We start from the raw sequence: 72,089 nt of genomic DNA, 5'->3' as shown, positions 1-72,089 counted from the left end.
CTCCCGTCACCTACTAGACCACCCCTGACGCCCCTTCTGCTTCCCAGTCCAGTGATATCGTGCACGTTACACGACTGAAGCAGTATCACCCTCCCAGTGATGACATTTAGATGCTCCGAGACGTCGCTTCTGCCACCGGGGGATTATGCTACACGTGTGTTGTATTTGGTCGTTTGAACGTGGCGCGCGGGTGCCATCACTCGAGCAAAGAGGAGGAAGAATGAACTAGGCTCGCGCTGTGAATTCAACCGGTCAGCGCTGCAACCACTGTTATAAATGTATTCTGTAAATAGTTGCTCGTCTAATTGACTCGTCCTTCGCGTAACAATATGTCTAAATATCTGCGTACCAGCAGGGCGGTCTCGTACTGTTTTTCGTATTCTGCACGTCAAACAGACGTGCAGGACTTTCTCCGCAGATTATCGCAAGCTTTACACAAGACTCTTTTTATCCCCGTGCACCATTCATTCCCCATGTGCAAGGTAGACAATCAGGGCTACCTCTGGTTAACCGTTCCTGATTTCTATCCTATCATTTCTCTTTCTTTAAGCAAAACTGCAAATTGCCTTTCGCCGAGCTTTACTTCTGAGTGCCGCCGTAGAATGAGTCGGTGAAATCCGCCTGACTTGTGTAAAGGATAAAGGACTTTGTGTAAAGGTAGGATAAACAGGCCCTAATGATTTCGTGAAATACGTGAGTACGCACTTTTCCGCATATTGGAAATCCTGCAGTTACTAACCATACATTCATAACGGGAATTTATTGGAAAGAAGAAAAAAAGTACCCCCCCCCTCCCCCGCAATCTGGTCGCAAGAAATTTGAAACCCTCTTTTTCAGCTTTGTCAGTGGCTGACTCGGCAGCAGAGCGCGGGCTTGTCGCCGCTGACTGACTCCTGGCTGTGCATTCTTCACAGTTGTGGTTTCGCTCTGTTTTAAGCGCTGTGGCGGGTTCCTTTCGTGATGACCATGAACGAGTTTTCCAAGCATTGCCTCCAGCATCGAAGAATCGGGGCAAAGCCCACGCGTGAGAGCGAGGGAGAGAAATACAAACTGGAAACAGGATATGCTACTGCTTGAACTTCTTCTGTATGTTTATATTCTCGCACCAATTCCCAAATCGCTTCAGAGCACCAACTCGTGCCGCACGTTCCGCTAGACCGCCTTCGGAAAAGCACTGGCCTAGACATCGCAGTAAATGCCTGTTCTGTGGCAGTGGGCCTTGCGTTGATGCCCTTTGTTGTCTCAAACGGCCAATAGCAGTATTTCTTTGCGTTTGCTTCTTTCTTGCGAGAGTGCACGCTCCACAGTGGTTCAGAGTATATGGCGTTCCGCTTCCGAGCATAAAGTGGTGGGTTCAGCTCCTTTCAACTGCTGCCGCACTTCAATGGGTTTGCAATACAGTAATACAAAAGCCGTCGAGTATTGTATTTCGGGGTTTCATTAAACAAATTCTGGGAAGAGAGAAGGGCGGCGGAATCAAAATTTAATCGGAGCTCCTCGGTACAGTTCCTCTCATAGCTAGATTGCCGGCTTTGGGAAACAAAGCTCCATAATTTCGTTCTATGATTGGAGAGTGTCGTGCTGGGAAAACGCAATTTAAGAGGCTAGTAAAAGTAAGCCCAGAAGTTCATTCTCCTTGTCGGACACACGTACGATTATGTCCCCCGTCTCTCTTTTCCCCGACAACCTTTCCCGGATTAGCAAGCTAATTTCGGAGGTTTCGGGCTTAGATGAACCTGACACCTGCTGTCACCTCGTCCTGGAGATGCGCAACTGCCAACCTTTGAATGTGTCCTAAGTTTTTGGCTTCTGCGCCTTCGGCGGACACTCATTTCCTTCTGTGGCTGGGCCGTGATGCTCAGCCTACTGGGCACAAGATACTCAAGAAGGCCAAACTCAAACATACTGTTCCAGGAGACTATGCCCGTTGGCTAACGTGCAACAAATGCGCAAATTCATTGGCACAGTCCTGCACTACACGGGACTACATGCTTTTATTTTATGTATCCTTTTGTTCTTCTTTGCTACATACGTCTTTCGGCAATTTGCCCAATAAAAAAGCAGAGACGAGCAGTCATGATTCGTGGGCATTGTACATTTATTTACACTGCGTTCTTATACACACAAAGCGGAGACACAGACGCCACAAAGAGCGAAGGGGCACAAATCACCAGCCGAAGAAGGAAAGTGCACACTTAAGGAAATGTCGTCGTCTTGACACAGGCGAGCACACGCGAGGTCTTCATTCTTTCGGTACTTTTCTTTGGTTTTCATAAATACGCTAAAGCAGGGAATTGAGGAAGTAGCCACGAACCACAGGAGCAGCGCTGAAAGGCAATGCAATAAGTTAGCAATCTTAAGTACCAACAAGCAGTTTACTACAGACTTACTGCGTCATACCAGACGACGTGCCGTCGTGGACAAATTAAGTGAGAGCGAAATGAATTAAAACACGAAAGTGAACTTTGAAGGTTGGGGTTATCGCTGGATAATGAAGGTCACGGCCGGTGGTCGTTCACAGTAGACGTATGAAGGAAATGTCAACGACATTCTGCTATGCTTTAGCCGAACCATTCTTGCTTAAATTGTTGTGCTCGCGTCTAATTTGACCACGCTACAACTTTGCAGGAGCCATGATAATCGTACAATCGAAGACGAGTTCGTGAACTGCTGTTGCAGCAAAAATCTGAATATCTTCGTGGCATTGACTCATGACATCAAACCCAAGAAATGTATTGGGTTGTTCATGCTACAAATCACTGGCTAAGATTCTACTTTCATAGTTGCCTGCTTCAGGCTAGGAAAAAAAATTGGCTTTTTTAGTAGCACTCATGCTTCACAGATTTTCATCCCTGGTTGTATATGATAAGAGTTTGTTGTCGCGTGAATAGTTCATACGGTATGAAGGGGCGGAGTGAATATTTAGAAGTCGTGACTTAGACTTAGTATAGTCACGGGACAAGTGACGTAGTATCCCTCAGTTTTGAAAGTTTAACGACGCTCTGAGACAGTGAAGAATCATGAGGCAGTCCATCCTTAAATCGGCCGTTGCTGCACAGATGAGGTTATAATGCAGTAGATTTTACTCCTATAAAAGTGGAGTGAAATGTAACTGAGGGAAGCTCTAGATACGTAGTACTTTCTTTCTTCTTAGTATTAGCTGCCACTACGGTTCGCTCTTTTTCTATCCTGCTGCTATCACGCCTCTGTTTACCGTTTATCTTCAACGGTATGGTACATATACTTCCGACTACTGCATCAGTGAGCTGTAGTCATAAATGTTAATTTTCGTCATGATCATAAAGCTGCAGGCGCATCACTTCGTATAGATTCCAAGCGAAACAATGTATAAAGAGCAACGAAAATTAAAACGAATAAGAGTTACTTACGACAAGGACAGTACGAGAGACAGCAACAGCGGAGACATTCGTGGAAGCACTAGATAAATGACGACTACATCCTAGCCGTAATATCCGTGGCCTCCGTAGCCTCCGTAGCCACCGTAGCCTCCGTATCCACCATATCCACCGTAGCCGCCATATCCCCCGTAGCCTCGGTGTCCACCGTATCCACCGTATCCAGCCGTGTCCGTAGGCAGGCACCGTCTTGCCGTGCGCCGAGTGGTAAGGAGCGGCTGCCGGAAGGCTGCTCTTGGTTCCCGGTTCGTTGGTCTTCACCATGGCCCGGAATCCCAACTTGTCGGCCACGTAGTGCACCTGCCGGTGGCGGCCGTCGATGTCACCCAGGTAGTACGAACCGTGCACGGGACCGTACGCCGAGCCGGTCTCGTGGCGGCCGTTGACGGCGCCGTAGCCGTTTACGATGTCGTAGCCGAAGCTGTAGTGACCGTGGTCCTGTGAACGAGACGACAGACGGAGAAATGCACCGTTGTGGCAACCGCCTCATCTTCCTAACTAGTGTCACGCATGCGAACGATGTCAATTGGGTCAGCGCCAATATGTGCGCGCTTCTAACAGAGAAATGAATACATTTAAAACTATACAATTAGGAATCGTTCTACTAAAAGAGCAGTTTAAATAAATGTCCTCAGTGGCTATGGCGTTGCTCTGCTGAGCCCGAGGCTGCGGGTCCGAATTCCGGCGACCACGACCACATTCCGATGGAGGCGAAATGGATAAACGGTCGTGCACGTTGATTTGGGTGCACTCCAAAGAACCCCAGGTGGTCGAAATTAATCCGCAACCCCGCACTACGCCTTCCTTCATAAGACCACTGTTTGTAGCTTCGGGGCGGGGAGCGCCACAGTTTAATGTAATACATATTTCGAAATGCGAGTTCCAAAAAGAAAGTGGGCTTTAGGCTACTAATGTATTTGCAAACCAAAAATAATGTTAACTGCGTAAATGTGCCATATACTTAGAAACACTCTGGGCTCTTCTCATACTGTGGTATCACTAGTTTTAAACCTAAACGTTCCCTTTGAACACCATTCCCGAAAAGCCTATAATTGCGGCCTGCAGATGGCAATAACCATGTTACACGAAAACCACGCACATTCTGTTTCCTGTACGTCTTGCTGGAACCGCCGTGGTGGCCGTATCCGCCGTGTCCTCCGGCAAAAGCCACGGTCGAGATGACCAACAACAGTGTCACCTGCAAAGCGATATACGGTATTGGCGAGCAAATTGCAACCACTGGTGCCGAAAAAGTCTAAAGTAGCGGCGGCGCTCGCGAACCTGTCGAACGCTGAAAACGACACGATGTCGACAGTCCTACTTGTACTGGTAACCAACACAAATGAAAGAATAGTCATTAAGGATCCAAAAGCCCTTTTTCTTCGAAGTGCCTACACTCTGATGAAGCACCGAACAGCTAGTCTCGACATCAGCGTCATTATTCATTACTGGTTATGTTTCTTGAGGAAAGACCACTAACGATGGCAGGCACAAAGTGACTTGAATGTAGAAATACAGTTGTGACAATTGAACCAACCAGCTTTTCTATAATTAGAATCTCTATCAAAAGCGCATTATGTTGCAGCCGGAGCTCGAGCTACGACATGTACATACGTCCCAGCTTGCCATTCTAGCTATTCATTAGCCCCAGAACAAGAACACTTGTCATGACGCCTGAAAGCCGCGAGGCTCTGTGCTTGCTACAGGAGTAGCAGCCGGGGCCGTTTTATCACTTGCATACTGGCTTGTTCATTTTTGGGAGGAATTCCATGACTGTCAGGTCTGTTGTATCATTACAACACATTAGTGCATTGCAGGCCACCACCGTGGTCGGGGAAACGTGCGTGCCGCTGGCGCCGTTCGAAGTTAGCGCATAGTCTCTCCGAGATGGTTGAGCAGGAACTGGGCAAGCCGTTCGCCGTACAACTATCTCGCACGCCACACGCTAAGCAGTAGCTCCTGAGTCCACACACGGCGGCGCGAGTGGTGCCGTTCTCCCCGGAACTTACCTGAGCGATCATGTCTGCAGCTACGAGTGTTGGGTCGGCACTGACACGTCTCGATGGAAGGGGGTGGTCTTTTATAGAGCCGTTTCGAAGCCCATAACGTGTCCTAGGTGTTGTTCTTTTTTGTTGTTTCCCCCGCCGCTGCCAGCCACAAAGCACTTTCACCTGCTATTACGCGCGCGCAAAGAAACGGTGCACCTTGTCTCGTTTTCAAAAAAAGAAAGGACCAGTTTCAAAGCCGGGAGACCGGGGCGCACCCTTTGCGAGGAATGTCGCCCCCCCCCCCCCCTCCACCCTCTTCGCCTCACTGCGCTTTTCACGAATACATACCTCGCATTTGTTCGAGACTACGTGTCGGCCACGCAAGTGCGTACGCGAAAGGTGCCACTTGACCGACGACCTTGGCTCCCAGCGTGCCGCCCAGCCGCTCTGCGACCGGATCTCAACGTCTAACTTCGGGATTGAAGCCCTCCCTTGCTTTCTCAGTTTATTCCATGCACCGGTCTTATTCGTATCGTGCTCCCTTAATAATAACGCGGCGACCCACAGCAACGGCACGCCGGATGCCTACGCATTCTGGTCGGGATTCTGCTGACGAGGACGAATCCACGGGTTCGACTCCCAGTAGCGACGGCCGTTTTCCGCTTTGGGTGAAATTCACGATCGACCACATACCTGGCCCTTGCGCCAATAAAATTCATAAATCAATTAATCACGAGCAACCGCGTTCTGAGATCCTCGCCCACGTCAAGGAACGCCGTAATGCCGAAATGGTCTCTGTAACCCTGTAAAACAGCATTCCTTACAAGTGGGCCTGTTCAATGAAATAAATATTGCTTGATAGCCGGATACTTGAAAAGCGCTCGCAGAACGTTCGTTTGCGCGGCGCGTGGGATCTGCATAACTTTTTTTTTCTGTTCAGCATGAACTTACCTTCCTCTATCATCATCGTCATCGTCAGCCTATTTTTATGTCCACTGCAGGACGAAGGCCTCCCCCTGCGACCTCCAATTACCCCTGTCTTGCGCTAGCTGATTCCAACTTGCGCCTGCAAATTTCCTACCTTCATCACCCCACCTTGTTTCTCCCGTCCTCGACTAAGCTTCCATTCTCTTGGTACCCATTCTGTAACTCTAATGATCCACCAGTTATCCATCCTACGCTATACATGGCCTGCCCAGCTCCATTTCCTTTCTCTTAATGTCCATTAGAATATCGGCTATCCCCGTTTGTTCTCTGATCCACACCGCTCTCTTCCTGTCTCTTAACGTTAGACCTAGCATTTCTCGTTCCATCGCTCTTTGTGCGGTCCTTAACTTGTTCTCGAGCTTCTTTGTTAACCTCCAAGTTTCTTCCCCATATGTCAGCACCGGTAGAATGCAATGATTGTACACTTTTCTTTTCATTGACAGTGGTAAGCTCCCAGTCAGGATTTGGTAATGCCTGCCGTATGCACTCCATCCCAATTTTATTGTTCTGTAAACTTCCTTCTCATGATCAGGGTCCCCTGTGAGTAATTGACCTAGATAAACGTACCCCTTTACAGACTCTAGAGGCTGACTGGCGATCCTGAATTCTTGTTCCCTTGCCAGTCTATTAAACATATTGTTTGTCTTCTGCATAGTAATCTTCAACCCCACTCTTGCACTTTCTCGGTTAAGGTCCTCAATCAATTGTTGTAATTCGTCCCCATTGCTGCTGAAAAGGACAATGTCATCTGCAAACCGAAGGTTGCTGAGATATTCGCCGTTGATCTTCACTCCTAAACCTTCCCAGTCTAAGAGCTTGAATATTTCTTCTAAGCATGCAGTGAATAGCGTTGGTGAGCTCCTGACCTGACTCCTTTCGTGATAGGGAACTTTATACTTTTCTTGTGGAGAACCAATGTAGCTGTGGAATCCGTGTCGGTATTTGCCAAGATATTCACGTATGCCTCCTGTATTCCTTGATTATGCAATGCCTCTATGACTGGTGGTATCTCTACTGAATCAAATGCCTTTTCATAATCTATGAATGCCATAAGATGGGTTTATTGTACTACGCAGATTTCTCGATTACCTGATTGATGACATGGATGTGATTCGCTGTAGAATATTCCTTCCTCAAGCCAGCCTGTTCCCTTGGCTGATTAAAGTGAAGTGTTGCCCTGATTTTATTGGAAATTATCTTGGTGAATATTTTATGCAATACTGAAAGCAAGCAGTGACCATAGGTTAGTGAGGGCTAGGATTTCTCTCAATTTCAAGAGAGAAAGAGTAATTCTAGTCAAGAAGGAACATGCCAACCTAGATGGAGTAAGGGTCTGCCTTTTTATGGATTAGTATAATGTAAGCGTTCTTCCAGCTTTCTGGTACACTTGAAGTCGTGAGTCATTGCGTATAAAGGGCCACAAGCTTTTCAAGCATGATATCTCCTCCGTCTTTGATTGAGTCGACTTTTATTTCCTCTTCTCCAGCAGTTTTTCCCCTGGTCATGTCTTGCAAGGCCCTTTTAACTCCATCGCTAGTTATAGAAGGAGCCTCTGTATCCTGTTCATCACTACTTCGAATGAAAGTAGCTTGACTGCTCTGGGGACTGTACAAATCAGTATAGAATTCTTCCGCTGCTTTTACTATTACTCCGCTGCTTTTACCCCCCCCCCCCCCCCCCTGTAGTGACTTAGCGGTTATGGGGTTGCGCTGCTAAGTACGGGATCGCGGGATCGAATCCCGGCCGCGGCGGCAGCATTTCGATGGAAGTGAAATGCAATAACGCCCGTATACCGTGCATTGGATGCACGTTAAAAAACGCCAGGTGGTCAAAATTAATCCTGTGTCCCCTACTACGGCGTGCTTCATAATCAGATCGTCGTTTTGACACGTAAAACCCCAGGATTTGTTTTTTGTTTTTTTTTTGTTTTTTTTTTACATAAGAACGTACAATTTCTCTGCACTTTAATTTGGCTTCTGCGACGTGTACGCACGCTCATCTTTACAATGAAATGGTTTAGCTCAGCCCGTATATTATTTTGTTCGTTTCCAAGCCATGGCGGCCACATTTCTTCGAGCCCGAAGTTTATAAACATCTGTCCACTGAGATTAACGATCACTCTGCCAACGTCAGTTCCTCAATCTTAATCCAGGGGTCTTCAATACTAAGTCCCTTCCAGCGCATGTGTAGCTTTGTGGCATAAAACTGCGCCACGTATTCACCTACTTTTTTTTTCTTCCAGGGGACTTCCCACTTGGTGCTCCATGGGGGTTGTGTGAAGCTGTACAATAATACCTCAGCATGAACCTGTAAATCAAGAGAGCACTGTGGTCATTCCTTGCTGTAGGAAAGTGTGTTTTGTCTCGAATGTTGAATTCCTGATCGGTAAGTGTTGTTTTATAAATATCTAAATATTCATGGTTCATAAAAAAGAAATGCTAAACTGTAAGTAGACGAGCAATATTAAAAGCAGGTTTAGTTGGTATGTGCCGATTGTTCGTACTTGCACGTGCATTTGAATGCGGTCATCTTTCTGCTCTGCTTGAAATGTTTATGACCCCCTACGACCCGCTACGTAATCTTCATTAGAATCACACGCGGAGATAGTGACCCACTTCACGTGTTTGTCTATTTGGGCTCCCTTTATTTCTCTCTCTTTCTCTACTGTCTTATCACTTTACCTATCCCTCCCCGCTCTCCCCAGCGTAGGGTAGCAAAGCGGTTTTTGCCCTCTAGTTAGCCTCCCTGAATTCCCCCTTTCTTCTGTCTCTCTCTTTCATTGAAATCACAGAAGCTATTCAGAAACTGGCTTCTTCAGCGGCGGTTTTTAATCCACCTCCGTATTTCACCGTTTTCTTTTCTTTTTCTTGAAAAGGTGAAATGAAATACACCTCAGTTCCTGACGTCACACAGCTTTTGTTCACCTGTAAAAGTAACCAATTAGTTGAACAAGCTAAATGTCATTTATGCACATTGTTTGTATCTGAAACGGTGTCCTCACGTGACTTCTCACCGCAAGAATCCACTGCTTACACTGTATAGAATGAGCCAGATTGTGTATACTAACAAAATATGAAGACAACCCTCCCCTTATTGCTTCGTAATATTGTGGCTCAAGCAGCACGCTCGCTGGCGTAATTTCGGGATAGTATTTCGATGTGATAGTATCGCTAAACCGCCATTAGTGTAGCGCACCTGTTTCGACGTACAGCATCACTTTTCTTTGCGTCGTATATCAAGGCGCGTGGAACGTCATTTATCCTGCCTCGTTTCCAGTCTCCACTTATCTCGAAGAGGCCAAACTGTCGCTGTGCAAATGAGTAATACTGCTCGGCGACCCCCCGTAGTGCAACACGCACGTTACTTTAATGTGCAGAGGAAGAGCACGAAACGATTGCGTGTAGGGAAGTGTCACGTATGAGCGGGTGCTTGCAGGAGTGCGTGCCACCACGGCGACTATCCATAGCAAATATTATAAAAGCAAACATGATGTTCCACGGAAATCGCGACCAGCTCTCCCGGCCCATTAGTTCAGATGGTAAGCTTTAGATATTAGATAGGATAGATAGATGGGATGACCCTTCGCGTATGTCAGCTGTTCGTGCACAATTTTGAAGTTCTGACACACCTGTCATTCTTCTAAAGGCCATAGAAAAATTATTTCATTCTTGTTCTGGAACCTGGTCAGCATTAAACATTTAAGGCTATGGATAATATGCGCATGTATCGTAATTTCCAGGGCGGATAGGGCCATGCAGATGCATTCTTTGCGCTCTGCCACCAGTGTAAGAGTACAACTTGAGCGCGCCACTTGATCATAATGATGATGATTATTATGATGATGATGATGATTACCTCGACCTAAGTACTGCTCCTTCAGTGAGATTGTCCGACAGGGATATAATAAAGGGGTTACAAAAAAATAGAGTAACAGTACTGGTATATAAATGAACAGAAAGGACATTCATTCATTCATTCATTCATTCATTCATTCATTCATTCATTCATTCATTCATTCATTCATTCATTCATTCATTCATTCATTCATTAATGAGCCGCTGCATTATGTCCATTGCAGGACGAAGGCCATGTAATGCGTAGGATGGATAACCGATGGACCATTAGAGTTACAGAATGGATACAAAGAGAAGGGAAGCGCAGTCGAGGACGGCAGAAACCTAGGTGGGTAATGAAGTTAGGAAATTTGCAGGCGCAAGTTGGAATCAGCTAGCGCAAGACAGGGGTAATTGGAGAGCACAGGGAGAAAGGATACATGTATATTTTATTCCTCACAGTCAGTCTGAAAGAACAATTACAAACGTATTTAGAGAGAGGAGCAAAAGAACAAATTACGAGGAAAAAAAGAGTCGCTGAAATCGGTGCAATAATTTCATTGTCACTTCTGGTGTATAGCAAACAAAAAGAAAATTTAGTTCGATGCACTCTGGCGCATCGTATTCTGCCGTCGATTCGCCGTGCAAAGAGATGGACTTCACGAAGGGACCGTTTCACCAGCTCGGACTTCACTGAACTCCACTAATTAACCGTTCTCCCAGGGCTTCGACTCTGGGCTTTAGCCACAGATGTGTATGTCTCGGCATGACCTGTTTCCTTTACAACATGAAGGGATTGTTTTTATTTTTGTCGTTTGTTGTTGTTGTTGTTGTTGTTGTTGTTGTTGTTGTTGTTGTTGTTGTTGTTGTTGTTGTTGTTGTTGTTGTTGTTGTTGTTGTTGTTGTTGTTGTTGTTGTTGTTGTTGTTGTTGTTGTTGTTGTTGTTGTTGTCCTCGCCTTCGACATATGCCAGGTGCCAACGACGGGGAAATTGGCCATAGTTCGCAATGGAAACATAATCTTCGGTGTTTGCTTCCCGTTATAGGGGTCATGACCCGGTCGTCCAGCAGTTATCTGTTCATATTTGTAACTGAGAGTAGAGCGTCCAATATACAAAAAAAACTCGGCTCTCAGCGCATATTTTAAGCCGGAATTTCAATTTGAAATCGGCGCCTCTCACCTCCTCCCACCGACACCAACCGCCATTTTGGCAAGGCTGTGTGACGTCAGGAACTCCAGGAACCACCCCTGTGTCGTCTCCTTTTAAACAGTTCGAGACCACGTCGGTTGTCTTTCTCCACACGCTCTAGCACCCAGGGGCGTAGGAACGGCGTCGCCGCTGAATTGTGCAGGCAAATCCTTCACTTGCGCGACAAAAAGCAGTTGTAAATCGCAGAGATGTGCCCAAACGCACATGAAAAAACGAGCGATGCATGGCAGACGTGACGTATTCAGAGCTCCTGCATTTACTTCCGGTGTGTGCACTGCACAAAAGCATGACCTTCGAGACCGGCTTCTGTTACCCGAGGAAGCCATTTTCGAGGGTGCCTATTTATTTCGTCAGCACTCAGTGTCGCCAAACTGCTTTACGGTTCAACTGCGACATTAAAAAAACTCAAATACAAATTATTTACTGCACCGAATGCGCTCAAATTTTTTCAGCTTGCTGTGGGACGCGTATGGTACGTGCATAACTTAAGCTCGAAAATTTGGTGTTTTGGCCCCTTTAACTTAGTGGTCGGTACAATCTATACTTGTTGCGCTTACCTATAGCATTCTGTCTTTGTTCTTTTATAATTCTCATGCAAATTCTTATTTGTATTTCATTCGTATCTGGCTTTCTCTACTTTATTTTTTTTTCGTTTAGTTTTTTCAGCTTTGCATTCGCTGAGTTTAGTTGTTGTTTTTTTTTTCCCACTAGTAGACCGACTGATAAACAACATTCTTTTCCTCTATCCATGAGTAAATATTCGTGAAAAATAACATAATTGTTATTACGTTTTATCTTCATTCTACTCATTAAGCAATTTCCTACGATCCCCCCCCCCCTTTCTTTCTTTTTTTCTATTGTCTTATTGGTGTACCGCCCGCTCATTAGCAATTTCTCCGTTATATGTATGCGCCAGTGTCTGAGGTCATCATCATCAGCAGCAGCAACCTCGCGCGCGGCAGAAGAAGAGAATCCCAGAGCAGTGCGCCGCCATGGCTGTGAGTCTCCTGGGTGCGCTGACGATCATCCTCTACTACATCGCCGTCGTCGCCGTGGGGGTCTGGGCCGGTCGCAAGGTCCTGCACCCTGACAGCCCGCTCACACAGAGTCTGAAGGAAGGGTACGATGCCTTTAGCAATTACTGGCACGCGCTCAACACTCGTAGGGTCCCGGCCGTCAATACGGGGGCCGAATTCACAACGCTTTTCATTTGTTCTTACAGCCTGTCATTGAAGAGATTTGTAAGAGACCTTAAACGACGGCCAGCTAAATCTCTCCAATTAGAATCTCTCCACGAATGAAATAGCGAAATATGAGCGGAGTGGGACCTTAGATCGTCATCATCACGGACCTTAGGTGCCACTCCGCTCATATTTCACCTGCTGAGGCACTGCATAGAGCTGCGTTAGTTTCGCATTTACGACTAGAAGCGTTCAAAGACGTTATATGCCACTTTTCACGGTCTTCCGAAAACAACATGGCTCACGCTGTTTGTGTTTTGAGGAAATACAAGAAATCTTAGGGGTGATATGTAGGCAAATGTTTCTGAGTGTGTATTAATTAGGTGGTCGACGAAAACTGCCTAAGCCTCATTTTCAGCCTGTTTGGAGACGTTATGCGAAGCGCTTCAAAAGCTTTCCCGCTTCTCTGGAAGGACCAATAACGGCACGGATTTTATTTCATACGAAATGGGAGTCATCCTGTGGGTGACGTGTACCGAAAGCTTGAAGCGTGTAGATTAACTTTTTTCCTTCGAAACTAATTACTCAATACTCATTTTCTCCCAGCTTTATTGTGCTATACGAGGCGTGTAGTTGGTTTTCCAGGTCCTCTCAAAACAAGGCACGTGATCTCAGTCGCACGATCTTTAACCACTGATAAAGGAACACCATCGGTGCGGACATTTATCCTAGCGTATAAGTCCATACGTTTGGACTTGTGAATATTTGCTGCCTGTAGTGCCTGTAAAACTGTAGCGCCTAAATATTTTGCTGAAGAACACATTTGTCTTACGTTCTGTTACGCAACAACCCATAGATGAGCACAGCAGTGTGAAAAGGAGCTGCATATAGTGACACATCTCACCAAACGAAAGGGAAAGCTTGTTGCGAAAAGATATAGCGGTCACATGGGTAAAACCAGAGGAAGAAAGCCTCGAAATACATCAGATGCGGTTCAAAGTAGCTCACCAACACGTTCACCTGCCTGAAGCCACGGGAAGCCATGCACATAAACTTGCGAGCTTTGAAAAAACAAAGTTCATCTTAAATATGCTTCTTACAAGCATGAAAACCGATCAAAGATTACACCTGTGGTGGTTTTATTTACTTATTCCAATATTCCATCCCCCTCGTTACATCTTAACTGGTACAACCAGTGCAAGTCGTTAGATACAGCCAGCTGGGAGCCTGCTGCCGCTGCGTGGTGCCAGGAATCAGCCGACGTCGCACTGTTCGTCGTCGGCAACCTGTGCGCGTGTGGCCTGTGCGCGTGCCCTTCGATTAGTCGCTGGAACGTGAACCGCACTCCGCTGTTCGCCGTCCAAGAACGGCACAAAAAGCTGGAGGCAACCGTGACCTATAAGCGTTGACCATGGCTGCCGGGCTGACGTCACGTGCGCGGGGTGGACGACGTCGGGGGCAAGGGGGGGTATCCAGAAGAGGAAAAGCCCCTTTTCGCAAAATCCTTGTAAGCAATGTAACAAATTCGCATAGGATATAAATTGGTGTATCAAATTCGTCCGCTTTGGATGTTCTAATGGATGCTGCTTACAGAACTGCGAAGGCTGTTCTAGGTGCAGAGCTACGAATCTGTAAACTAAAACATGCCAATTTTCGAAAATTATATATAAGAACTTAAGCCCCTAAATGAAACTTCCGCTTCCAGTAGTAACTAGAATTTACCTTTCTCTCTCAAATGGAACAAATTTGATTAAAATCGACCCTGTGGTTACCTCAGAAAAGCGTTTCTGCGTTTTTCATGTAGGCGGCGCCCGAGCAAAAGCTTCCTCTTAAAGCAGGTGAAGCGCAAATAACACGGACAGTGAAAGAACAGTGAAATATACGCGTCGACGAGTACAATCCATGCGACAAAATAGAGCACGTCAATATTGTGGGCAGTTCTAAAAGCGCTTGTTTTCATGTTTTCCTTCACTGCACGCTACTGTAATATTGTGGCCATCCTAAGATGCCGGCGGTCCGGCTTCTCTTCTGAGACATCATTTCCACTACAGCAAACCTTTTACAGCGAAGCTGTTAGCCTCTAGTTGGTCGGGATTTTACCGCGACAGCGTTAAGGGCCCAGTGTCGCAGAAAATCTGGTGTCGTTGTTGGCGTCCCGTGAGCGAAAAAGTGCCGTATTTATTCGCCTGATGACAGTGTGGGCGTTCCAGCAAGTAAGGCTCGGCGAGCACAAGAATAGAAACGCACAGAACAACGCTGGCCAGCGTTGTTGTGTGTGTCTTTGTTTCTTGTGCTCGCGCCTGTACCTGCTGGAACCTCCTAATTGTGTTGTTCTTATCACTCTCGTAGCTTGTGTTAAATTCTTCACTACGTTGTTCAGAATTTTGAGAATGACAACGAAATGTCATGAAACATAACGCCGACAGCGAATGCCTTTTATGTTAAGTCTTCTCAGATTGAAATTGTAAAAGTGCGGAACAATAACAGAAGATCGGCCGTTTATGGTAGAAACGGAAGTCGCGTTTCTACCAGAAAAGTCGTCTTCGTGCATAGCGTTCGTCGCCTGCGTTTGCAGGTAAATGTTGCGGTTACATAAGCTGCAGTTGCCGGTGAGCGTGAGAAGCACTCAGGGATATTTGAATGCGATTGCGTTCCAGTCTTCAACGCGAAGCTTAAGCGTCTTACCAATTTGTTCGTGTCCGCGTGCGCGACCTTAGCTCACACAAAAATGTGGGCCGATCCCGGAGATTGTGCAAAGAGGCGGGAAGCACACAGAGTGTCGTTTCTCCAAGAGGCATCACATGACGTCATCAGTTTGCATCATCACTTGACAAAGACGTCACGTTTGACGTGATGGCGTCATCATATTACGTCATCAGGCGATACCGTCACGTGGCGATGCCGTTATCACGTAACGTAACTCGCGGCCTTTGGTGTGATCACGTCATCACGTTACGTCATCACGGGCCGATCCCGGAGACAGTGCAAAGAAGCAGGTAGTGCAGTGTGCTGCTTCTACAAGAGGCATCACATGACGCCATCAGGGGACATCATCGCTTGACGATGACGTAATCACGTGACGTGGCGTTTGTTGTGATAACTTCATCACGACAAAGGGCGATATCGGTACGTGACGATGCTGTTATCACGTCACTGCTTGGTCACATAGGTTTTCTTCTTCTTCTTTCTTTCTGGGGTTTTACGTGCCAAAACCAGTTCTGATTATGAGGCACGCCGTAGTGGAGGGCTCCGGATTAATTTTGACCACCTGGGGTTCTTTAACGTGCACTACAACGCAAGCACACGGGCGTTTTTGCATTTCGCCTCCATCGAAATGCGGTCGCCGGGGCCGGGATTCGATCCCGCGACCTCGTGCTCAGCAGCGCAACGCCTTAGCTGACTGAGCCACCCCGGCGGGCACATAGGTTTTGGTACCATCGGTTGTTAAGGCAGCATTTTTCGCTTCGTGGGCCATATAATGTTTTTGTACTTACAAAGAATACCCCCCTATGCAGTTGTAGTGGCGGTTTTCCGCAGCTTTGTTGTACATCCACTTTCACATGGTGGAATGGAAGCAGATTTTTAAACCTCCTTGTTCTGGATAGTGTCAAATTCCGCCATACTATCACACTTGGTAATAGCAGCATTTTGAGCCAATCAGAGAGGCAGTAGCAGCCCTCTGGGCCTGCTCGGGGCCAATCAGAGCTTGCAAGACGGCGAGTTCGACAATATGGCGGAATTTTTCAGTATCCAGAATAGCCCACAGCCACTAGTGGCGCTCCCATGGAGGAAGCACAAGAAAAATAGGAGGAAGCATCACGTGACGATCTCGAAGCCTCGTGATAGAAAGCGTAAATGAAATGTACACCCTCATCACGTGATAGGCAAGCGGTAGCTTCTGGTCGCCTCGCTTTAGTTGTGCTTGCTGAGATGGTTTCATCTTGCCTCTTTGAGATGCGAATGGGGCGGGATGAAAATTAGCAATAAAAAAGTTCACAGACGCCTATATGATACTCCCTAATGCAAACTTTGAGCGCAGCTGTTTTAGGTGCTTTTAATTGGCGTTATATTGAGGCAATAAAATTCAGAGCCCTTCCACTATGTGAAAATGGAAGACCAGCTAAGCTGTTGCTTTTGTTTAATAATATTTCTAATTTTTAAATAAATAATTAGGAATTAATTGGTGAATTTCTGCTAATTAGCTGAATATGTGTTTCGATCTCTCGTGGTAGTAATGTCGGCCTCTTCGAATAATCTAACTCAAGGACAAGCATTATGCTATCTGCCACAGGCGATTTTTTTTTAATTCCCGAATGTTTAAAAAGTGATCATCCCGCATGAGATACATACTACTGCCAGCATCTCCCCGACATCTCAAACTGCACAAAATATTAGTCGGCCGTCAAAAGGCACAAAACGAAACCCGCTACCCAGCAACTCACTTTGATTTAGGCCTCCCAGAACGCTGTGCCGTAAGGTACCATGGGATTGAGAAGAAGAATCGTTCAGATTCCGGCTGAAAAATACCTATAGTTTCAGGCGCGACCACGTTACGATGCGTTGCTCTTTCTTTTCTTTTTCTCTGTCTTTCTGTGCGCGTCTGTGCGTGAACTTCGATATCGCAATGAAGATCAGCTTCTGATTTCATCTTCTGTTCTTTTTTTTTTCTTTTTTGTTACCCGTTACCTTGCCAGGTCACCAACCAGCAGGCCATTCAGGCCAAGTACGCTGTCCCGAACGCCCAACGACAGCGAGTACCTGTTGCGCCTGTTTCTCGCCAACAGGAGCGTGCCGCTGGCGCTGAGCTTCCTCTCCATGACAGGTATGGCGGCGCTCTGCCTTCCGTGCACTTTACCCGCTCTACTGGCAAAAAAAAAAAAAAAGAACCGGTCAACGGTATCCACGTGACGTTATGCTTGGCTTCATTGCCGAACGCCGGAGTCGGCGTGACATAAAATAGTCATGATCATGTTGTCGTGACAGATGTTTTAATTGAGGAACAACTTAAATCTTCAATGAGAACACGTTGGGCCAATTACGATTCGTGAAATAGTGTTCCTACAGGCTGCGCATTCGAGGCACGAAGTCATTTGTTTTCACACCAGCTATTTTAATTTTTGTTCCGCGGATGCGGCTGCGTTGAAATCTCCAGGCTTCTTGGCAAATTCTTTTGCAATGAGCTGCGCGGTTCTGAAGAGCCAAGGCATCTGTGTGGCTGTTTCTGTATTAGGAGATTTGCCATTGTGCTAGAGGCTGGCTTTATTGGACAGTGTGGTTCGAAATACTCTGCGCAGTTACGGAGCTGAAAGTTTGCGAACCGAGTGCAACCGTAAAGCACCCACTGTCACTATACACCACGCGGCGGACGCATACTTGTGCCTTTCAGAAAATGATAGGGCAGGAAGTTTTCGATTGTTACAGATATTGATTGATTGATTGATTGATTGATTGATTGATTGATTGATTGATTGATTGATTGATTGATTGATTGACTTTTTCGCACTTTAACCCCACATACCTCAATGTATCACTTTTGATACGCTGCATTCGCCACCTGAAAATTATGATTTAAGCTCTGTAAGCTTGACGAAAACCCCGTAGAATCGCTTCTACGGGGAAGACACGGCCAGGAAATACCTCGGGTAAAAGAATACGAATACCTGGGTGTATGGATAAACGAAAGCGATAGATATCTGGAGACACCGGAAAAAACAATAATAGTAATAGGGAAGCGAGATGCCATAATGAAGCACGGAGCGCTATGGGGGATACAATAGGTACGAGGTGCTCCGGGGTATGTGGAAAGGTGTAATGGTTCCAGGGCTTACATTTGGAAATGCGGTTGTTTGCTTGAAGTCAGGGGTATAATCAGGACTCGATGGCAACCTAAGGTCAGTGGGACGCCTCGCATTGGGCGCTCACGGGAAGACTACTAATGAAGCTGTGCAGGGTAATATGGGCTGGACAAATTTTGAAGTAAGGGAGACTCGTAGTAAAACTGATTTTGAAGAACGACTGAGGAATATGGAAGAAAGTATAGATGGGGTGCGAGAGGGTGTTCAGGTATTTGTACAGGCAAAACATTGACTCACAGTGGAGGAAAAGAACTAGGAAGCTTACCAGTAAGTATGTGACCGGTATGGTCAACAACACGGCAACAAGGAACGTCAAACGCAAAGTGAGAGAGTCTGAGACAATGTCATGGGTGGCGGCAATGGCAAAGAAAGCTGCTATGACTAACTACCTCAAGAGAAAAAACGATATCAGGAAAGAAACAATTTATGATAACTTAAATGGAAGCTCCTTACTATTCGAAGCGAGATCAGGATGCTTTAAAACGCGTAGTTATAAAGCTAGGTACACCAAGGATGAAGACGCATGTGCTTGCTGCGTTAAAGCTAGGGAAACGATGGAACGTGTTTTATTGGAATGTGAAGATATCTATCCAGCTGCCAGTCTAGGCTCCTCTGACCTCCTTGAAGGTTCCGGGATAGGGGGGAAGGGGGGGGGGGGGGGGGGGGCAAGTAAACAGGTCCGCTATAGAGATTAGCAAGAGGCGGTTGGAGGTTTGGTGGCAGAAAAGTAGGGAGACCTCGAACAACGGAAACGTACAGAAACAGATTTTCCAGTAATGGTTCAAAAAGTTTGATGCTTGGAATTATTTGTGTGTTTTCTCAAAAATAAAGGTAGGATTATTAGACAAAATAACAACAGCTTGGTGGCGCAACCCACCACCCCGTTTCAGAGGGGATGCCAATAAATCATCACCATCATCATCATCATCATCATCATCATCATCAGAAAGTGTGCATTCGTGTAAACGGTGGCTTATGATTATATGTGACACGATAAATTAATACGATACGGTTGTACATTATCCATGTAAGCGACGTTACTGTTTCTAAATGCGGACAAAAAAGTTAGCGTAGCTTCTACTAGTGGCGCAAGGCTAAAGAAACAGCGGAGCTGATCGGCACCTAGCTGATCCTGGCCTTACGGGTTATGCTTTTCCAGAATTTATTGAATATTGTTCGATTATCGATTAGCCATAGATTGGCAATTGATTGGCTATCGCAAGGTATTGGCCACGTATTTGGGCTAGGCTGAGCACTACCAAGTCATCCCCAGCGTTTTCCGGAAGTTATTGATCATTGATCGATTATTATTCAGCTATTTATTGGCTATCGCAAGGTGAAGCGAGGCGCAGCTGTGCGCAGTGACGTCATCGCTAGGCGAGTTTTAGCGAACGCTACGCGGGGAAACTAAAAGCTTAAATAGCTCCGCTGTTAAAATATCCGGGTTCGATTCTTGCTCTCGCGGCCACGTTTCAATGGTGGCGGAACGCCAAAAAACGCTTGTGCGTCCTGCCTTGGGTGCACGTTAAAGGGACCCATTACATTCTTAAAAAGAAAAGTGCAAAGGTGGAACGCTCGAGATGGACACCACTCCTGCACTTCTCCCCGCCCTCTCCCCCTGTGGTGGCTTCGGGAGAGGATTCCGGCAGCGAGAGAGGAAGATGGCAGTCGCCTTCCGTGACGGCGTTCTCGCCGCTGCAGACAAGACACGTACATGACGAATCGACGGTTAAACCACGCTCGTCCTGTGTTCTTCCTATTTTGTGTTGACCCCGCTTTCCGCGCTGATTCAAAGAGTTCATCGATTCCAACTTGCCCGCGGCTTTTCACCGTACGACAAATCGGCTTACATCAATAGCCCCCTACAGATGAGCTCGTTCACGGCCATATTCTACACACAACTGCGCAATGAAACAACTACCTCAATATCTTCGCTGCAACAAACGCATTCACCTAGAGCGCATCTTTGCCTTAATAAAGCTAGTAACTGTCCAGAAACGCTCCACTATTCGCTGATATTGGCAATCACCGCCGATAGATTCTGAATATATGTATTCTTTTTTTTCGTCGTTAACGCAGCAACTTGGGTCGGAGGTGGCTACATCAACGGGACCGCCGAAGCCGTGTTCAATTACGGCATCGTATGGTGTCACGCTCCGATCGGCTACGCGCTCAGCCTCGTAATTGGTGAGTTGTAAGACCCGATTACGTTGTGGCTGACCCAGCAGGGAAGCCTGCCCTGATACCCTGAAAAAAAAAGGACGTCGCCAGCACGGCCGCCTCTATGCTATCATAAAGCAAAACAGACAGTTTTGCTCCACTCTAAAGACTTTGCACCCGTAATGGTGCTGGTTTCCTGCACGGCTAACACCTTTCATCTTAAGGCAATAAAATATTTATACCGTACTGGACAGCGAGCTCAACCTACGCCTGAAATGAGAGAAGCCGTAGTTGAAAAGTGTGTAATAATACAGACCACTTGGTGCGCACCGAAATATCTGACACGAGAGTTCAACAGCTCATGCAGTTCTTGTGTCGTATGTCGCAACTATCATTATTGAAAACTATAGAAGAAGAAGAGGTTTAGAACGCAAGACGAGGGCTCAGCGCCAGCCGCCTTCGTACCAGTTGGTTGAATAAACCGCAACGGCGGACGCCAGTCTCCGTCTCCAACATAATTTATGGTGCCGAAACCCGGGAGAAGACTGGCGTCCGCCGGTTGTCACAAACAGGTGCTTAAAAACAACGCGATATGGCTATTCTCAAAACGACCGATATGGCTATTCCTTAAAGGGTGAGTGTGTCACCCATGAGGTAAACCGAGCATTCTCTAAACAACCATAACGGTGTTAAAATAATTAGGGTGTTGGGCAGTTCATTGGGAGGGGGGGGGGGGGGGGGGGTGGCGTTGAGAGTTCTCAGGAGAGTAGAACTCAGGTCGTCATATTAGTCTCGAAACAGCATATTTCGATGCGTGTGATAGTGGTTTCCAAGTAATTAAAATGCCTTCGTCAAATAAACCGGTAACTATATAGTAAATGCCACAGCAACAGCTGAGGTCCCCCCGATGCTGACCTGTATTAGAACTGAGCAAAAGAGAGGAAAACCTATGAATATCGAACGCGCATCCTAAAATTTATGTGAAGCGAACCCTTCTTGAAGCGCTTAGTTAAATAGTGTACAACTGACTGCCATTCGTACTGTTGCCCTTGTTTTTATTCAGTCAGACTAGTACCTGACGAATTACGTGTAACTAATTACCTGTAATTCAATGAATTTCGCGGTATTCTTGTAATTGAAGGACTGCTTTTTTGTATTTGTACTCAGTAATGCTCAGCGTAATTGAAATTCAATTTTCAGTAATCAATTTCATATAAGCAGTTACGCTTATTGGCGAGGGAAGCTGTAACGGGCGACGCAGCTTTGAGCACTTCAATTCGACGGGAACTAGAGTAGAACGCCCGTGGTCGTACGCAGTTGTACCACTCAACAGCGTCGCAGGTGTGCATGCTCAAACAGGCAACGACAGGGCCCTCAGTATGTGTTTCCTCATCTTAACGCTCCATCACACGTTGGCCGACGATTTGAAACGGTGCTGTACGTTGTGGCTAGGCCTATAGCGAGGTCCTCTTCAGCGTTGATCCCCTTTGAAATCACCTATACAGACTTTTTTCGTTGTTGTTGTTTTTTTTTTTTTTTAGAGCGTTATACACCAGCAGTAATGGTGCGCTGCGCTTCATATAGAGAGCACAGCCGCGAGCATCTCATGCGCAAGGTGCTCGTTCATTGCAACACCACTGCCCTTTCCTCCAGCGCGCACATCGAGCGAGTATTCAGTGTCGCTGCATGATTTCTTCACAAGAAAACGAGGACAGATGTGTGACGAAAATGTTAAAAAGCAATAGTTATTTAAGATGAGCAACGGGGTGACCGGATGCAGAGTACGAACTGAAAGGGGCAGGCCAGTTCTTTTTATTTGCTGTATTTGTGCAAGTTGTGTTAATAAATGTTAGGAGGAAAAGCAACCTTTGAAGTAATTTTTTACTTTTAGTAATTAATTGTGCTCTTGAGGCAGTAATTTGTCGCTGCAATCAGTTACATTTTTAATGAAGTAATTGTAATTGTAATCGATTATATGTTTTCCGTAACGTCTGCAAGTCTCCATTCAATGTAAAGTATAATCTCATGTAATAGTTAAGTTCACGCATCGGCGGTGTACAGGCCACAAATTTATTGTCATCCAATGTTTATGTTTATGCAAACAGCGCTTCGCTTTAAAAACGAAAACGTCTCGTCCTGCAGGAGAGCAGCTATTGACTGCAGCACATGGACACGGTGCGGAAAGCTGTGCTAAGCCTAGTGTTTATGCATTTTAACTAACATACAGTGGTTTTTGTTGCTTCGAACACGTTTCTATAAAGACTACAAAATTTAGCAGAATTACGTCACTACAGGTGAATTATCTGCCCAGGCGGACATCATTTGCGAAAAAAAATCTGAAGCAATGTATTCACAAATTGAAGTAATTAAATTAATTAACTTATAGGTTACGACCTTTACGGCACAATGTTTGGTAAGTTGAACGGAATCGAACTATTTTAGTGCATATGAAGCCTGATCTTTATAAATGAGCACACTAAAAATTTAACACCCATATGGGTGTATAAAGGATGCTTATTTGTCCCTTATGGCTAACACCCTCCTGTTTAAGGGGAAGATCGCATCGCTGGTGGGGACAAGTCAGGCTTTTTTTCTTGTTCGCAGACTTTTTGTGGCAAGTAAAAATGATTGCAGTTGCGAAAGACCCCACGAGACCTGCATTAAAGAGAATTCCATAGCTATCAGTGTCGAATTCTTGTAACATATATTTCTCTGAGCCCCGGGTGGTCCGAATTAATAAACGGTTTTCAACTACACCTTTTCTCGTGGCACGTGTATTTGCGCTCGCTGTCGTGTGCAAAAAAAAATATTTCATAGCCCTAAAAGTAAGAACGCTAGCCATGCATCCTTAAAACGTTTGCACCCTTTGGGCCGTATCGTGTTTCCCACAACGGTAACCGTCATCTGCCCTTCGCGCCTTTCCTTTCTTTAACGCGGCGCGCCGGGTACTACCAGCTCACGAACGGCATGAACGTCCTCAGCGTGACGTAGCATTCTCGACAAGAAAGTAGCGAGCGCAGATGTTTCAAGAAAGGAAACGCAAGCAAGCTGGATGACGACTGTTGTCGTGGGACAAGATAAGCACCAGAGAGTGCGAACTTTTGTAAGAGTGTGGGACAACCCAACACCTTTAAGGGCGTAAACACTTTTAGAGTGCCATGGGCTCGAACTGCACACACCTTGGTCCGTCGCTGCGCCGCCGACTTGTGGACTTCAATTGCAGGCGGCCGGTTCTTCGCGGGCAAGATGCGCGTGACGAAGGCGCTCACGATGCTCGACCCGTTCCAGCAGCACTACGGCCGCTTCATCGCCATCCCCCTCTGCGTCCCCGCGCTCTGCGGAGAAGTCTTCTGGACGGCCGCCATTCTGGCCGCACTGGGTGAGCAGCAGCAGCAGCACCGCATTTCACCTCGTTTCGCTTAGGTTCCTGCTATATGTGGACAGCTTTTGCGAACGTTTTCTACACTGCCTTATTAGAATGGCGTTCCACATGGAATCATGCCATGTATAAAACAGAGTTAAACGCACTGAATTTCTAAAGCAGAGCTTTCTTAACCAGTCCTCCCGGACTTCCCTGACCGTGGCTGCTGAGTGTCGCTGCTGCCTTGCCGAATAGCTTGCACTAAAAGAAAAATTCAAGGGCACGTAAGTATCCCTACGTGGATGAATCTAAGGCATTGTGAAAGCCTCGTTCGGGCACTCGCGTGGACGTCCAAAGGAGCCGAGCGCAGCTACTGACTGTGAAGTCAAAGGTTCGTCCATCGGAGCGCACGACAGAACCCACCGAAATCACCGCACCGACTGGCAGCGCCGCGATGCGCGGCGCTATATTTACACCATTTAACGGAAGCGTTTAGGTGCCGCCATATTGGGCTGACAGCGCTTCTGTTTTCTGTCTTTAACAACGAAGTTTACGATACTACAGTCGATTCGCAAGCATGAAAATAGTTGTATAAATGCATTCAGCGTTTCATGACCATGTTACGTGACTTCTCGTACAACTAAGAAATTGTGTAACAGCCCAAGATTAAGAACTAAGAAATTGTGTAACAGCCCATGAATCGAATATAAAGTCGTCTATAGATCGGCCACCGGCGCGGTCTGTCTGTCTCTGTGACTACGTGACTTGTTCGTCCATCGGAGCCACTCCCCTCTCATTGGCGGAAGCGCACGTGGCGTCGCGTGCACTTCCACCAATGAAACCACCACCTGGCACGCGGTCTGTCTCTGTGGCCACGTGACTTTCTGTAGCAACTCCGGCCACATCGCCGCATTTTCCGCTTCATGAGCCATATAAGATTTCTCATTAAAAGCCTTGTATTACGTGCCTGATGGTGGGTTCGAACCTCGGTTTCCCAGCACAGCAGCCCGGTGTTCTAGCCATTAGGCCACAATCGCATGTACGTATACTTCTATCGTCGCCAACGCCAATTAGCTCTTCGAGATCATCGCCGCATGTGTCACATTGCATAGCACGGGTACGCGAGGGCGCATGCGTGCGCGCCACTTTCATTCACGCAAGGACGCAGGAATGAAATTGGCACATTTAGGGCATTTCGTTAAACCGGTTCCCTAAAACTTCACCTCACACAGATTCCAAGATGTCCGTTGGATCTACATCATACATAATTTCTTCTTAATACGCGTATGAATAAATACGTGGATCGAAATAGCCGCTGTTATCCGTAACAGCTCTAGCGTTCTGCACACTTGTTCCTGTTATACGGAACATCGTTGCACACACCTGTATACCTGGAACCGTGTTTAAGCATGCCGGAAATCGTACCACGCTTATGCGCAGGCAACACGGTGGCGGCGATAACGCACGTCGATTCTCCGTTTGTCATCATGTTGTCCGCCGCCATCATTCTCTTCTACACATCGCTGGGCGGTCTCTACTCGGTGATCTACACGGATGCGTTCCAGGTGGTGAGCACCGTCATCGGTCTGGTGAGTGAAGCGCCATCTATGCTTGCTGATAAGCAGTGGGCAATCGAAGGGGCGCATTCAAAAAGAAAAACAAAGTGACAACGATAGTTTGCTCTTCCAAATTGCAAAGTGCAACCTGCCAAAGTGCAAAGCGACATACTATAAGGATAAATTTTCTTTGCAAACTGTTAATCTTCTGCCTGCAATAGGTTACGTTATACCGATTACTGATGTCATCGGTCAGCGAATGATATCGTTCTTCTGCTTCGTCTGCGCCCTGAGCCGCAGCGGTGCCTGCGACGTAGCAGACTTCGAAGCCGTCTCCTCAAACCTGCCTTCTTAAGAATGGTAACGTTAGGGTTAAAATAGGATATAAGCTAGGCATTTTTTAACGCGAATATAGCTTTCCTTGGGAGCCGGAGGAATTTTTTCACGTCTGGTCGCCCTCCGAATGCGCGCTCGCTCGAGAATTCCCATTCGTGTGTGGCGGGTTATCATGGCCGCTCAGCATTCACGAGATGCCGCGAGAAGGTGCCGCTCGCTTGCGGGGATCTCTCCGATTGGTGCGCTCGTATCGGATGGTTCGTCCGTAACGGGGACGATAGCGTTCGCTCACCCGTCCGGCCTGCAACGTTGCCAGTGTTCGCCACGCATCAATATGCAGAGAGGCGTTGTGTTGTTCAGTGTAAGTTGGTGCGTTTTGATGTCATCTAAAGCATAACAAACAAAAGCTTTTACATTTATGACGATGCGGAGAGAGCATCGCTACAAATGAATTTGTTGTTCTTCTTTTCTTCTACATTTGAAAAGTAAAATCTTTGAAAGACCCGATAGGAATATTTGGCAATTTGTTCGTCCAAAAGCATTAGGAAACCGCTACCTGATGCTTTAATCATCCGAAACACTATTAAAGTCTTAAGCATGCCATCTTGATAGTCTTGCTGGTGCGTTCGATGCATTTCAGTGAACCCAGAAAGTTCCACGGAGCATACAACGGAATCATAAAGGTACTCGCTAACTTACGTAATCAGCTTCGATGGTTTCTGCATAATATGTGTGCATCCGTTTTCAGTGGCTATATAGCTGACACTACACATAGGATTTTACACCGGTATGACACTTGTATAAAGCCTGCAATGTTTCCGCGCTGTTCAGTGATCAGTCTTAATGAAATGTGTTCGCGCATGCAGTGGGTGAGCGTGGTCTTCTTCATGAGAAGCAACGTCGTGGGGACCATCGGGCCACCGGACAACGAGTGGTTCGGTTCAATTGACAAGAAAGACGTGAGCCAGATAGTCGACCAGCTCTTGATGACCATCTTCGGCGGCATCCCTTGGCAGGTCAGTGCCACCCTACTTTAGTAGTGCAACGATAGTATCGCAATAAACAGTCGAACCCTGTTATAACAAGCAGGATTATGTGCGAAAAAATTCGACGCAGTGAATTAGTGGCTATGACACAGCGCCGCTAAGCACGTGGGCGGGGGGGATAGATGCATGACTGCGGCCGTATTGCGATGGGAGGCGAAATGCAGAAACGCTCCTCGGCTACATTGATTCAGGCGCACGTTTAAGTAACCCCAGGTAATCGAAATTAATCCGGAGTTCCCCCACTGTATGGCGCGCCTCACAATCGGATCGTGCTTTTTGGCACGTGAAACTCCACAATTACATTAATTACGCGCGAAAAACAATGGTCGGTATTGTCATGTTGTGGCGACGGTGAAGAGCAGCAAGACAGTGCCAAAACTGTGAGTCACGAATCGCTTTGTTGGGGAAACTTGTGCCCAAAAAGAACAAAAAAGAAGTCAATTGATGCTTGAAAGCACAATAATAAGCGGCCAGCACTGTCCTCATTCATCAAAATCTGATCTCTGGGTCAAGTGCGGCGTGATATTTACACACGAACACCTCGTGTGTACTTAGGTTAAGGTGCACGTTAAATAGAAACACCGGGCGGCGTAAGTTAATCTGGAAACCTCCACTACGGCGTTTCACGTATCCCCCCAGTGTTGCTTTGCGATATTATAGCCCATGAATTAATCAGTCAGTCAATAAATCCTTTCTTTCTTTATTTTTGCGCAGGTGTACTTCCAACGCGTGCTCTGCACCGAGTCCGTGTTCACCGCCAAGATGCTCTCCTACCTGGCAGCGGCGGGCTGCTGTTTCCTGGCCCTTCCGCCGATCATCATCGGCGCTCTTGCCAAGAGTTGCAGTAAGCCTTGTGGCCTTGCTGTCTATCTTTTTTGCACTGCAGACGTTATTTCTTCTCCTGTGGAGTCTCTTGTGGAAATCTCGTAAGCGACACCCATAACCAGGCGACGTGGATAACATAAAATGTAGTGCCTAGAAACAAACGAAGCTTCATATAAGCCCTCATATCTCCGGGCTTCGTATCAATCCCGTATAAAGATTGTTTTAACAGTTTGTTGTCTTTCTGTTGACCTTCGTATCAATCCCTCATAAAAATTGTTTTAACAGTTTGCTGTCTTTCTGTTGACTTTCTATGGTCTCTCTCTGGCAGAGCTTCCATTGAATTGAGGCACTAAATACTCTGAGCAATTTTTGGAATGTTCCTGAAGGCATATTATGAGCCTTCAGACAATGTTATCGATAACTGGCCTGGCCATGCACGGTAGGGCACGCACAACGATGCCTGACACCGGAGGCATCAATACAAGGTGCCCCACGTGACTTGTGCCAAAATTTGAAAAATATGCAAGTGCCACGTAACTGGACAGAAACAATGTATAATGTTGCTTGCCGAAAATATGCCGCGCGACTAGTCGCGCAGCACATTTTCGTATTTCTCTTTCTTTCAAGCTTGGAAAAAACTTTATGTAGCACGTATTGAGCAACAGAATCCTGGATCGGAAATTTTTCAGGATGGTCTACAATTTTCTCATTAACACTTTTTCTTTAAATATTCTATTTGAGCGGTTGATTAATTAATATTAACTAACTGTAATCAGGCAAAATACAACAAGTTGTCTGACTTGCTCCAAGCGATGGCAAACATTACCTTGGTTCTGTCCAGCTACGTGGACCTCGCATATTCTTAAATTTTGATGTAAGTCACTTGGGACACACGGTATATTAGTGTCTCTGTGTGCTCCCCACTGATGCCACATCGTCACATACTTAAACATAGTCACAGGCAAAGATATGCGAAACGACGTTCCGCATAAAAGTTCCAGGTACGTGGAAGACTGTTCCGGATAGCAGTGCTTATTTCACTGGAACAGGGTTTCGCTCATTTATTGTTATACGTTCATTTAAAGAGTCAAAAAGTCCAATGTATATGGAACATCATTCCAATTAATTTTGCCTTATGTGGAGCGCCGTTCCATTTTAGTAAGTGGAAATATTGGTAATACTTTTCCACCTATAGCTGTAGGCTAGAGCTGCATCGTAGAAGCGCTGTAGCCTTCTACGATGCAGCTACGATTTGGGTGTAGGTCAACTTAAAATTTGGGGTTGGGCCAACTTGAAATTTAGGGGTCTACTTACGCATATTTTAACAACTGAAGTGGAGTTGCTGCATTCTTTCTTTCTATGATCGGGGCACATACAAGGCGGTACCATGCTCAAATGCTAACGCTTGTTGGACATGCGACAATTTCAGCTAACGATCAATCTGAAAGTTTTCAAAGCTCGAAGCTGTTAACACTGCTCGCGCTGATGCATGCTGCAGCTAGCGTCCTGTGAAACAAATTAATTTTAAAGCTGTTCCATCACGCAGGAATTACCACCTATACTGCAGCGTCGTCTTAACCATATTTCTGTCTTAAAAACTCTCCCTGTAAGCAGACTGAAGTGGCCTACCACTTTAGCAGCAAAGTTACAAGAAATAGGAAGCGCGGATTCTCCCTAACTTCACTGCACGTCAAACACTCGTAGTCAAAACGAAGGGCCAGAAATAGAAGGTTCTGACTAAAGCCCAGAGGCAGCGGCGGCATAAACCAAGCTATAGTGCTTTGCGGCCGACGTCGAAACAGCTGGAACAACCAGCTAAATAACCCTGATAACGCATACTCGAAAGGCTTCACTGCAACGATCGCGTTATGACAAGGACACGCCCGTGAATCCGATATTGAAAAGGGATATAAAGCTACGTAGCCATTCAACGAAGAAAGCGATTAACACGTCAATTTCGCGCCGAAGCCGCTAAATTCGGCGTTGCACGTGAGCATAGCAGTGCGTAGAAAGCCCTGCCGCTTCCAGTGTGGCGGGGCCGCACTGCTATGCTGCTCGTCGCGGGGCACGATGTAGCAGCATAGCCGGCGTCCGAGCTAGCCGAAGCTGTTGTATAGGAAAGTGCGTTTTCTACGTCACGGAACTAACGTTTCTGGGACATGTTGTGAACGGCAAAGGACTCTTTCCACTATCGCTTGCGTAACGCATAGTCCCTGAACTTCAATGGAGTTCTTTTAACTCGTGCGCTCTTCCGTGGGGGTTGGCCGGTCATTCTGTCCTGCAGTGAAGACGGCTGAGTACTTGAGTCACTGCTGGCTTGTGCTGCTATTTCTTGCCGTGACGTAGATGGACAGTCAGCATGTTGTTCACTCACAGGAAATGCACTACCTTGAAGAGACTCGTCAGGTAGTGGTAGAGTCCACACTCGACCTCGAAAGAAGACGTATCCAAGCGATGAAAGAAGCTCCGGCGCCTTCAAACATCAATGAACTTCGTTCCCTGCTTGGTCTGGCGGGATTTTATTCCAAGTTCGTTCCCCATTTTTCGGATGTTGTGGAACCTTTACGGGCATTGCTTCGAGGCAACGAGCCATTTGCTTGGACGCCAGCTGCCGAAGAGAGTTTCGTTCGTTTGAAATCACTGCTGACAACTTGCAAGGTTCTACATTTCTTTGACCCGAACCTACCCGCCATCGTCACGACCGATGCCTCCGGGTATGGACTGGGCGCTGTGCTGCAACAAGATAACAAGGGAATTCTACAGACGGTTGCCTTTGCCTCCCGTACCTTGAGCCCACAAGAGAGGAAGTACTCTGCAGGCGAACGTGAAGCCTTAGCATGTGTTTGGGCCTGTGAACATTGGCACGTGTACCTTTGGGGTCGCCCCTTTGTCTTGCGAACCGACCACAGTGCTCTTGTCACCTTGCTGTCAACCAAAGGTGTTGGACATCGGCCATTGCGAATTTCACGTTGGTCAGCGCGACTTCTTTGTTACAACTACACCGTAGAGTACCGTAAGGGAAGCGATAATGTGGTGGCTGATGCGCTCTCTCGACTGCCTTTGCAAGGAGAAACCAATGAGGTTGCCGAAGATGAGTTTGTTTGCCTTCTTTCTCCGATGTTAACCATTGCAGAATTACAAGCGGAGAGTGCATCTGACAGTACAATCGCAAAAGTCATGGACTTTGTTTTGTCCTCTTGGCCGGATAAAAAATCTCTGGAAGCGGAGCTAATGCCATATTTTCATGTACGTGCAGAACTATCCATTGTACACGACTTGCTTTACCGTGGTGACAGGATCGTAGTTCCAGGTACCCTTACTCGTCGTTTGATGGAAGTCGCACACGAATCACACCCGGGGATCAGTCGTACGAAAAGCCGTTTGCGAGAGTTGTACTGGTGGCCTCGAATGGATAACCACGTGGAACAACTGGTTAAAACATGTGTTGTTTGCCAGTCATGTGACAATCAGCACGGCCAACCGTAGCACCTATGCAACCAGTAGCTTTCCCTGACAACCCTTGGGAGAAGATTGCCATTGATATTATTGGCCCATTTGAGCAAGCTCCCATCAAATGCCGTTATGCAGTGACGCTTATTGATTATCACAGCAAATGGCCAGAAGCTTTCTTTTCAAGACAAGTTTCTACGGCGACAGTCAAGAACTTTCTGCTACAAGTGTTTTCTCGTGAAGGCTACCCGAGTGAAATAGTTTCCGACCACGGACCGCAGTTCAGCTCGGCTGAATTTGAAGAATTCCTTCAGGAACGTGGCATACGCCATTGCTTTTCTTCTGTTTATCACCCGCAAGCAAACGGGCTTGTAGAAAGGTTCAACAGAGTCCTCAAATCTGTTGTCCAGATGGCAGTATACGAGCGGCGTGATATCCGTGTCGCCGTGACAGACTATTTGGGGGTCTACCGCTGCACACCTCACGCCACAACGGGAGTTGCACCCGCCGTTTTGCTGCACGGACGACTGCCACGAACACGCTTAAGCATTGTTGGATTACCGGATTCTTCATTTCACGAAAATCCAGCACAAGCGATGAAATGGCTGCGCCAACGTGTCAGACAAAACCAAGCATCTTCCAAACTTTACACAGACTGCCGTCGCGGAGCCCGGACAAGACACTTTGCCGTCGGCGACTACGTCCGCGTGAGAAAGTCGTCAGTTCACGGGAAAATATCTTCGCGCTTTTCGAAACCGAAGCAGATTATTGAGCAACGAGGGCCAGCTTCATTTCTTTTGGATGACGGTCGAGTGTGGAACGCTTCCAAATTTCAAGCGATGCACCCTGAAGCTGCGGAGAAGTTCACAGGCAATCGACCTGGTATTCTAGAATGGACTCTACCACTACCTGACGAGTCTATTCAAGGTAGTGCATTTCCTATGAGTGAACAACATGCTGACTGTCCATCTACGTCACGGCAAGAAATAGCAGCACAAGCCAGCAGTGACTCAAGTACTCAGCCGTCTTCACTGCAGGACAGAATGACCGGCCAACCCCCACAGAAGAGCGCACGAGTTAAAAGAACTCCATTGAAGTTCAGGGACTATGCGTTACGCAAGCGATAGTTTTTTTTTTTTTTTTTTTTTTTTTTGACCGGGAAAATGTTGTATAGGAAAGAAGATGAGGATGGTGGCGCGGGGACACAAAATAAAGAAGATGATGTTCAGGCATCGGATGCATCATTCCTCTGTATTCTAAATACAACAGAAGCGAGTGTCAAAACGTCAGGGTGTCCTCGTCCCGCGAGGCCGTCTTCTTCTTCGTGACGTCACGGTATAGTCACCGCCTAGGAAACAAAACCAGAACTGGCTGTAGAAAAGCAATTATATTACATTAATTATTGCGTTGTAAAGTTTTGCAGTACAATTTAGTTTTTTGGTAGGGGAGGGGTAACGTCTAGGTCCTTCATTTAACACGAAAAAAAATTGAGGATACACAAATACTGCATAAAAGTGCTGATTTGGGCTAGCCTTAGGCTAATCAGCACTCTTGCATACATCGGCCATGTTGTTGTTCTTTGTGGAAGAAAGCTGGGGCTAGTTGGATTTCTGGTATCTGACGCATTTCCAGCTCTTCCGAAGAAACAAAACAAAAATTCAGAGTAAGAAAACAGAACAGGACAGGAAGGACGCTATCCTGTTCTCTTTACTCGTTCCTCCCTGTCCTGCTCTCTCTTACTCTCTGATCTTTTTTTTTTTGTCTTTCTTCCGTGGCGCTGGAAATGAATGCATCAGTTGCCATGGTGTCGTCTTAAGGCGGCGGTCCCACTCCGGCGGCACGAGCCCCCCGTTTTCAGTACTTTTGGAGCAACGTGGCGGCTCTTCTACTTAAGATATGAAGTTGTCGTATAAACCATAAAAAGCTTAGTTCTTGTAGATTCCAACTATATATAATATAAAGAAATTGATTGGTGTGATTTAGAAATATATGTTCAAGAACAAGCATGAGATACATGGTTTTTGCGAACTGTGTCTCAGTTGTGACCATATTTAGAAGAAACTACCACACTTACTGCATTGCGGCTTGCTCTGTAGCTTTAGGACATACTTATCTACTTCCTAGACGTAGCAAATTAATTTTTAGTTTTTACTTTTTGGATAATTTGCTTTTGAAAATTGCCAAATATTGCAATCTTCTGTTGTAAACAGCCCGGCAACTACATGCTCAAGGAAGCTAAATTTTGGGTAAAGTAGAGTTCAAGGAATTTACATTTAGGACACAAAATTTCATTTATGTAACTTTATTAGTTTTAAAGCGCAGCTTCGCAGCTTTATTACCTTCCCGCAAAACTGGGGAAAAATAAAACCAGAATTCTAAATATTGCTTACTTTCGGCCGCATTATTAGGAAAACTAATAAAGTTACACGAATGCAATTTTGCCTCCTAAATGTAAATACTTTGATCTCTATTTTACCTAAAATTTAGCTTCCTTGAGCATGTAGTTGTCGGGCTGTTTACAACAGAAGATTGCAATATTTGGCAATTTTCAGAAGCAAATTATCCAAAAAGTAAAAATTAAAAATTAATTTGCTACGTCTAGGAACTAGATAAATATGTCCTAAAGCTACAGAGCAAGCCGCAATGCAGTAAGTGCGGTAGTTTCTTCTAAATATGGTCACAACTGAGACACAGTTCGCAAAAACCATGTATCTCATGCTTGTTCTTGAACATTTATTTCTAAATCACACCAATCAATTTCTTTATATTATATATAGTTGGAATCTACAAGAACTAAGATTTTTATGGTTTATACGACAACTTCATATCTTAAGTAGAAGAGCCGCCACGGTTGCTCCAAAAGTACTGAAAACGGGGGGCTCGTGCCGCCGGAGTGGGACCGCCGCCTTAAGGCTAATTTACGCTCGAGCCGCACGCCGCACCGCCCGCCTGCCGCACGCGTGCGGTCGCGCTAATAACTACATATGTCGCACACTGGTGCACAAATGTCGGTTTACATTGCATGTGCGGACGCAGTGTAGACAGAAATTTGTGCACAAGTGTTCGACATGTGCAAGTTATCGCACGACCGCACGCGTGCGGCAGGCGGTCGGGCGGTGTGGTCGGGCGGTGCGGCGCGCGGCTCTGCATGCGGTAAATCGGCCATTCGTCCTGTGTGACTGCGCTGTCGGTTCAACATGTCGGAACTATACTACGTCAGTTATCTTTCGAGAGTACGAGTAATCTGTACACACGCTGCGGCGACCATTTCAGATTTCACGGCGGCGGGTTACCAAGGCCCGTTCAACCTGCTGGAGGAAGAGCGCCACAAGGTGCTGCCTCACGCGCTCCACCACATGACGCCGGGCTTCGTGGCCGTGCTGGGCCAGATCGCCATCACGGCTGCCGTCATGTCGTCTGTCGACTCGTCGATGCTCAGCGCCTCGCAGCTCATCACGAGAAACATCTACCACTTCATTCTGAAGCCATCGGTGAGGTCGCCACATTTACATCACGAGCGTACAGGCTCTCACCACGGTAATCGCCTCCCATTTAAGCCCGCCCTTTAATATTCGTCGAAAACAGTACTTTAAAGGGGGCAGTAAATAAAAACACCGAAAGAGCTTCAAGTTATGAAAATATTCTTGAAAAAACTCTACTGTCAACGTTTCGGCGCTTGTAGGTTGATTAACTGAACAGAGAAAATGAAATAAATGAAATCAATATCTACTACGGCAGAAACACCACCACCGGTACGTCCCTGTGAGGTAAAAATTTCAATGTATATATTATTTTCGCGTTTGAGCCTTCTCCGTGCAAGGCGGTGGCATATCCGTTTGCGCCGCCATATCGTGTCGGAACAAGTAAAGGCGCACTATGACGGACAGCGACAATTTAGGTTCTGCGCTCGCTGACAGAGCAAAAATTTGTAATTTTCGCAGTTTGAACGCTTACGTGCATTGAAATATTTACGTAGGTGGGACGCTTACAATAAAGCCATGCTAAAATAAGGTTCAAGCACAATAGATAACTATAGTCATTTTTTGCCGCGCTTTCGCTTGCGCGCACAAGTTTGTTTCGAAAACGACGCTTACGCATGTGGTGTATACTTAAAGGTTGTCCTTCAAAAAGGCTGACGCGACCTTTTACTAAAACAGCAGCTGAGTAATGCCATGAAAACCAAGCTCGAGGTCGCAATTTTGATCACGGCCGCGGCTGCCGAAATTCAATGATGGCAATATGCAAGAAAGCTCCTGTACGTCATTTAGGTGCACGTTAAAGAACCCCCGCTGACGAAAATTACTTCGAAGTCCCCCATTATTCTCAATAATCAGATCGGGGTTTTGGCACGTAAAACCCCAGAAAATATTATATTATTAGGCGCGTGATCTCAGTCGTACGGCTTTTAAATACTGATAAATGAACAACGCTGTTGCTTACATTTAGCCTAAAGTATACGTCCACGTGTTGGGCTTGTGCATATTTCCTGCCTGTGGTAGAATGTTTCCTGTCTGTATAAGTATAATGTCTAATTGTTTTGCTGAAAAATGCATTTGTCAAAAACGACGTTCTGTTATGCAACAACCCATAGATGAGCACAGCAATGTGAAAAAGAGCAGCATATAGTGACACATCTCACCAAACAAAAGGGAAAGTTTATTGGCAAAATATATAGCTGTTACTTGAGTAAAACTAGCGGAAGACAGAATCGAAATAAATGAGATGTGGTTCAAGGCAACTCACCAACACGTTCACCTGCCTGAAGCCACAGGAGACCATGCACATAAACTTGACAGCATTGACACAACAAAGTTCGTTATATGTTTCATACAAACATGAAAACCGATCAGTCAAAGATTACACCTGCGGCGGTTTTACTTCCATATTCCATCCTTGTTACATCTGACTGGTACAATCAGTGCAAGTATAAATGCTGATCCGCAACACAACAAAACTTCCCAAGAACATTTTCCTAGCATTTCGATGCTCAGTGCATGCGATTGTTGGAAATTAAACATATATAGGGTTCAAGCAGGCTTCTCGTTGCCTTGGTGAATTGACTACGATGGCAAACGCCTAGTGGATCGAAAAATTTCCTGGAGAACGTTTCACACGAAGGCACAAATTTAAGCATAATGGCTAAATCGAACGAGGTTCGTGCAGACCTTTTCCTGCATTCACGGTCACGGGCAAATATAAGTCATAGGTGTCGTTTTTTTCGTTTACCCGGTGCACAAAGGTGTACAGTAAACGGGCATGACAGAGTGTTTTCAGCAATAAAACTGTCACGCACTTTTCGTCGTACGTCGCGAGCCCGAAAAGTAACCTTATCGAACACGTCAGCACCACCGTGGAGATGACAAACACCAGCAACACGACAGCGTCACGCGCATGTACATACGGCCGCTTCAACAGCTCCGACACAACATGGCGGTGTTGCTGGGACGACCTGCTCAAACCACCCTGTACGGCGGGAGGCGGCGCTGACATCGAGGCGCCCTTAGGGAACCTACATGCAAGCAACACTCTCGCATGTAGGCTCCCTATAGGCACCCTGGGCCTCTGGACTCGCTGCGGCTTCTAGCTGCCCCGCCGCGAAGCCCGCGCATGACGCGTGTGTGAGTATATATTAGGACAAGAGTGTCTGAATATATATGACGCGTGTTTGATTCCGCCCAGCACCCGAGAAGTTCAAAGTATGAAGGCCCCGTGGCGCAGAAAATCCGGCGTCGGTGTCGGCGCCGGCGTCCGCGGCCGAGAAAGTCATCCCGAACCGCCACGCAGGTCTTCCGCGTGGCGCAGAGGCGTTAGCAAACTAATTGAATTTCTCAAAGTAAAATGCGTCAGAAAAATCGCAAAGTACGACTTCCCCACAACCTACAGACGTGGTAGCGTCGGATTGTAATTTGAATATAGGAGAAAACATAATTCTGTTACGGCGGAAACTCAAACACAAACCACTTTTCCAGCAATTCTACCATTCACACAGCGGCTCGCGCCGGATTGTTCCTTGCAAAAACACCATCCAGAAGGCGCTCGCCTTCTCGGCGAAGTTGCGAAGTTGGAGTAAAAAGAAAACTGCAGTTGAACGACATGTTGTAGCGCAATGGCACAATTACACAGAAGGTACACAGGCACACGTCACAGGCGCTACTAACAACTTTATTCGAAACACAGCGAGAGACAATACATATGCTCTTCCCAGTGTTCATTTTGAAGATCTAAAGAAAGCAAGTTCCGCGTCATACAAACCAACAGAGGTCTGACTTACACAAGCACTACTTTTTTTCTTTTATGTAAAACGCTTTCAATAGCTCACGTGTGGTTTTATTTTTACATCTGCCCAGGATCTTTGCATCATGAAATCCCGCACGACAAGGGCCGGCTTTAAACTCCGCTGAAAGATGCGCATTCAAGTCTTTCGTCACGTTGATAGCATGCTGCCTCATTTGATCATTGACGCAGCGGCCCAGTTTGTCCTGTACATATATGACTTTCCACACGACAATGGGATTTCATAAACCACTCCGGTGGCGCATCGCCTGTAAGGTGGGGCGTAGTGTACTTGGCAGCCTACGTAAGATCAGCCCATTATGCGGGGACATAGTGGGGCCAACCTGTTGGAAGCAGAGAACACTGCAGGCATTCCGTACCTGTTCGCCACTTTCTTCAAGTTGTGGCTCAATTTATGCGCATACGGCACGACTTGCGGCCTTTGGCTACTCCGTTCACCGGATCTGGCCTCATTCGCTGCTGTGCCCGCTTTTAGTTTCTGTTGAAGAGATTCGGCCACTGACGCCAGGACACAACAAAGATAGCCGGCCTTTGAAAGCCTAATTAACTGTTTGTCAAAACTGTCCTGCATCTTGTGTTCACAAGACCTCTTGAGTGCTGACCCCAGGCAGAGTGCAGCAATGACTCTGTTCACAAGCTTAAAGTGCGCGGAGTTACAAGGCAGAAGTTCTTTTTTTTTCCTCGCGGTCAATAGCACCAGCAAACATGATCCTTTGAGAAAGTGAGGCTTAAATCCAAGAACTGGAGGGTGTTGTCAACGGGGAGTTCAGTGTAAAAGACAGGCCTTTGCATGAAGTTTAAAATCACCTAAAATCGTATTAACATGAAAAGAGTTAAAAGTACATCCTTGGTCCATCACAATTAAAAAAACATCAACGTATCTAAAAACTTTCAAAACATGCCCGGATAATCGCCCTCTGTGTTCTGCCCGAAGTGGCTGGCAAACCTGCACGTTGGGAAGAGTATATATACTGTATCTCGCTGTGTTTCGGATACAATTATTAGTAGCGCCTGTCACGTGTGTCTGTGTAACTTCTGTGTAATTCTATCTTCGCGCTACAATATGTCGTTCAGCAAACACCAACCTGCCCAACACCAAGTCCTTCTGCAAAATTGCATGCAGTTGTCGCGAAGCCTGCCAAGCAGTCAGGAATCCTTGAATGCTATCGTAAAGGCGAACCTTAAGCGTTCTCCAATTTTTTTATGCGAATCATTTCTTGATGAACATTTGCCACACTTACACTGTCTGTCTATGTATCTATCGATCTATCTACCTATCTATCTATCTATCTAGTCGCCTACGTATTGGTGCTCTCATGGTCGCTTCGTTAACTTGGTATGTACCAAAATTGGCATAGTATGACAAGAGTGTATGACGAACATCAATGATAGGTCGTGGCATGAATGTCAAGACAACGTGTCATGTAGGTCATGAAACTTCCACCTAAAATTGCAATGACCCAGCAAAAAAAAAAGATTAACACTCAAAAAAAGTGAAATGGGTTCGGACGTGAACACTAATTGATGGAAACACTAAAGGATAATGGTAAAAGTCATAGTCATGAGCATGACTCAGCAAAAATTACAATGACTCCGCGAAAAACATTAACGCTCAAAAAACACTGAAATGGGTTCTGACGTGGGTTCTGACGTCGGTACTAAGTGAAGGAAACACTAAAGATGATGGTAGAATTCATATAGCCATGAGCATGACAGCAAAAATGGCAATGCCTTAGCGAAAAAAAGATGAACGCTCAAAAAGCACTGAAATTGGTTCGGACGTGGGTACTACGTGAAGGAAACACTAAAGCGTGATGGTAGATATCATAATCATGAGCATAACTCAGCAAAATGACAATGACTCAGCGAAAAAGATTAACACTCAAATACCAATGAAATGGGTTCGGCCGAGGGTACTAAGTGGAGGAAGCACAAAGGATGATGGTAGAAGTCATAGTCATGAGCATGGCTAAGGCTTCCGCCTTAGGGGCACTTAGGCGTAGCTAAAGGAACTCGTGAGGACTCACGACATGCGTGCCATGTAGGTCGTGAAACAGCCACCTTCGTCTTGGTGCTCTCGTGTTCCTTTCGTTTACTTTGTAGGCTCCCCGCACACTGCTTCGCATAACATCGATTCCCACGGGGCGTGGTATCTGCCGTCTTTTTTGTCCTTGAAGAGCGGCACAAGCTGGCCAAAACGACTTTCATTGAACAGTGGTACATACACAGGGTTGCGTACCCGGTGACCAAAGTTGGTGTCAGAGATTCATTGAGGAGGTGCACATAACCAGTGGCATACACCCAGTGACCCAAGCTGGCGTGAAAGATGTTCATTGAAGAGTGTGACATACACCCTGTGTCACATAGACAGTGCCCAAGTTAGTCCGACGGATAGTTTATAACCCGGTTGCTTCATCACAGCAGCCCGTTGCTCTACCCGTCCGACCATGGACTACCGGTGACCCAAGTTGCCGGGAAATGGTTACAGACACTGGAAGGGCGTGATGTATCCTAAGAATTGTTAATCTCATTAAAATAAAGACGCGAAGATTTGATATTCGCACTCTGTCATTACTGGCCCGCGACAATTGTCCTTCTCTCACCTCAGGCCTCGGACATGGAAGTGTGCGTGGTGCTTCGCTTCATGATCTGCTTGGTAGGCGCGGTGGCGACGTCCATGGCCCTCAGGGTGAGCTCGGTGTTCGCCCTGTGGACGCTATCGTCGGACCTGGTTTACGTGCTGCTCTTCCCGCAGTTTGTCGCCTTATTCTTTCTGCGCGACCTGACCAACGCCTACGGATCGGTGCTCGGTGAGCTTTCGATGTTTTTTTAATAAGTTTAACACGTCACATGGGTTCTTCAAGGAGAGCAACCCGACGCTTTAGCAGGCTGCGACACAAATGCACTGGGTATACGTAAGGGCATTTCAATGAACGTCTTTCACGTCATCACCTTAACGAGCTGCGCCATGAATTCACTGCCTTCATTATCAGCCCATTTTTATGCCCACTGCATGACGAAGGAAACACTAAAGGATGATGGTAGAAGTCATAATCATGCGATCTCCAATTACCCCTGTCTTGCGCTAGCTGATTCCAATTCCCACCTGCAAATTTCCTAATTTCTTCGCCCCACCTAGTTTTCTGCCGTCCTCGACTGCGCTTTCCTTCTGTTGGCATACATTCTGTAACTGTAATGGTTCATATTGATACGATATTGATTGTAACTCCATACTGTTGTCGGTTATCCACCCTACGCACTACATGGCCTGCCCAGCTCCATTTTGTACAGTGAAGCTGTTAAGGGCTAGGTTAACCAGGATCGTATCCCCGTGTAGAACAAAAAAACTTTCATCACCAGCATTGGCTCGAGCTTCGTCGTCTTCTTCCGCAGCTGGCTCTTTGGCGCCCCTCGGTTTGCACTCGTGCCATTCGAATCCGCGCTCGGCATGGCTTCGAACGACACGAGCGCAAACCGAGGGGCGCCAACGAGCCAGCTGCAGAAACTGGCCGGAAACCGCCATGCACATGTAGCCGAAATTGTTGTTCTACGCGTCGTTTTGTTGTTCTACGTATCATTTGGAGGCCGTGCCGACGCGCTCGTGCTCGTGCTCGGCACGGCATCTAATGAAACGTAGAACAACAAACGACGCGAACAACAACAATTTCGGCTCCATGTGCGCGGTGGTTTCCCGCCATTTGTCACCTAGCGCAGGTGTCAAAACGGATGATGAATGGCCCATTGTTATACCCCTCGCCATCGCCGATGCCTCTTTCACAAGTGTCGCGATACTCGGCGGCGGCCCGTCCCACCAATCGTTGTGCCCCTTTGTCTCGTGACGTATAGAGATCGTGCTAGTGCTGTTATCAGCAGTTGCCCTTTGGGCTCGCTATGGCACGGACGCTCGTTTGACCACATCTTCTGGGATCCTGACATCAGAATCCTGACGATGAAGTGCAGTGTGCCGCGGCTATGAACGCTGTGGCTCATACGCTATTCTATGACGATGAGGCGGACTTAACGCAGCAAACGCACTACTTGGCCAGCGCGTCGGGCGAAAACAAGACGCTGGTGTCCTTGCTCTTTGACGAACATGCCGAAGACACTCAACGTAGTCGATAATGATAATATATAAATTCACTATATAAATATTCACTATAGCAGAACCACCATAGTCACAGCTTCGCTGGCTTCCATCTTTACTGTAGTGGAAGGGCTCTGAATTTTTTTCTCTTAATATTAGTCAATTAGAATATCGGCTATCCCCGTTTGCTCTGTGATCCACACAGCTATCTCCCTGTCTCTTAACGTTAGGTCCAACATTCATGAGAGCACTATAGTCGTGTACAACACTAGAATGCAGCGGTATTTGCCCCTCAAAGGCGGATGCACACGAGCCTCCACCAATGGGCGGGCACTCTAGACTGGCGTCATGAGCTGGACGCTTTATGAGGCAACCGGGCTCCTGTCTCGCGCTGCTTTCCGGACACGTTGCGCCATCTAGTGGCACTACCGAGAAGTCTGCGCGTGGCCTCCGAGACGAGAAGCATGGCCCGCCGGTGCCTGTGAACGCTGAGAATTGTTCCCCCGCTTGCCGCACACCCGGTGGCACATACTCAGTGACCCCACCAGTGGAGAGCATTCAGCCCGTGCTTTGAGCCGGGCCGAGTCGCGTCAGCGGGACTATTTCTTCAGTCGCGTAGGCAATCGGCTGCCGCCGTCCGGTCATCTGGGCGGGGCGGCAGGTTTTTGTGATTGCATCGCTAGGCCGCGGTAGCATAGCGGTAGAGCATCCACCTTGGATGCGGGAGGTACCGAGTTCAAATCCCGGTGCCACCGGAAACCCACCGTTTTTTTTTTTCTAATGGGTGGAGGTGTTCTTTGGCCTGGTGCTCGGCCCTCGTGGGGGCTCACATCTCGAAAGAGGGTTCAGTAGACATTTCAGGAGTTGTCTCTGAGCGCCTCATGTCCAACCACAGACGGCCTTGTTGAAGAGCATCCGCTGCGCGGCTGTGGGAGGCACGTGCTGCCTCCGGGTACCTACCGGTAAAATAGGTCGGCATATTTACCGGTAGGTACCCGGTGGCAATGGCCGGCCTGGTGCCCGGCCATTATGCGACCTCAACGCTTGGGAAGGGGTGTTTGTCCTCACCCGAAGGTGTCCCCACCTCAATAAGTGCTTGGGGTGCCACGTGGGAAATGGCCGCCTTGGGAGTGGCCCAAACATCACTTCTTGAGTGCTCACGAGGGTTTCGACGGAAATTTAGGGCACAGGCTCCTTTCCCAAGCGTATTACCCCTGAACGAAGCCGAATTCCAGGCCCGGGATACGCTTGTGCCCATTTGAACCAGTGGGTGCCCTGCGGCGGTGGGAATCGAACGAACCCACAACCTCCCACAGCCGAGGCGGCGCTCTACCACTAGAACCTCTTGCCAACTTGGGCCACTGAGTATGCGCCACTGGGTGTGCAGCAAGCGAGGGAACAATTCTCAGCGTTCACAGGCACCGGCGCGCCATGCTTCTCGTCTCGGACGCCACGCGCAGACTTCTCGGTAGTGCCACTAGATGGCGCAACGTGTCCGGAAAGCATAGGACGCCTACATTCAAACTCTCCCTAGGAAAGCAGCGCGAGAGAAGAGCCCGGTTGCCTCACGACGCGTTTCCGAGCGTTCCACGCACTGGCGCGCCAACAATGCAATTCGGAGGCCACGCGCAGGCTTCAGCATTCGCGGCAGTGGCGCTAGTTGGCGCCGAATGTTCTTAGGGAAGCGCGAAAGGGAAGTCCCACTACAGTACACGCCTCATACATAACTCGTTTCGACGGTGGCAATACGTTGGGTCGCCATCTTGATTCATTGCTAAACGCATTACCGTCCACAGTCATCATGGATATGCTTTTTTTTTTAATTTCGGAGCTGTTTAGGCTCTTCGTTGCGCCGCGTAGCGGAGACCAGAAATGTGGGCCGATCCTGGAGGCAGTGCAGAAAGGGTTTCAATGCATGTCGGAGTGAAACAGAATTTTTATTTCTCTTTAGCGCTGAAATACATTCAAAATGAAATAAACCCGCCGTGGTTGCTTAACTAGGTTATGGTGTTGGTCTGTTAAGCACAAGGTCGCGGGATCGAATCTCGGCCACAGCGGCCGCATTTTGATGGGAACGAAGTGCAGGAAACACGCGTGTGACCGTTAAAGAAACCCAGGTGGTCCAAATTAATTCGGAGTTCCCCACTACGGCGTGCCTCATAATCAGATGGTGGTTTTGGCACGTAAAACCCCATAATTTTTTATTTGAAATGCAGTACCAACTAGCCCGAAGAACCACCTTGCTGGGTGATGTATAAGGCAAGAGAAACAGTATACGCATGGAGTTGCTCCGACTTGGTGAAGAAAACATGGAAATGTGGCAATAGCCGCACTATTAAGGTAGAAGTGGGATGGAAAGATTAGTGGCGGGGAAGTTTAAGGTAGCGATGTCTGTTACAGATTGCATTATCTAGGTGTAGAGCCCAGGGTGTCGAACCGAAACCTTTTCGGGTTCGGGTTCAGGCTTTTCGGTTCAGTTCAGGTTCAGCTCTGGAGCGAAAATAATAAAGATTGTCACTGGAAAAGTATCCAGTGACAGGGGTGCATGCGGCCTTAGGCCCGAATTTCGAAACATTGTGTCATACGCATAAAGCCGCTTTGAGTGAATGAGTGATTTCTGAGAGCCGCCTTTACCGAGGGACGCCCTTGTTTCATACTTTCCAAAAAATTTGTTGCAGTTTCACCCGAAAGGCGAAGCACCAATTGCGATAGCAAATTAGTAGAGAGCTATACGGAGTAAGGATAGTAGATTTATCAGCTGTATAAACTTGGACATGCAGCAGCACCAGCAACGCGCAGAACTGTTGTCGACGCCGTTGGCGTTTTGCCCGCGTTCGCACCGAACGCGCGTGGCGTTTTTATATAAATACGTATTTGGTGCCGCAGCTAAACGTCGCCTCCCCTCCCTCCCTCCCTCCCTCCCGTCCCCCCACAGCCTTTCGCGCGACGGAAAAGGTTGCGTTTGCTTCACTGATCTCCACTATAATATTATACAGATCAGTGATTTGCTTTCTATATATGGAAAGGAGGAAAGAGATGCTTAATTCAGCAACCCTTCAGGGAGCACGGCGCAGAACGCGCGTTTGCTCTCCGACGTGCGTTCGCTCCCCGTGAAAGCACGCGTCCCTCGCGCCCCTTCACTCGCGCATACAGCGTCCGCAGCGCGGCGACGATTTCATCGCCGTTGACGTCATACGGAACCTCACGGCGACGGCGACGGCGACAGCAAAAATTTGCTTTGGAGTGTCCATATAATTGCTATCGCAATAAAATACCACTGCACGCACACGCTTCCGTTGCTTCGGAAGGAACCCTTCTTACCAATTATTCGAGTTTGTTGATGCTATCTGCTCCTTAATTCTGGCCACTTGGCGGTTTTAGCGATGTCAAAACTAATATGGCGCAGTTTCCTCTACCATTGCCTCTCGGCTTCAGGGATTCTACGAGATTATTCATCATTCGTGGCACGGTGGCGTTGAGCGGTTGAGCAAGAGGTCACAGGTTCGATTCCCGCGGGCCACACGACCGCATGCCGATGGAGGCGGAATGCAAAAAAAAAGCTCGTGTATATACCATCCTTTGTGTGCAACCCGAAGTGGCCAAAATTATTCCGTAGTCCTCCACAACGGCATCCCTCGTAAGCTCCTGCAGTTTCTGGTATGTTAAGATCTTTATGGAAGCTGGCGCAAATCTATCACATTACCAGGATTACTTAAAAAAGGCGGACATGACTTGCACATCAAATCACATTGTGGCGTGATATAATTAGCCGTGTGTAGTACTAATTTGTCATTATTCATGCACGTTGTGAGCCATAACATCCCGCTTGCGTTGGAGCGTCTCGACCCGCCCGCGATGAACACTCTCCAATTGGCCTCAAACGTACGTGTAGGCTTCTTGGCGGGCCTCGTCCTGCGGTTCCTGTGCGGCGAGCAGACGATGGGCCTGTCGGCGCTCGTGCGGCTGCCCCTGTACGACAGCGAGCGCGGCCAGCAGTTCCCGTTCCGCACGCTCTGCATGATGCTCAGCCTGAGCGGCCAGGTGCTGGGCTCGGCGGTGGCCGCGGCCTTGTTCCGTACCGGCCTGTTCCACGACTACTGGCACTGCTTCGAGGGGGCCGCGCATCAGCCGGACGCGGATGCCGCCGCAACCACCCACGCACCCAGCACGGCTCTCGTTCCCTTGCTCACGCCCGACGATCATCCCGACGGTCGGCACAAGGAGACGGCGGCCACCGCTCCGCATACGCACCATCCCCCTTATCTTTTAGTAAATAAGGCGTATCATGAACAACATCACCAACATCATCATCACCATCCAGAAGCGGCGGCTGTTGGAACGACGTCTGCTGGCTCGGCGACGTCTGCTGGCTCTGCGACGTCTGCTGGTTCTGCGACGTCTGCTGGCACTGCCAAAGCTGCTGGCACTGTCAAGGCTGCTGGCACTGCCAAGGCTGCTGGCACTGCCAATGCCGCTGGCTCGGCGACGTCTGCTGGGTCTGCGACGTCTGCTGATTCTGCGACGTCTGCTGGCACTGCCAAAGCAGCTGGCACTGCCAAGGCTGCTGGCACTGCCAAGGCTGCTGGCACTGCCAAGGCTGCTGGCACTGCCAAAGCTGCTGGCTCGGCTACGTCTGCTGGCTCTGCGACGTCTGCTGGTTCTGCGATGTCTGCTGGCTCTGCGACGTCTGCTGGCACTGCGACGGCTACTGGCTCTGCGACGGCTGCTGGCACTGCCAAAGCTGCTGGCCCTGCTAAGGCTGCTGGCACTGCCAAAGCTGCTGGCACTGCCAAGCTGCTGGCACTGCCAAAGCTGCTGGCACTGGCAAGGCTGCTAGAACTTCGACGGCGACCGGCGCTACGGAAACCGCCGGCGCGGAAGAAAAAGCCAGCAAGCGATCCTCCTCCTCCAAGTCATCCGAGGGCGACATCTCGCCCAATAAGGGCAAGCGCATCCGAAAGATCAGCGTCGCCGAAGGCAAGCTTGCCCAGGGGCCCCACGGGACCCAGATCAAGAAGCGAAAGAGGTGATAGTGTTCCCGGGGGTGCTTCCTCGGCAGGCGCCACATTAGAACTTGGCGTCATATTGTGCACTTGACTTTCTATTTTTGTCCTTATATTCCTCGTGTGCACTTTTTTTTCATTGATGAACGTGAATTTGCACCGCGAAATACAAAACTTGTGTTTCGTCTTGTAATAGCCCCACTGTGATGCCAGATCTCGACTGGCTCTGCCACAACTGCTATCAATTTTTTTTTACTTTCGGTAGTGTAACATTCTGTTCAAGAAGCAGAGTTCTGGGGCGGTATTCTGTAAGAGTCCAATTAGTGGACTGTCCATTTCGGCTGTCGTTGATTGGCTGCTGCTTCACGTGCAGGAAGGTGCCAGCCATCTCCTTCCTGCACGTAAAGCAGCAGCCAATCAGCGAAAGCCGAAATGGACAGCCCACTAATTGGACTCGAATACCGCCCCTGGTCACTGAACATCCACCTTATATATATTGGTTAAGTGTTGTCATAGCAAGGACGACACACAACTCCGCTACTCCGCTAAAACTATTGTGCCTCTTCGCGCTGCCGTATATATATATATATATATATATATATATATATATATATATATATATATATATATATAAGTCAATCATAAGCCAACTATATATATATAGGCATGTCGGAAGGTTCTCGTAACACTAGCGTCCACACGCAGAATAAACTTTGAACCGCGTGTGCGATTGTGTCGCATTCATGCCCGCCGCGCTTAAATCGGTAAATATTGAGTGCGAACGTTTATTGTGCAAAGCAGCTCCATGATTACAGCAACGAATCAGTCGCCAGAATGTTGCATTCCTTAATTGATTAGCAAGCATATTCTTGCTGCTTTATAGATCTCTGTCTTCCTTTAACGCGACAGCGTTAAAGGCTCCGTGTCGCAGAAAATCCAACGTCGGCGTCGGCGTCCGATGCCCCAAAAAAGCATCCCGAACTACCCCGATCCCCAGGCTCGCGTGGCGCAGAGGCGTTAGTGAACTAATTGAATTTCTCAAAGTAAAATGTCAGAAAAATCGTAAAGTACGACGCAACCACAACCTACAGATGTGATAGTATCGGGTTCCAATTATTCAATATACGGGAAAACGTAATTCTCTTACGCGGAAATTAACTCAAGCCCCTTTTCCAGCATTTCTACCACTCGTGCAGTGGGGCACCGCGGTCAGTTCCTTGCCACAACACCATTCAATTAGCGCTCACCTCGTCGGCAGCCGCATGCGGAGGCGAAGTCGGAGAAAAAAGAAAGCTGCTGTTGTCGGGAAGCCGGATAACCAGCCAGGGATTTTTGAGAGCTATCGCGTTCCACTCATAAAGGCAAAGCTTAAGCGCCCTACATTTTTATTGCGATAGCAATTGTATGGACACTCCAAGCGGATTTCTGCCGTCGGCGTCGCCATGAGGTTCCGTATAAAGTCCAATCGCGATAAAAGCCGTATGCTGTATGTGCGAGTGAAAGCGCGCGCTTTCACGGAGAGCGAACGCACGGCGGAACGCAAACGCGACGACTTCCGGCGTGCAAAAGGTCGTGGGGGGATGGGAGGGAGGGAGGGGAGGCGACGTTTAGCTGCGGTACAGTGTACTAGAAGGCTTTTTAGTGGGCTTAGAGGGGGGCGCGGGCTGAGGCATTGCTTGTTGCCTGCCGAGAGGGGGCGCAGCAAGACGTTCCTCCTGAAGCTTCACTCCGGAACACGGCGGCTGCCGAGGCGGGCGGCGTTACTTTTACCATTTCACTGCGAAGTAAACTGCCGGTTTCTGCACTACCGACCGGGCAATTATCAGCGTTTGACAGTGCTTTTGGTTGCTCGGAACAGACGCTGAATCCAAGTAGCTTCCACGTGCGCTGGTTTAGCATTTGATCAGACGCGGAAGGGAAAAACCGCAAAACAAACAATCTTTTACGCTCAGTGGTGTGTTCTGTCTTATTTAACTGTTTCTAATAAGGTGTTTATGTTATCTCTTCCCCAGCCTAAACTAACGTGGATTTAAACGCGGGACTCTTTTCAGAAGCGCTCTAGCCTCTCGCTTGTGAGCGCTTTGTCTCCGTAGCTTTCCCTTCATTGCCACAGAAAGTTGTCCGCGAGTATATAAAACTGACCTGTCATACTTCATTCTCATTGCATATGCAGCATATACAGTGTTTAAGTTTATGCACTGCACAGGTCAGGTCTCAACTTTAGTGTCATGCGCTGTTTATGGTTATGCAACACATCATTCACAAGCTAGCTCGTGAACTACATCAATACATCGTTCAAAAGTACGTGCCCCCATCACCTAAAAAAAAAAAAAGAAATGTATGCATGTACCAGAATGCCGAATGCCCAACCGGCCCCCTTCCCATCTTCGGCCTCAGGTCAACTGCCTGCACCGCCCCCCCCCCCTCCCCCCGAAAAATGTATCTGGCTATGCCACTAGCTGACAGTATTTCCATGCAATACAGAAGAAAGGTGGGATTGCGGCCTAACTTTTAGAAATACGGGCTGCTGCGCTGGAAGACTAAGGCTCGATGCCACCATCGAACACGGAATTTGTTTTAGTTTTTTTTTCTGTGTTTGAGCTATTTGGAAAGAGAGAAGCAGCAGCAGCAGTCCGGGAGGGGTTGCTAAGAAAGCACTCCGATAGGCAAACAGACCATGAAGACGAGGAATGCAGCCCAAGTGTCAAAGACAATTGGGCTGCGTCCCTTTCTTATGTATTTTCCTTTCGCGAAAATTCCGCCCCCCGCTCGATTCTCCACTACGCTTCGCTTTTTCTCTCTCTCGCTCGTCTTCACGTTCTCTCGCAAAATCTCTCGCCACAACTCGGTGCGTTTAGCTGAATCCGCGCGCCCGCTCAGTTCCGTTTTCCGTAGAGAAATAAGCGCGACCTTCTATGAGACAGACATGTGGCCGTCTATTTCACTACGACGTCGGAAACTCCCCGCGTCACTCTCTCGGCATCGTCATTTCTCGGCCAGGTCAACCGGAAACACCTCAGCCTATTCTTACCACGCGCTCTCCGCATGATACCGTTTCAGGGGACCCTTCTGTGACGCAGAGAAACCGGTTACTCACGCAACCTACGATCGCTTTTTTTCCTTCTTTTTTTTTTTTTTTTTTGCAAAATATCTTTTAGAATCACCAATCGGCCGACAAGAGGAAATACTTAGGGGACGTAGAAGGCGTCGGATAAACTTTTTTTCCCTTGTTCAATATTATGTGTTTGCATCACTGAATAATCTGCGGTGCAGTATTTATTTTTATTTTATTGTTCTGAATACATCTGCATATTACATAAGACTTATCAAGGAACGCAAAGCAACGCCTGCTGGACCGAAGGAACAGCACCTGGCTGCTACCAGGCGTCTCATAACGCTGAATGGACGAGGAGCGCCGCCTGTGGCATTGCAGGCGTCGCAACTCGGTGATGCTCGAGACGAGACCGACGCGAAACCACTGGCTTTAGTCAGCACATAGCGAAATGTTAGGTGACGTTAGCTTGATGTTTACTGCTCAGACCAGAGCATATAGGGACGCGCATTTTTGGCTTAAAATCTTCGAAAAAAAAAAGATTTTGCGCTCACCGCTGCACTATCCTTGCTAAAATGTCGCTGAAATATCGCATTCTGGCCTCTACGTCGTTCACACTTGGCACAATTATTTGGCTCTTAGTTTTAGAACAAGATGCAAAGTCGCCTTCATTTATGGGAATGTAAGCTGCTGCCGAGACGGCGCTCGCATAAACTTGTGTCGCCGCCTGCTGGCAGCTGCAGAAAGTAGCCGTTCGGGGAGGGCTGCCACGTGTTCCAGAGTAACAGGCAACATGACACGTTCTAGGTGGTTGTCGGTCCCTTAAGATTCTATAGAAAACATGTGTTTGCAAACGTTCACAGCCACAAGTACTAAGGCACCGGGTAAGCAGCGCGGGAAACCACTCGAATGTGACGCCATAACATTATTGCAAAAATCGCGTACGAGTACTAAAACTCAGAATGCGGACCCCATAGAGACACTAATAAAAGGGAGTTCTCTTTTTTTTTTTTTTTTTTTTTGAACGAAGACGGGCAGATGCTACGTGCATGTTTGCACTGAAGACTAAATTTAGCTTGCGTCGATATATTTCATACAAACGCCAGACACAAGTTCAACAATGACATATGCAAACTTGCAAAATGTGCTACGTGCCTATGAGGCAACATAAACTGCCGCCGCACTTAATCAGGAAACATCGAAATGTTATTCAAAGATGACGCGAATAAGTACGTGTCCTAATTCCTTATAGTCGCATACGCACACCCATTATGGCCCTGGTTTTGGCCTGTATTTGCGTCTAGAAATGAGCTATGTTTCCGGATTAGGTATGTTCGCAGGAGGATGAGCGGCGCAAGTGACATACGTAATAATAATGTTTTAACCTAACGCACTTGTTCCGTTAACGACTTTGCTTTCAGATTACCAGTCTGACGTGTCGAAACACATCGTGGTGTCGTTCGAATTATACCCGGCAGGCGGAAGACGTTGCGAAGCAGGTTTTTACACGACGTGTCGTTAGAAGAGGAAGGACTTCTAAAGCGATAGCTCTTTTAGATGCGAAGCAGCTTATGGTCGAGGCTATGTCACTCCCTCCCTCCCTCCCTCCCTCACTCACTCCCTCCGTCCCTCCGCCGTGCGGCTTCCACACCCCCACTGCGCATGCGCAAGTTCCGGCTGCCGGAAGCCGGAACCGGAAGCCGGCTTCTGCTTCCGGTTCTGCTTCCACTTTCAGTTCCGCTTCCGGTTCTGGAAGCCAGCTTCCGGCTTCCGGAGAACGCTTCCGGCGTTTTGCCCGAATGATCCCCCTGGTGCTTCGCCCACTCATCATCATTCACTTCGTCCTCTCATTCTCCCGCAACGCCGCGATGAGTGCCACGGACAGCGCCAGCGTCAACGCCAGTGTCAGCGCCGTGGACAGCGCCGCGGACAAGTGGGCTCGAGCCGCTGCCACGAAACGGCAGCGGCGACAGGCCGATCTGAAAACTAACGGGAACTTGAGTCGACCCCATAGCTGGTTCGCATACTGCTCAGGGTTCCCCTACGGGAAGATGGTGTAATTTCTGGCTCTTCCTCACACTCACTTTTATCGCGATAGCAATTATATGGACACTTCAACCGGATTTCTGCCGTCGGCGTCGCCGTCGTCGTTGCCATGAGGTTCCTTATAAAGTCCAAGGGCGATAAAATCGTCGCCGCGCGCCGTATGCGCGAGTGAAAGCGCGCGGGGGACGCGCGCTATCACGGAGAGCGAACGCACGGCGGAAAGCAAACGCGACCCTCGCGCGAAAGCCCGTGGGCATATGGGAGGGAGGGAAGGGGGGGCGACGCTGTGCTGAGGCACCAAATGCGTATCTTGCAACCGGGCGCAAGGGGAACTGGCCACTTAATCTCCCACGCGAAAGCAAGAAAGCGGGAAGGCAGCGCGGGAGGGAGGGGGGCAGCTTCTCCTCTGCCAACAACTCGCTTGTACTTTGCCCGGCTGTGGTGGTCGCCCGCACCGTCTCTTATCTCCCCACGGCTCTGACCTTTGTATGCGCTGTGCACTCGCCCCTCATTTTCCGTTGAAGTGATAGACCGCACGAACCTTCGCCTGCTGCGGCGACTGCGCTTGCTGCCAGCGTTTTGACAGTCGTTGTCTGCGGTCATTCAGTGTGATCTATTCATGTTTGCTTGAGCGCGCTCACACCCCGCTTGTTAATTCAGTTAGTAAGCGAATGTGTCCAAATTTATGCAGCCGATAAAACTACTATCCCTACTCCGAATAGCTCTCTACTAATTTGCTATCGCAATTGATGCTTCGCTTTTCGGGCGAAACTACGACATTTTTTTTTTTTTTTTGTAGCCACAGTTCTGCATCGAAAGCCAGCTTAGCTTCGAGGCAACGTTGGTATCGCTCAACTTTTCGGCACCGCCGCCTATTGCTGCGGCTTACGCACAGTGCCCGATGTTTGAGATACGGTAGGTCGTGTTTGGGTAGTGGGCGTCTTGCATGGCTCTCGGTCGCTTGGCGTCGTTGTCTTAAGTTTTAAAAAATTGGCCGTGCGAACGTGAATATCCAGCGCAGCTGTGTGTGTGTGTGTGTGTGTGTGCGTGTGTGTGTGTGTGTGTGTGTGTGTGTGTGTGTGTGTGTGTGTGTGTGTGTGTGTGTGTGTGTGTGTGTGTGTGTGTGTGTGTGTGTGTGTGTGTGTGTGTGTGTGTGTGTGCGCGCGCGCGCTGTATGCCTGATTGCACGAACAGATTAGCCGTTTGCCTTCAATTGTTAACCTGGCGTCTTGTGTCTACGCCACGAAATTTTTCGACCAATGCCAGGTATGCAGCTTCGCTGTAAAAAGCACCTTTAATGGTGTAAATTGGTGTAAGCCACCTGCACTATACACGCACCGGCAAATGGAGCCAGATATGTACACGCCCTGTTCCCATACGCTATCTTGGAAAGCCTCGATGCTTCCTCTGGTTAATCTGCAACTTTATACCTAATATAGAACTATAATGTAGGAGAAATCGAACGCAAATATCAAGCAATAAAATTCTTCAAAATTCCTTCATTTTCTTTCACATAACATATTCAGAAGCAAGGCAAATATGCCTGAAACTATATATGCTGTTGTATGCCTGATTGCAAAGAAAGATATGCCATTTGCCTTCAATTGTTAACCTGGTGTTCTGTGTTTACGCCACGCAATATTCCGAGCAACGAGAGGTATACAGCTTCGCTGTAAAAAATGTCGCAGTTTCGCCCGGAAGACGAAGCATCAGTTGCGATAGCAAATTAGTAGAGAGCTATACGGATTAAGGATAGTAGATTTATCGACTCGATAAACTTCGACACATTCACTTACTAACTGAATTAACAAGCATGATATCAGCGCGCACAAGCAAATATGAATAGATCACTCTCGATGACCGCAGACAACCGTTGTCGAAACGCTGGCGTGAGCAAGCGCGTTGCAGCGAAGGTTCGTGCGGTCTATCGCTTCAACGGAAACTGAGCGGCGAAAACACAGCACATGCAAATGTAGGAGCCATGTTGCAGATCGCTTTCAAGACATGGTGCGCGCTAACGCTCACAGACGCGCAAAGTACAAGTACACAATTTCTGGCAAAGTAGAAGCCGCCCCCCCCTCCCTCCCGCGCTGCCTTCCCGCTTTCCTCCTTTCGCCTGCGGGATTGAGTCTCCAGTTCCTCTCGCGCCGGCCGCAAGATGCGCAGTTGGTGCCGCAGCTATAGACGTCGCCTCCCCTCCCTCCCTCCCTCCTATCCCGCCACGGCCTTTCGCACCACGGAAGACGTCGCGTTTGCTCTCCGCCGTGCGTTCGCTCTCTGTGAATGCGGGCGTCCATCGCGCTTTCACTCGCACATACAGCATAAGACGCGCGGTGCCCATTTTATCGCCCTTGGACTTTATACGGAACCTCACGGCGACGGCAGAAACCCGTTTGGACTGTCCATATAACTGTTCTCGCATAAAATGTGGGCTTGGGGAGTTTCCCTGTTCCCGAGGAACTTATGCGAGGTTCTATGCACCGTGTAGAGTCCGATAGCTGTGGCGTCTGTGCTTGTATTCCGGAGGCCGCAGCAGACTACTGTAACGGCCAAATACGACACTTTGCGAATCGCAGGGCAGTTCTTGAGATGGTGGCGGCGTACGCTGTTAGGGGCTGCTGCTGTCGCAGTAAATGACTTTAGAGCCAGATAAATCACTGAAGTTGATTTATGTTCTTTTATTGCGATAGCAATTATACGGACACTCCAAAGCGGATTTCTGCCATCGCCGTCGCCGTCGCCGCGAGATCCCGTATGTCGTCAACGGCGACCTTAGTGTTTCCTTCTCTTAGTGCCCACCTCCGAACCCATTCCAGTAGTATTTGAGTGGCAATCTTTTTCTGTGAGTCATTGTCATCTTGCGGAGTCATGCTCATGACTATGACTTCTACCAGCATCCTTTAGTGCTTCCTTCCCTTAGTACCCACGTCCGAACCTATTTCAGTGGTTTTTGAGGGCAATACATTCTTCGCGGATTTATAGACATTTTTGCTGATTCATGCTCATGACTATGACATCTACCATCATCATTTAGTGTTTCCTTCACTTAGTACACACGTCCGAACCCATTCCAGTGGCTTTTGAGTGTTAATCTTTTTTTCGCTGAGTCATTGTCATTTATGCTGAGTCATGCTCATGACTGACTTCTACCAGCATCCTGTAGTGTTTCCTTCATTTAGTACCCACGTCCGAACCCATTTCAGTGGTTTTTGAGTGTTAATATTTTTTGCGGAGTCATTGTCATGACCTATACCACACGCATGTCATGACATTTATGTCATGACCTATCACTTACGCTCGTCAGACACACACAGCCAGTTTAGGTTTCGTTTCCCCAGGAGAATGAGCGACCCCAGTGAACCATTAATATCCCATAGATGTACATCGAACATCATTTTTGAGACATTGCACTCATGCTATATTTCTCCAAACAACATTACAAATACCTGTCATGGATAATCTAAGTCCCATCCAGATCACGGTGCTGTAACATTTAAAGGATGCCGCAGCTGGACATAAGTTACCTATAATAGATGTTCATTTTAGGGATGCAGGAGGTCCATAGAACATCTAGTGGATCTTTCCTGTTGACGCTATAATGAGCTGCATACCTGCAAGTGCCACAGCAGATGTACTATCGAATACAAATGAAATGCAAACAGGAGAGTGTGTGGCCGAAACATAACTAAAAGCACAGTGTGCGGCGTCGGCCAGCCATCATTGTGGTTTCGATGCGGAGTGCGGGGCTGCTTGTCCTAGTGCGTATCACGTCACCTGCATTTTGTTTGAAGCTTGTATTCTTACCCCACCATTTCAGTGCCATTTCTATCTGCGATTACTGTTAAGGTGGCTAGCACTGTTGTTGCACATCTAATGCAATACATTTTTTGTGCTATTCAAATTACGATTAGACACTGGCAGCTTTGATGGTGGTAGCAAAAGAAAAGCAACGCACGTTAGCAAGCTCGGTGCGTGCCAGCTATAGATGTAGCGAGGGTGCTAGCCAACATAACAGTGTACTGCCAGGTGGGTATGGCGCTGCCGCAGAGAGACTAGAAAACAACTTTCGGGCAAAATACGGGCAGACGTTTATAGCAATAGGGCGAGCAGCGCTGCAGTCTTCCTCGAGAACTACATCCCCACGTACGTGCACAATGACTGGCCGACGACATGCACCGTATACTTTTAGTTATGCTTCGGCCACACGCTCTGCTGTTCGCATTTTATTTGTCCTCGATGGTACATCTGTTGAGGCACACTAATGGCACAGTTACCACCATTGTCGGCACGTAGCTGGTGACCGTGTTTGAAGTGTTTTGTTGACGTGTAAACGTGTGAATGTGAAGATATAAATTGCAACACTTATTAAGGTGAAATCCTTAGATGGCTCATGGGTCGAAAAATCCGATGTCCGGCGTTACAGCGCCAAAATTCAATGGCACCAAAATTGGGGATTGAACCCTCGACCTTTGGTGGGAGTCGGACCCACGACCTTTGGTGTTAATTAGGTATAAGCTAATTAAGGCACAGTTCATAAAGATAGAGTTAATTGAGGCACTCTAACCTACGACCTTTGTTGGGAGTCGAAGCCACTTGGAGATATGGGCGAACCGACCATATCCCCAAGTTATCACCAAGTTGGATTCCAATTGATATGGTGAAGGTAGAGAGTCGAACCCACTACCTTGGGTGTTAATTGGGGCGAAATTACTTAAGGCAAGTTAATTAAGGCAGAGTTAATTAAAGCACTCGAATCCTCGACTTTTGGCGAAGTCGAACCCACGACTTTTGGTGTTAATTAAGGCAAAGTTAATTAAGACACAATTAAGTAAGGCACTCAGACCTTTGACCTTTGGTGGGAGTAGAAACCGCAACCATTGGTGTTAATTATGACGAAGTTAATTAAGGCACAGGTAATTAGGGCACTCGAACCCACCACTTTGGTAGGAGAAAACAATGGGAAGTAACAACGCATTCGAATGAGAATGAGAAATAATTTAATTATTGCCTCGTGAGTGCACAGGCTTTTTCCTTCATCCTCTTCACTGTTCGCTAAAGTGGCTGTCAACTTTTATATATAGTTCTAGCGCTCATCAAAAGGCGAAAACTGTGCTAATAAAATCGTAAATCTGCATTTTGATCATTATGCATCATTACAAATCCTGCAATGGATAAATAAAAAGATTGTGAGTTCAGTAAGCACTAGGTAAAGCACACCAGTGAAGCTCGCAATGTCATACCAATGTTACTTTTTATTTATACAACTGATAAAGCTTTATTACAAAAATGATCGGACCCCAGCCAGGCACATGTATTAAAATATTCATTACAAGTTCTATAGCTGTATACAAACAGGTTAAACGTGGATCTAAAAAAAACACCTAAATAAAAACAGATTCTTGAAAATTAAAGTTCACTAAAACAAAAGTAACGAGAAAAGGGTGTTAACGCTCGGAAAATGACTAGTAGGCGCAGTGCCACAATTATATTTAGAAAGAATAAAACTGATTAGTAGGAGGTAATATCACATACTAATTAATGACCAAAATTGCATGGTCTGCTTGCCAGCACCTGCTTCTGGGGCCACCGGATTCAAGATAGAAAGCCAGTACTTTCTAGCTATATTTAAAAATATATGGTAAAAGAAATTCCACGCAAGCAGAATCCCGAGATGAAATGATCATCTTGATAGGGAACTTGCTCAGGCAGCTTCTCACACCACGAAAGTTCCAATAACATAATGCTGCCAGAGACTTAGAGATTGGCATTGGAAATTAGAAATATTCCTGACAGTGCCGGAAACCAATCGATACAAACATATGCGAAAATGAACCTTGAAAACGTTGCCCTCAGAACATTTCCATAAGTGCACCGCAAGGCGAACAAACGTGCCACAAATAGCAGTCAGAAGCACACCTCTAAATTTCATTACATAACTGTACAGTTCTGCCTAGTATATACGTACTTGGGCCATGGTCAACCGCACAAAAGTCGAAAAGACATTAATAAAGCACACGCTGCTCGCGCGCGTAACATTGCCGCGCACTTGCGTCGAGGCGCCTGTTGTTGAATTGATATTAGTGGCGATGCGAAGTCAAAGCTAGATTGCGAGTTCAAGCTTCTTTTATTGCGATAGCAATTATATGGACACTCCAAAACAGATTTCTGCCGTCGGCGTCGCCGTCATCGTCGCCGTTGCCGTCGCAGTCGCCGTCGCCGTGAGGTTCCGTATGACGTCAATGGAGATGAAATCGTCGCCGCGCGCAGCCGAACGCTGTATGTACGAGTGAAAGGGCGCGAGGGACGCGCGCTTTCACGGGGAGTGAACCCACGGCGGAGAACAAGCGCGCGTTCTGCGCCGTGCTTCCTTAAGGGCTGCAGAAGTAGGCGTCTCTTTCCTCCTTTACAATCACCAAATATGTAGAGCAAACGCGCCTTCTTCCGACGCGCGAAAGGCCGTGGGGGGGGGGGGGGGTAGCGGGAGGGGAGGGAGGCGACGTTTAGCTGCGGCACCAAGTGCCTATTTATATCAGAGGCTCCGGCAACAGTCACCAACGCCGCACGCATTTTGTGCGAACGCGAGCAAAACGCCGACGGCGTCGACAACAGTTCTGCGTGTTGCCGGTGCTGCTGCATGTCCAAGTTTATACAGCTGATAAAGCTACTATCATTACTCCGTATAGCTCTCTACAAGTTTGCTATCGCCAGTGATGCTTCGCCTTTCAGGTGAAACTGCGACAACTTATTTTATTGCGATAGCAATTATATGGACACGCAAAGAGAATTTCTGCCGTCGGCGTTGTCGCCATCGCCGTGAGGTTCCGTATGACGTCAACGGCGATGAAATCGTCGCCGCGCGCCGGACGCTCTATGTGCGAGTTAAAGGGCGCGAGGGACGCGCGCTTTCACGGGGAGCGAACGCACGGCGAACAAACGCGCGTTCTGCGCCTTGCTCCCTGAAGGGCTGCAGAATTAAGCGTCTCTTTCCTCCTTTACAATCACCATATATAGAGAGCAAACGCGGCTTCTTCCGTCGCGCGAAAGGCCGTGGGGGGACGGGCGGGAGGGAGGGGAGGCGACGTTTAGATGCGGCAGCAAATGCGTGTTTATATAAAAACGTTGCGAGGCGACAAGGTGGTAAAGACTTCCGACACTGCTCGACGAGTTTCCCGTTCTGATCTCGTCGAAAACATCCGAGCCGCCCCCAGAGGCCCTAGCAACAGTCACCAACACCACGCGCGTTCGTTGCGAACGCGGGCAAAACCGCGACGGCGTCGACAACAGTTCTGCGCGTTGCTGGTGCTGCTGCATGTCCAAGTCATAGCCTCCTATATTTTTTTGAAAAAAAATCACAGCATATCCACGGGGTGAATGATGATGAGTGGGCGAAGCTCCGGAGGGAATCATCGGATCTCCCGCTTAAGGGGACGCTAGCACAAACGCGTTAGAAAAATGTCACAGTTTCGCCCTAAGGGCGAAGCAATGAATGCGATAGCAACACAGCAATGTCATACGAAGTAAGGTGAGCGGCTTTGGTAGCAACAACACGCAGAACTGTTGTCGACGCCATCGGCGTTTTGCCCGCGTTAGCTCAAAATGCGTGCGGCGTTGGTGACTGTTGCTGGAGCCTCTGATATAAATAGGCACTTGGTGCCGCAGCTAAACGTCGCCTCCCTTCCCTCCCCCTCCCCCACGGCCTCTCGCGCGTCCGAAGAAGGCGCGTTTGCTCTACATATATGGTGATTGTAAAGGAGAAAAGAGACGCCTACTTCTGCAGCCCTTAAGCGAGCACGGCGCAGAACGCGCGTTTGTTCTCCGCCGTGCGTTCACTCCCCGTGAAAGACGCGCCCCTCGCGCCCTTTCACTCGCACATACAGCGTTCGGCGCGCGGCGACGATTTCATCTCCAAATGACGTCATACGGAACCTCACGGCGACGGCGACGGCGACGGCGACGCCGACGGCAGAAATCTGCTTTTGAGTGTCCATATAATTGCTATCGCAATAAAACGTGCAATACTATCTAGTAAGGGGGAGCGGCCACAGCGTCTTACGCAGCCATTTACACATGCCGGAACGTGCACCGCGTTTGCCGACGCCATCACATGACTGCTGAAAGAGTATACCCCTCGTATTCATAAACGCTCCTCGACTTGAACTTGACTTGCCACCGCCTTGGGCAGCGCGTTCGAAACGCGTTGAAGGTAAGGCGGAGAGGCCACAGCGTCTTACACCAGCTTCTTACACGGGCCGTAACGCGCTAGCACAAACGCGTTAGAAACGCGCTAGAAACGCGGCCTTTCGTTAATGTTGGGTATTTATTGCCATCGTGGTGCGTGTGTCTATGTGCGCTTCGTGGCGTAGTGGTTAGCGCCGCGCGTTCGGAAGCGAGGGGTCCCTGGTTTGATTCCGCGCTACGGACACAACTTTCGGAATTTTTTTTTCATAAAACGCCGGAAGCGTTCTCCGGAAGCCGGAAGCTGGCTTCCGGAACCGGAAGCGGAAACGGAAGTGGAAACGGAAGCGGAACCGGAAGTGGAAACGGAAGCAGAACCGGAAGTGGAAACGGAAGCGGAAGTCGGCTTCCGGTTATACTATACGTATACATATATATGTATATATGGGTATACATACATATACGGACACACAGCGCCATCTATTAAGCATGACATGACATGACAAGAACTTTATTTCAGTCCTGAGGAACTAAGATCTAGGCGAGCCGAAGGCTCCCCCAGATTAAGTCGGTGGCTCCGCCCACGATGGGACCGGGAGACCAAGTCCCGTCGCGATGTCGTGGGCCCTCTGGACAGCCTGGTGTTGGATTTGAAGATTGCTGCTCTTGAGGGATTCCTCCCATTGCTCTTTCGTGATGGGTGGAGAGGCGTTAAGGGCTGGGCACAACCAGAGCATGTGATCAAAAGAGCATGAGTCATGACCACATTTGGAGCACGACTGTGAATGGTCAGGGTCTATCCTGTTAAGGGACCGGGGAGTGGGATACGAACGGGTTTGCAGAAGTCTGAGTGTGCTAGCCTGAGGTTTGTTCAATTTGGGGTGGGGGGGTGGAAATTTCCTCCTGCCGAGACGATAATGGGAAACAATTTCGTGGAAGGTACATAATGGATCTTTGTGGATGTTGGCCTCGTTCCGAGCCGGCTACCCCTGAGCCTGGCTACCCCTGATCTATTAAGCAATTCATAAAATCTCACCAGGCACTACCTTGGAGGCAAACAATGGCTGCTACTGGGAATGAGAGACAGCAGAAGTCGGCTTTTAGCTAACACTTACACTTCTACTTCTACTAACGTTTCCTACTGGAACATGCCAATGGCTGCTAATGGGGAATGAGAGACAGAAGAATTCGGCTTTTAGTTAACGCGCACGCTGCGAATTTTTTATTGTTCAACAACGCACAGGAGAAATCTCCCACCGGCACCACCTTGCAGGTCAAAGCGTAAGACTGGTTACGCACTACGACTACGACGAGGGACGAACGGGTGCCGCTTTAAGGAGCTTCGCCCCTAAAAATATAGGAGGCTATGTCCAAGTTTATACAGCTGATAAAACTACTATCCTTACTCCGTATAGCTCTCTACTAAGTTGCTATCGCAATTGATGCTTCACCTTTCGGGTGAAACTGCGACATTTTTTTCTTTATAAACTGTCGTAATATATCAGCAAGTTAAAGGTCGCGCATTTTGAACAGTGTACTAATAGATATAACTGAAAAATAAAGCATTTTTATGAGAAAAAGAATGACGTAACCGAGACCGAAAGCATAGAGAAAAAATGCCGAAAGTATTGGCTTTTGCGCGCGATGTCCAGCAGCAACGTTACTAGACTTCCAGCAGCGCGTGCAGAGGTCGTGCGGTCAGAACTGAAATTCTGGGCTTTAATACTACAGTTGAAACTTTTCAGAATGAACAGATGGATATTTCGCAATTCAGGTACACATTTTCCCTCTCGTAGGATCTCGAACATGCACAGTGATCATGATGTCGAAAAACAATGTAAATGTCCCGCTGCAGGGCTGTAACAGGCAACAGCGCGACTTAGGGCTCTCCTATCTTCCCATTGTTAGGCATTAGAGACAATTTGCTTGTATTTCTGCGGCATAGTGCGTGCATCTACTCACAACGCACAATGTACGACCAATGTGCGAAAGCTTCGAATGCGCAAGAGATGTCCAAATCATAAAGACATTCGATGTCTGTTGGATGACCCTTGACTGCCACGTACTAGTCGAACATACTATAGGTATAAACTAGACGTCGTTAAATGTCTTGGATATTTGGTCTTTTGTGGTACGTCCAATGGATATTTGTGGTTTGCTGGGACCTTATGACCTCATGAGTCATGAGCGAGCTCGGTTGCGTGAGTGCACACCCCCTTTTTATTATCGGCTTCTTTGTATCGGCGCCTTTTTATCTTCGGTGAAACTCCGACTCCAAACCACTGATAACTGACGAGAAAATCGGGCGAAAGAGCCAAAGAAAAGGCAGTTTGTATTGAGCCAGAACAACACGAGCTTTGACCAATTAACGCATTCCCTGTCATGCACATTCCTCCACCTTGCTAGCTTCCACACAGCCTCTTCCGGATTGTCCTTGGGAGACACGTCAGTACAAACGCTTCTAATTGGCCACCACACCAAATTAATAATTTCTTCCCTCGCTAAATCGGGACTTTAGAATAAAGAGAGGTCAGGCTCTATTATTCAAAAACGAGAAAATGCATTAACTATCACTGGCGAACAGCTGTTTTACACCAGAACACACACACAACCACGGTGCACACAACACACACATGCATACACACACGCACACACAAGAGCCAAAAGCTCTGCACAACAAATATTATAGGACTATTTTCGCTGTAATAATGCCGCATATTGAAGTGGCCTATCTCTTGCTCATTTACGAGATTCCAAGAAATCCAGACTTGCAATTTTTAACATAACTAGGTGTATTAAAAGGAACGCGCTTTCTTTTTACATTCTGGCGCTGTGTACCTCTTTTCTCTACACATCCCGGAAACCATAAAGAGAATATTCCACTCAATAAGTTCTTCATTAGCGCATTGTTATTTTTCACGCATGAGTACCCGAACAAGAATAATCATGACAAAAGCTGCAAATACGTTTTAAAGAGTTATCCACGACTTGCCAAGTTTCCTCTCATTGGAAAATTCCGTCAACCTCTGAAGTAGGGCGTCAAGAATCTGCGTCTCGCCCTGCAGCGCCGTGGTAATCGGTGCAGCGACGCCGCGAGCGGTGATTCTACTCTCTCGGAGGCTGCGCTGCAAACTTTGTTTTCCCATCATCAACAGAGGTGGCGGCACTGTCTCATTGCGCAGTGCGTCAGAACTGCTGCAGATGGTACAAGCGCCAAACAGAATTTTGACGTAGTATAAATGGATGCGTAGGGTTCGTTGGAGGTAAGCGTAATGTTAAAGAAAAAAATACGCTGATCCGACGCTCCTGTTGCGATCTATGTAAGCGAAGCTTCTTACAATGTTTGTGCATACATTTATCCACGTTCGCGCTCGCGTTGGCGCACATGGCTTATGAAAACGAGTTGTCGGAGTAATCGTCGTTTTTTACTAAAGAGGTATTGTGTAGATGTTTATTTTGCATCTTGGCGGGATGTCGAACCAGAACATTTAATGCATAAGCATTCTTTGGCGAGTAACCCAGCCCCGCCACGCGAAAAGCGTAAGACCTCGTATCTGCACAAAAATGCGTAATTTGCAAAGACATTTAATCGTTACAATAGTGTTAATGTAGATGATTGGTAGCTTCATAAGCGATAAGGAACAATTTAAACAAATAATTATTGATCACAAAGAGTACCCAAAAGGATACATAGGGCGCCATAGAAAATGCATGGGGAAGCGTACAGTAGGGATGGGCCAACCATAATTTGGGGCATGGGTCAACTTGAAATTTTGAGGTGGGCCAACTGAAATTTAGGGGCGGTCCAACTCACAATTTGGGGTGAGCCAACTTACAATTGGGGTAGGCCAACTTAATTTTGTGGGTACACCCACAAACTTAAGTTTGTGGGTCCCAGGTGCAAATATTGCGACTGGATCCAACTGGGACTATAGTTGAAGTGGCTTATGGCAGAATTCCCAGTGGGTTCCAGTTGCCAGTGGGTTCCAGTTGCCAGTGGCTCCCAGTTGGGACCAGCCGCCTGTTTGTCCCCGTTGGGACTGGTGAGTCCCAGTATGGAAACCATTTGCTAGTGGTCTGCAGCTGGTCTCAGTAATAAAATGTGACCTGATGAGGCCATTTTTTACCTGGGGCTCCAGTACGAAAAAGACAAGCTTCGATCCGCATTAAATGTTTATTTGATGTAATCTACACAGTGCTCTGCTCGTTCACTGTAGCCAACTGCTTCCTCAGTGATTTTCTGCAATCCTGATTTTTTTTTTCTGTCTGAAGCCTAGGAATAGTACGTAGTGACTCAGTCACATCCACATGAATTTTCTGCCCCCAGTGCTGTAGTGCAGCTGGAAAGCAAAATATTACAAATATATGGGTAAAAATAATGTGTGCACACTGCATCAGGTCTGCGACATAGTCATTCCCTTATAAAAGTTAATTGGTGACACACCTGTAGTGCAGAAATAGTAGCATGCACAGATGTTGCAATAACTTTAAAGAACTTTCGTTCATAAACTTTTCTGTACGCTATGTTCAACCAATAGGGCTACAAACAAGTTTATGTAAGGTCATCAAGCCAATATAAAGCATGCAAACGAAGACGAAATTTTATCAATGAGTTCAAGTGCTGCCCTATTGCACTAACTGGCTACAGTGTGCTGAATACATATAGGCAGAATTCCGATATACCTGCAATGACGTCCACTTTTTCTAGAGTCAGGGGCTGCTTGGGTGTTTCACCAAGCACTCTAAATTTCGGTGCCACATTGCCTCTGACACTTCGTGTTGTGAGAACACTATAGCCACTATGGCGTGGCTTATAATCAGAACTGGTTTTGGCACGTAGAACCTTAGAAAGAACACTAGCGGTCCAAATAGCCTGAGCCGTGTCCTTCACGACCAGCGTCGCCTTTTTTGTTTCTCAGGATCTTTTCAACTTGCGCAGCAGTTATGATCACCCCTTTTGAGTGATGAGACTATAAAAAAGTGAAAATTAATATACAACGACTTGAAGGCGATGTTGACATAACCAAAGTGTTCTTCCGCCCACGATAATGCTTTCAAGAGTATATGTTTTAATAAACCCTGAAACGGAGAACATTGTACGTTGAGGTCCTTGAACTTGCACAACAGCATGCATAATGCTGTTAAATAAAGTTATTGCAAACACTGCCTTCAGTCACGCTTGCTACTAAATTTTTGAGCATGCATGGAGACAACCAAAATTTGCAAACATCGTCAACTGACAACGGACGGTAGTTTACAGTGAAGCTTGTTCAACAGGTCCCACAGAAACTGCACTTCAACAGTTGCATATATTCATTGAACTCAGGATGCCTCAGCGAATTATCAGTTGAAATAAAGAAATCAGATGTGCACTTACAGATCCATCAGCCCTGTGCGAAAATGCATGTTCCAAGCCTAAAGGGAGCAATGGAAACTTATCAACGAAAGGGCAGTGCTTAAAGATGCATTTCTATATACAATATAGCAATACAGTAAAGCAGCCAGTGGTATCTCGGTTTACTATGTTTTCCTTATCATGGCAAGTACTGAAGTAGTCAGACACAGTGAAGATATTTTTATGGCGCTAGCCCCCAGCGACATTATGTTTCTCAAGGAGCACACCGGAATTCGCCCTCAGGCAACAGGAAGTTGAGGTGTCTCCGAAACCGTGAGAATAACAAAACCCATCTAAAGGGAGGTAATGGTTCAAGTTAAGAGTTGTATAGGATAGATCTTGCCAGCAGAGCTTCGTGACGAAATTCTGTTCGCCTGCCACGACGAACCTCCGTCTGGCCACCTATGCTACACCAGAACCCTTGCTAGAGTGCGCAAATCGTACTATTGGCCGAAACTCGCCACTTGCGTTAAACGGTATGTCCAAGCCTGTCGTGAGTGCCAGCGCCGGAAGTCACCAGCTGTAAACCCTGCGGGATTACTGATACCCATTGACCCACCTTGAAGACCTTTTGACCAAGTCGGCATGGATCTCTTGAGCCCGTTTCCTCGGTCATCTTCGGGAAATAAGTGGATAATAATCGCCACAGATTATTTAACGCGCTATGCTGAAGCAAAGGCTCTGCCTCGAGGCACTGCTTCCGAGGTTGCGCAATTTTTTGTAAACAGCATTGTACTGCGTCCTGGCGCCCCATCGTGCATCATTACAGACCGAGGAACGGCATTGACGGCATGGCTCATTAAAGACGTTTACCTATTAAGTTACACGACGCATCGAAAGACGACTGCCTATCACCCGCAGCCAAATGGCCTGACCGAAAGGCTCGACAAAACTATGACTGACATGCTCTCTATGTACGTAGACGTACAGCACAAAACGTGGGATGAAGTACTTCTGTACGTGACGTTTACATACAACACCGCGACGCAAGAGACCACACGCTTCACGCCGTTCTACCTTGTTTACGGTCGTGAAGTTCAGACCATGCTTGAAGCAATGCTTCCATGCGACACCTTTGATGATCTTGACCAAGACGCCGAGCTCTTCGTGCAGCGCGCCGAGGAAGCACGCCAACTGGCTCGCACGAACATGAAGAAACAGCAGTGCATCGACACACGTCACTACAACCTCCGCCATCGACAAGTTGAATACCAACCAGGAGATCGGGTTCTGTTCTGGACTCCTGTCCGCTGCAAAGGCCTCTCGAGAAACTTCTCAGCCGGTACTTCGACCTTATAAAGTGCTGCGGCGAGTGAGTGACGTCAACTACGAGGTTCTTCCTGACGCCAACCAACACGACGTCGAAAGACACTACCCGAGATTGTGCACGTTGTGCGGCTGAAACCATACCGCACTCCATAACCACCATAGTTTGTGAACCATGCCATTCCTTTTGTTTTATTTATTTTTGTCGCAGACAATCATTGCTCAGTGACATTGCCCTGCGTTCTATGACTGCGCGTCAGCGAGCGTTTGTGTGTCTTCCACGCGTGCACTTCCACGTTCGCCCTGTAGTGTGTGTGCTTCTTTTAGCATCGAGTCGATGCTCTTCCGAGGAGGTAGAATAATGCCACACCTTGCAACATGTGCTATATAATTAGAAAGCCGAAGACGCGCGCTAGTCCACGCGCCATGCGCCGGCACCTGTTTTGACGGGCGCCAGCGAAGAATCAGACGAAGATCCTCCGATCCACGCGCGGGTGCTTGAGTTTTTGCGTTTGATCAGCTGGCGGTCAGATGCTCGAACTCAACGCTTCAAGTCGCCTGTTCTCCTAGAACGTGACAATATGATATAGGAACATAAGTTTAGTTAAGGAAAGGGCCAATTAACCGTCAGGTATTTCTCATCATTAAGATAAATAACTATCATCAGCAGCAATGGTTCGAGCGTCATTTTCCACAACTGGCTCGTTGGCGCCACTCGGCGCAAACGCGCTCGGTGCCCCTTCTCACGCGTTTGTCGTCATCTTCCAGAGCAGGCTCCGTTGCCGCTCATTATTCCAGCGTTGAACTTCACTTCTCTTCTGTCGTCGTAATAGGGAGGCCGCGTTTAAGGGGTGTTACGTTTAACAGGTGACGCCCCATGTCAAAAAGAATTACGATTGACGTATGACAGCCCGGTCGTTACGATTGACATGCGACGCCCCGTGCAGGGGGAATTATCGGAGGCCCATGCCTAAACCAACGGAGGATGAATCCCTGATTTGCTATGGTTGTCTCGAATGGTCCTCAATCTGGCGGGCGAGTTGCAGTGATTTATAGCCCCATTTGTGTGTGCGCGCCCAGCAGGCGAGGGGTTCCGCCTTCCCCGAACTGTGTACCACCGGGGCCTCGTGTCGCATTGTTTACCAGGCCCTTTGCGTACGTGCGCCCAGAGAGCGAACGGTGCACGACAGAAGCCTCAGGTCGCCGCTGGCGGAGGCAAGCCCGAGAAACGTCGCCTAGGAGAGAGGGAGCAGCTGCCGAACCCCCGACTGGACTCAGTACCTGTCACTTGACGCTGACGTGAGCGAAATCCCGCCTACGATGTTAGCGGGCCTATTTAAGCGGCCCCACCATGTATTTTCCATTCATTCTCTTTTTTTATCCTTCATCACCCATGAAATAAACTGTGCAAGTTTCGCACTAAGAAATCGTCTTGCCCCTGCCTGGTCGCTATGGTCTACCGGACGCCTGCAGTCTGCCGAGAACGCCATGCTACCCAGTAATAACGCCGGTCGAGCTTGAAGGAACCGGCGTCGCAACAGGGGGTTGAGCCATTGCTTAAGGGGGTATGGGCCATTCATTGTTCGTGTCGTAACGCGCTGGCGGAGCGCGCGTTAGGACACGTCAGTTGCTCATCTGGGTGTGGTAGGAGAAGCACGTGCCATAGCCTAAGGTCTACGGGCTAGCACCATTAAAGACACTTAAAGGGAACATTCAGGTAGCCTACATTTTTTTGTATGGCAAACATACTATTAATTGCTTTGCACACAAATAGACTTTGCAGTTCCAATCATTACAGTATGACATGTTGTGTCGCTTTCAATAGCTCACAAAATTATATAACATGGATGTAAAGTGGCACATTTTAATTCTGGGTTTTCAGACAAGTGGCCTTGCCGTACTCTAAGCATTGGGACAACATGAATTCATGACAACTACACAGCAATCATCCATGTGCCACAACAACCATAAAAACTGAACTTCAGTATTCTAACACCTGATGTCATAAGTGCATTTTGGCCAGTGAGGCAATTATGCTTGCCCGCATGTAATCCATTTTCATTTTGAAAGGCACGTAGTTTGACTGCTTCGTTCAAAGTCAAAATTCAGGGAATGCATTAGCATTCATTTCATTCTCAGAATGCGTTTTTGTTGCACTTTTGTGAGATTTTATTAAATTTTATGCCATATTTATTCTGTAGTTCACTATATACGCGAACGTAGCAGTTCTTGTTTTTTTTTTTTTTTTTTTTTTTGTCTCGGGGCATAGCAACATAAACATTTAATGTACAGCCTCCCGCATTTTTAGCTATATCGCATACTATATGGTCGTACGTCATCCTGAAGGGAACATCGCATTAGACGAATCTTGCACAGGAGAGTGCTTAGTGCACGTGAGAGTACGTCTGCCGGTCTCGCTGATTATCGCTGCTTAAAGGCGCTAAAACGACGCTTGATGGACGCTCGCGCGACATAGCTAAAAATGCAGGTGGCTGTACATGCCGCGCTACGTCCACAAGCAAAATGTTTCCACTGTTTATTTACCTTTTCAGTCCGCTGGAACAGATTTTAGCCATGCATTTGCCTAGCTTGTTTCAATTGATTTTTAGTTTTGATTCTCCAATAATTTTTAGTAGCTCTGCGGCCTAAGTGTCACAAATAACTGAGCAGTAGACTGTAGAGGTATCTTACATTCTCATGAAATCACGGAGAACAGGCAATGGTATGGCATAGATCGACCTAACGATATGACAGAGGCCTTCATTTCATTGATCATAAACATTTATAATCAGCTAGTACTTACAAGGAGCCGACTTTCTACTGGTCTCAACACAGGGTGGCACTTGCAGCTGGCTTGCAGCAGCAGTAGCGGTAAGTTCGGGGCCTGAAAGAATTTTAGGGTAGTTTACCAGCAGCTTAAGACGACATAGTAAACTTTCTTAACTGCGCTAACACACACGGACAAAGACGAGGCAGACAAGACGTGCGCAGAGGACACTAAAGAGGATTACTAAAGAAGGTGATTCTGGTAAAATTTCACTCTCATTTCTATTCATTTAGTGGGCATAGGTTGATTATTAATCGACAAAATGAGCATCAAAGCTTATTTTTTTAATGTTTGTGGGAAAATATCAGCTACAATATGAGACATCGTAAATTTGAAAGTATGTTCTTTTACTCTGGCCATTGGGGATCAGCCAAATTTCTTAAAATTTGCTAGGCTGAGCCTTCAGTTTTTTTTTTACAATTTGATGTAACCTGACTCCCTTCTTTTTGGTGATAAGCAATCGAGTCGACATGATGTCACAGCAACCTGCTGCCAGTGAAAGCGCGCGCCCCTCGCGCGCTTTCACTGGCACATGCAGCATACGGCGCGCGGCGACAAGTTTATCACCGTTGGTATTTATACGGAACCTCATGGTGACAACGACGACGTTGGTGACGGCAGGAATGCGCTTGGAGTGTCCATATAATTGATATCGCAATGAAAAATTGCCGCGTATCTGCGTGCTTCGCTGCAAATGTCGTCGAAAGACGATAGTCTTCTGCCGGCCGTACTACATGAGTGCTGGTCTGATCCGCGGCCACCCGTGATGCTGTTCTCGTACCATTTCCGTCCTGGCATGATAAATGCAATGGAGGTTTGTTTGAACAGATTTCATTTTACCGCATTATTTCATCAAGCGGCCATTTATGTTTTGCCCTGCCTCAGACAGCGCTTCCTTTATGTTGAATCGGCCGCATCTGGCTGGCATTGATAAAATTGAGGAGGCGCTGCGTGAGACATGGACGCCATCTGGCAATACATCGGGAAACATGAGCTTGTGCAGAGGGTTTCCTTCCTCCATGGCAGAGGGCGTTCGTCGGCGCGCAGTCGGGGGACGTCGTTCGTCGGCGCGCATAGCATGGCATTTTCAGCGCAGCTTAAGAAACTAGGGTCTTTAGGGTTACGTATCTATGTATTTTCTATTAAAGGAACACACCTCCTAATACTTACCTAGTGATGTTGCGCCTCAGATATGCGTAATATTTACTTTGTGATCGATAACGTTCACAAGTATGAACAGCCGTACCAGTTTAGTGTGGGCGGTAAGCAAGTGGTCCAACTTTGGCCGGGTGGCTGAATCGGGTGACAGACAGACAAACAGACAGACAGACAGACAGACCAAATTTTCAGCGTTTAAGTTCCCCAAGAAAGACTATCGTCTTTAAAAACTGTGGCTCCAATCCACGCAGTGAAGGTGGTTGGACAGCAAAACTGTAAACGAGACCCACAACGATTACCCATTGTGACGTCACTTGAATTCACACACGTGGCTCTACAAAGAGTGAAACCAGAGACAAGTGAAAGGTACTTAACCGCACCCTTTATTACTTCACAATGACATTATATTCACGCTGTTCTTCTGGCGTCTTCACTTTCCGTGGTCTACCCATGGTAGCCTGGACTGAACTGAATGAGTTGCTAGACCGTGGTGACGTCACTACGTGATTTCTATATTGTTGTGTACTTTTCCACTCGGAGTAGCTTGCGCAACCGTAATCTTTACTGGGAAATACACGCGGGAGAAGGAACGTGCTTCGCATTATTTTCAGACGTCATTAGCATACATTATACGGTTTGCACTTCACACGAGGTTTTTTAATGACGTCAACCCCTATCGAAGCAGCTGCAAACATAATGTTTACCGGAACGCATCGGAGGGTGTTCCCATTGTCCACACGCGCCTTGTCATCCATCATGTAGTTTTGATGCTTGTTTTGTGGTTTTTCTTTTGCAAACGAGTGCTGAGCTGTACGCTGTCAAACTATCATTATTTTCTTTAACTCCCTCAGCAATTTGGCCGTTATGGACGCCTTTCTTACTTTTTTAGTGTTCATTAGTTATAACAGTTAGCACGAGTTAAGTCGTAGGCTCAGTTTGAGCAGTGAATTGCGTAAGTGTCAAATGATCCATTGCGCGAAATGCAGCTCCACTAACGTGAAACCTGGGGAGGTGCGAAGCATGCAGTGATGCACCCCTAATGGGCTCATACTGCCTTAAGCAATGACTCATAACCCCGTAAACGCGGCCTTCCTATTACGACGACAGAAGAGAGGAGGAATAAACTTTATTTACAGAAATGAGCAGACGGTAAAATCGTCCGAGGTGGGCGGTGTCCCTAGTCCAGGATGCCGTGAACCTGAACCTGAGCTTGGCCCTGCTCACCAGGCGATGCTGGTCTTCAGGGCTCTGGCTTGTCAGCTGGGCCTCCCACTGCTGGGCGGTTAGTGTGGTTGTGGTGATGGGTGGTGTCCGATGGGTTTTGTCCACATTCCCATACCATGTGGTAGAGGGTATTGGGCGCAGAGCAGAAGGCGCATTTGTGAGTATAGCTCGTAGGGTACATGGCGTGTACCAGGATGTCGTGCGGGAATGTGCCGGTCTGTAGTTTGCGGAACATCACCGCCTCTTCTCTGGTCAGCTTGGTATGCGGGGTAGGGTAGATCATCCTGCCCAGTCTGTGATGACTCAGGATATCGGCGTATCTTTTCGGGACGCTATCATATTGGTCTACCGGGGCTCGTGA

At 47.6% G+C, this 72,089-nt stretch overlaps 1 protein-coding gene and 1 pseudogene across 1 annotated transcript; one reads left to right on the top strand and one right to left on the bottom strand.

Annotated features, from left to right (window-relative positions):
- Window positions 1-2,079: 2,079 nt before the first annotated feature.
- On the bottom strand, window positions 2,080-5,541 carry LOC119440391 (adult-specific rigid cuticular protein 15.7-like; annotated as a pseudogene).
- An 11,773-nt stretch (window positions 5,542-17,314) lies between these two features.
- On the top strand, window positions 17,315-43,833 carry LOC119440390 (high-affinity choline transporter 1-like). Its single transcript, XM_049662901.1, has 9 exons — window positions 17,315-17,437; window positions 20,550-20,657; window positions 23,854-24,009; window positions 25,432-25,580; window positions 26,750-26,899; window positions 27,644-27,773; window positions 34,478-34,695; window positions 40,107-40,308; window positions 43,799-43,833. Exons 1-9 carry the CDS (start codon window positions 17,431-17,433, stop codon window positions 43,831-43,833), a joined length of 1,155 nt encoding a protein of 384 aa, XP_049518858.1. The 5' UTR covers window positions 17,315-17,430.
- Window positions 43,834-72,089: the final 28,256 nt, after the last annotated feature.

Source organism: Dermacentor silvarum, chromosome 2 (genome assembly GCF_013339745.2).
Source record: "Dermacentor silvarum isolate Dsil-2018 chromosome 2, BIME_Dsil_1.4, whole genome shotgun sequence".
Classification (NCBI taxonomy): domain Eukaryota; kingdom Metazoa; phylum Arthropoda; class Arachnida; order Ixodida; family Ixodidae; genus Dermacentor; species Dermacentor silvarum.
Note: the sequence above shows the minus strand (reverse complement) of the source record. Positions and strands in the feature narration are given on the sequence as shown.

Bases quoted from the DNA above. Each gene is read 5' to 3' on its own strand.
- LOC119440390 (XM_049662901.1), top strand. The intron at 25,581-26,749 runs GTGAGTGAAGCG...TCGCGCATGCAG, and splicing joins TGAGCACCGTCATCGGTCTG to TGGGTGAGCGTGGTCTTCTT. The intron at 40,309-43,798 runs GTGAGCTTTCGA...TTTGAAATGCAG, and splicing joins CGCCTACGGATCGGTGCTCG to TACCAACTAGCCCGAAGAAC.